Source organism: Amblyomma mixtum, chromosome 2 (genome assembly GCF_055824585.1).
Source record: "Amblyomma mixtum isolate Tamu chromosome 2, ASM5582458v1, whole genome shotgun sequence".
Taxonomy (NCBI): Eukaryota; Metazoa; Arthropoda; class Arachnida; order Ixodida; family Ixodidae; genus Amblyomma; species Amblyomma mixtum.
In genome coordinates, this window is record NC_143013.1 from 86,894,824 (window position 1) to 86,966,330 (window position 71,507).

The window sequence follows — 71,507 nt, forward strand, 5'->3', positions numbered from 1 at the left end:
TACTTGATGAAATACATTTTTACCGACACTGTCATGACAAGTAGGGAACTCACTTCTTCCACAGTGGCAGTGTCCTCGCAACCTGCTTCAACTGCCAGGCTTCTGTCGTTCGCTGGCAGGGAACCCAAGAACTTATGTAAGTCCCAGAAAAACTTCCATTGGATCCCCCCCTGCCCTGTACTTTTCTTCTTGCACAGGTCCCTGCAGTGAAAGAAAGCATGACCTCTGTATTAGAAGAAAGATATAGAACATCTAATTGCACTCAAAGTTCAAACGCAGGTTTTGAGTACAGCTGGCAAGTGCTGCGAGGAGCTTGACCCATACCTGTTTCGACCCTTTGAAAGTTGTAGCACCACTGACCGGACGACGACTAGGTAATGGCCGAACTCAGCCTATGCCGTGAAGCTAGTGCATGAAGACGCCGGCCCATTTTAGCTTTTGGAATCACGGAACGTAAAACCGCGGCAGCACGCACAACACTACCGATAACGCACCGACTAAAAAATGCGCAACATGTTTTCACATCGTGCGCTGAACATGTCCCTCAACACAACACGTTTCTGTCGCGCCTGGGAAACCAGTGGCAGAAGTGAATCGGCGTCTGCAGCCAGGACGCGGAATACGGACGATCAAATGGTTTTCACGCCAACACGCCGAGCATGCCAAGCGCACGCATAACAAGGCCACGGGCAGAAAAAAAAACTATGTGCAAGCTAATAGCAACAAAATAAGCTTCACTTACATGCCAAAGCGTCCACTGCAAGAAGTGATCGACTATGTTTCCATAAATACACCTTGTATAACACCACCAAGACGGGGCCGCTGCAATACAGCAACACAGGCCAGCAGCACCCGAACAATGGTTGCACGGTTACATCACATTTGAGAAAAATTGTGCTCACCTGTACTTGTTGCCCAAATTTTCTATTTTACTTTTCACCGCCTTAAGCGGTTTGTCGATGCCTAAGGCGCGGAGCGTGTCGGCGATGGCAGCGTATACCTTGGCGTTTCTTTTCATACGCCTCAGGTCGCCCAAGTGGGCCTCCCAGACCTTTATAAGGGCGTACGTTTCCTCCTCCGTCCACTGGGCACGGTTTTTCGGTTCCACTTCAGAAGTGGCTGCGGCCGCATCGCTCTCCATAGCTGGGTAGCCCACCGTAGCGCAACTCAAGAACGTAAAAGCAGCTGGCTACACGTGCTACAAAACTACCACGACAAACATGGTCATGTGTCCCCTGGGGCAGCCTGAAACGAGGGTAGTTCTCTGCGTTTACGTGTTGTCCTTTCGCCATTGTAAACATAACAGGTACTTATGAAAAATAAAATAAATTACATAACAGGTACTTATGAAAAATAAAATAAATTACTTTTACACATTTATAATGCATTGCATTTTGTTTACTAACGCTGCCCTCCACTAGGTTACTGGTGCTGAGGCTACGCATTCGACCGTGGAGCGAATGCGAATGAGTTCCCCAAGCTCATTAGATGGCGAATGTCATTTAATAGTTTGCTGCCACACGAGAAAATATATGTCGTTTTGAACGAATGTCATTCGATGGGAATGACATTAAATTTGCCGTGTGACGGGTATTACAAACATGGAAGCTACCTACCGCCTCTGCAGGTCTGGAAGCTTCTGTGCAAGGTGTTTTCTAACAGATTTCATGCGCTTTTTGGTTTCTTTTCGGTTTGCCTCACCAATGTAGAGACGAAACAGTGCTGCAGATGAAAGTAAATTCTGAAAATAAAAAATTCTAAAGCTAAATAAGACAACTGCAATATAATCGCTGCTTCTTTACTCCGAGATTCTCATTTGAGACTCCTCCCCGCTGCAAAATCTGAGATATAAAATTCCTCCTGCACTTACACCTACTGTTTGCAATAGCCAGAGAAATTCAGTGATTTCCAGTGGTTGCATCAGTGCAAACTAGAAGTGTTTGTCCAGATTTCCTGGGCTCATTTTGTGGATGAAGGCACATGCTGACTGGGTCTTAAGAACATCAGCAATGAAGATGTGAGTCAGTGTGCTTTTAATATTTTATCACAGCACTGCCTCTACATCTGTGCATAAGAGAATATACAAAATGCCCATGTCACGCAGAGAACAGTGTGTTCTTGCCTTCATCGTCTGCTGCAAGTGCATGCGACTTCACCTTTGGCGAGAAATAGGGCTGTAAATAGTTATCTAATCATGGCACACTGCAGCATACCTTCTTCAGTGCCATCGATTCTAAAAGAGGTTTATTATTTTTAAAAATAAACTGGGTGTCTTGCCTCCTTAATAACACTGTCAATGCCGAGGGCTCCACTGAAGATGCTCGAGATGTAATTGCCACCTGCCCTAGCCACCTGTATGAACGACTGGTTCCCAGTGTCTCCACTACTTGTTGCAGATTGCTTCAGTACATTTTAAGTCATTGATGAACGGCTATTGCAGTGAGGGACAAGAAGGTACCTTTTAGTGCTGGCCGATTCATGCATTCTGGCCTCCAATTGCTCCAAAAAGAGGCTGTTCCTGCGGCTTCCATCTTACTGATAACCATGAAGAAAGCTGATAATGAAACTTAGCTACAATAAACAAAAATAGCTAAATCTCAAGCTTTGCAGAAAGAACCAAATTAGCTACTTGCCACTAAAAGTAAATTTTTCACAGTTAACTGCTTCCAATATCAGTAAAATTTGTTACCAAATAGCTAAACTGCCAACACTTGTCCACACGTCAAAGAACAGAGACAACTAGGTCTTGTTTTTCAGATAATTTCAATTTTCAAGCCATTGAGCCAAACTATAGCAGTGTGCATTATCGTCATACCAACACCGATCAAAGCAATTCTCAAGCTTTTGTAACCTTTTAAGTTTTCAGCTTGCGTAACGGTTCTCCTTGGAACAAAAAAGGCTGGCAATGCAACAATGCCTGTCATTAATAGCTGTAAAAGAAAGCTTCATCAAACCAGCACTGATATGCTTTCACTTCTTGTCACTGCGTACACACAGTCTATGTCCACTTGAGTATGCATGGGACAGCAAACAAAAAGTGCCATGCTTACGCCATTTACAGCTCTCGCGATGGAGTGAGTGATACATTACTGCGTATGCGCAATTAAGTCTCAAAAGGAGCACATACATGATGGAACAAAGTGAGCATGTTAGTGTTAACGTACCTCTCACAGATTCAAGCTTCTGTGGTGTGAGGGCTTGCTTAGCTTGGGTCTTCCCCAGCGATAGGCTCTTATTTTACAGTGTGCCCGTCACGCTTCTGTTGCGTAATTCTTCAGGTGTCCAGAAAAGCCCTGTTGATAGCCTACAAAACGTCGAATCTGTGGAGGCTTGGAACAGCCTCCCCCACAAGTCTTTTGATATCCAGGTTTCACTTCCAGCGTAGATCTGCAAAACCAAAGCAACAGTCAACATCTGTGCAACAGAAAACATTAGCAGTAGTGCTAACTAACTCCTTTTAAACCAGTAAAAATAAAGTATCACTAAACAGTGTTCTGGCATGTAGCAGAGGCATGACTGCTATATACATCGTGGCCATGAAAAAAGGGGTGTTTAGCATCAAGCAAATACAGTAGGTATATCATTTTATGACACGTAAAAATTTGTTCTGCTATTCCTTCACAGAGATGCGCATTTCATGGCCAAGCTTAAACACATGCTCTGACTTCACCTTAAAGGTGCACTAAAAGGGAATCTGAACTCTTCCTTTTACCATGAAAAATCCATCTACAAGTTCCGAGCAAACTTAGTAAATTCAAATTATTGTCCTGTGCGACCGATTTCCATAATTTAAATTGGATTAAACGTCCGAGCTCCTGCCTTTTTTTAACTCACCGCAGGCGGTGAGTGGAGGACAGGTTGGGGTACTGGCTGACCTGTCTTCAGCTTGAAAAATACCATGTCGCTGACTGGCGTCGCCTGCATCCAGTTTTGACAACTCGGTTTACAATGATGACTTACATGGCATGACAGGATGGCAAAAGAAAAAAATTAAAATATTCGGTCTTACTGTGCTCTTTCTTGATACTTCGACCCACTTGCATGCAACATCAGTAGGCGATGGATTGTGTAGACCATATTTTACATTTGCTTCTACACTGAACAGCAGTGCAGCAACATGAGTGCAGCATTCTCCTAGTCTGAAATTTTCAAGAGTGCAGTCACAACTTGAGTACTACCAAAAAGCACTGTAAGGAAGACATTAGCAAATCAAAGCAAAGGATGAGTGCCAAAATCCCTCGATCACTGAAATATGTTTGTGTACACCGACACTCACTGCTGATATTTACACTGTAAACACATTAATAAAGTTTCAAGCGGTGTGATGTAACAGCACGACCATTCTAGTCCATAGTTCAAGTAGTCATTGCAATGTTTGTCTAGAGTGCTGTGCTGCATTAAAAATGGGCAAATATTAAAGCACCTGCTCTGCTAATGGCTACAATACTGGGCTTTTCATCGCTGTTATGCCCATACTGTTTGTTTGAGTTCTAAGTATTGTCCCTGAAAGCGAATACCAAAGAAACAAATCTGATGCCATGGATGGCAAAGGGGATTTTTTTTATTAATGTTGGAAACTAATTGATGTCACATGTTTAGTAGCTGGCAATTAACTATAAACAAATACAAAAAGAACCATTTTACAAACAGCTCATTACCAGCTTCTAAACATTTCAGGACAGTTGTTTCCTCACAAAAAAACGACAAATAATAAAAAATTCCATCCGTGGCATCGGGCTGTTCTTTTCTTTGCGGCATCTTTCCGAGTCCCTCAACTCCCTTGCTTGTTATGTGCATTGCCTTGAAAGCATCCACATCCCTTCTCTCTCTGTAGTGGTTATTTAATTTTCACAACACATACGAAAGGCCGCCGGCAGCCGCGGTAATTGCTATCTGCACTTGAGACACGCGAACTATGGCTGAAGGAAAACAAAGGGACAGCAAGAGGACAGAAGGAAATACAGGAAGGTTACACCATAGAACAGTTCGATTATTTAGCTTCGCAGCGGATCGCACGAGCGCTCTGCAAAGGTTAACACATGCAAGCAGTTAAGGTTGTCTTTGCGATTATCGTTTACTTACCCAGCCATGTAGGTACAGTGAGTGCTCGCTACGGTTCCGTCGTCGTTAACAACGCACCATGGGCGATATGTTTTGGACAAAGCTTGGCTCGCTTCTACAGCTGCCACTACGACAACGACGCCTTCCCCACGCTTGGCGGACTTGAATGACGCAAGGCACTTCACTTTTCCACTGACAAATGCATTGTAACCTTCAGTGATCTTGTAGTTCTTAAACTGCTCTCTTGTGTAAAAGCACACACCTTCCACAAGATAAACAAAAATGTTCGCGGCAGTGTTTTTGGAGCCGGATGAAAACGAGAAACGCACCACATCATCGTCCAGTGGGCCGGGCAGCTCTACGCCTCTAAATACAAGCTTCTGGTGATACCGATCCTTCGCTTCGCTGCTGAGTGCCTTGAAGTAGTCGCTCGACATGTCGATAATTGCATTCAAGACTCAGAATCAGCCCAAAGCAGCACACAGAAACACCAACACACTGGTCGCACGTCGCACACGCCTTGAAAACGCACAGCCGGAAGTACAGAAGCTCTCTTGCCGGAAGTTTCTGGAGGGCAACCAATCAGCGTCAAGCGCGGTTTGTTTGCAAACATTGAAACCGTGTATAGGAATCCTCAAGAAATAAAGTATTCGCACCTCAGTTTTTATACGTAGGGTGTATTATTGCTTCACAAAGACTCCTTAACGTGCATAACATATGCGTATGGTCCAGAGAGTTTGCTCGTCCTTCTAAAACTAATTGAACACGGGAAAGACTTAACTGAACACGTAGCAAACTAAGCAGTAATCGGCATATGGTTCTTCGAGTGAACTTATTTCACCACGGCACGAGCGATTGGCCCGTTCAAAAAAATTACCTTCTCTATTACGTTGTTCAAGTATGCGTCTACATATATTCACTCCCGACCGGAGAGTTGATGAATGCGCAAAATCGGCTTATAATTTCGATCACAGACAACAAAGGCTGTGGTCCCTATCTTAACATAAATGCAAATCACCTCGAAACCTTTGTCAAAAATTAGCGCAGAAAGCGAAAGCTGCGCACTGATCCGCGTGCTGACACATGATACCTCGCATGGCGTTGTGTTACTAAAACGTTGGGACGGAGTAAAAAAAATAGAAAAGCGAAAAGCTGGAACGCACCTAGTTCTGGCACGCATCGTAGTGTCTTTTCACAGTGGAGAGGGTAGCGCAACACTGCATCGGCATTTTACTTTTCAAACGAAGCGCAGCCATTTTAACCCACCGCTGGGCAGCGGTTTCGTTTTCTGTAGCGAACCAACATGGAAGACTTAGTTCGCGGAGCGCTGAGAGATGGCGCTGCGCATTTCGCATATCGTCTATTCGTTCTGGAGGAATATTCTATCAGGCTTCTTAAAATCATGTGCTCACAAAACTAAACTTAGACTTTTAAGAGTACAAGGAGTTCTACTAAAGCTTCTAAAGCTTCTACTAAAGCTTAAGATACTAAAGCTTCTTGATACATGTGATTTGCAATTCACAAGCTGTTATCATGTTTGAGAGAGGCACCCTTCTAAAGAGCACTCACCAGCATCAAATATCTTGGACGTGAGGGCCTCCTGCAGCTGTGAATTCATTGCTCGAAGAGCTTTCACCTCTTTTTTTGTCTCTGCAAGTTCCGACACCAGATCTGTGCAAACTGCACTTGACGGTGCTGCAGCACCATCCAAATGTGCATTCCTAACCACGGCGAGCTCAGCCTCAGTTGATTTCAGCTTTTGCTCCAGTTCTTGGTATAAATCTAATGAACTGAATCGACAATGTTGTCGTTGATTGCTTCCTTGATCAGTTCCAGTTCCTGATTATGTTGCACTTGCATCCTGATTTTTTTTGCAGACTGCGTTACCTGCAATTGTATTGCCAGATGTGTAAAACATTCATGCCGCACCATCAAGCAATAATGAAGACGCAACAGAGGGAATAAAGCTGGCTAACAGTTGCTTCAGTAATCATGCAACTCTGATAGGAAAGGAGCGTTCACACTGGCGAGCCGTGAATCCGATGCAACTTCCTCTAGTCAAGTCGCGACGGGCGCTGAGCAACAAGAAGTGTTCACACAGGAAAGTAGAGTTTACGACTCGCTTCCCGAGACCTCTTCCTCAAACAAGTATGGGCAGGGGAGAAGCCGCTCGCGCGCCCTCTCCCCATTAAACTCACACATGAGGGTGTGAGTTACCATGCTAAAGTTTGTTCAGGCGTAATGCGGCTTTGAAAGCCCAGAAAGCTGTAGTGCACCAACAACAAAGCCAGTGGTGCCTGTGTATGTGCCCCTGCTTGCAGTGGCAGTAAGCAGCCATCCACGTGAGCGTCTGCACACCCAGCAGTGTGCGCACGACGAATGGTACCACCGAAGTCAGGTTCCTCTTTCTGGCTGCTGTGACGTGTTTGTCTTACTATGTAGCGCACTTTACCTCTTCTACCACATGTGGAGAAAAGGCCAAGGACACATACGTGTCACCTCACAACACGTAATGAGAGTAACCTAACAGCGAAAAAGGATATAGTTAATTGTCAATGTAGGAAAACTGCTCCACTTATCTCGATATCACGAAGGTACCATGCAAAATGGACGCATGACCTGTTGTCTGTGGAAATGCTCCAAGACAACTCCGATATCTCTTTCCACATTCCAGTTTTTTTTGTTTGTTTTAGCAGCATATGAAATTCAGGTGCTGCTTAATCACAAGAATGGAAAAGTATTAGAGTGCATCATTGATAACCTCTGTGGAAAATTTCATGAAAGACTCAACACCTAGTCAAACAGAAAAGAACATATGCAGCAGAAGGTGCAATATGGCCGCCGAAGTGTTTATGTTTGAGCACAGACGCCTAGAATGGGCGCATGCAGGTGGCTTCAATTTCCCAGCAGAGCAAAAACCCAGACATTAACGTAACATGACACAGTGTCATAGCGCCCAACGCCGTGGATTTTTGAGGAGTTCTGGGACTTGATGATGCATCACAAGAAATCGGTTGGCGAGCGATGTGCCCAATAGGGTCGCTGGCGACTTGTTTGGGGCTCCCACGGCTCCGTCTGCTAGATTAGGGTTTAAGCCGTCGCTGCCTACTACGGAAACAACATTCGATGCTGAGGTCTACGCGATACCACAAAAGAGAGCTTGCAGCTTGCGACCACAGCCTGAAGCCGCTTCAAGCTAAATTTAGTGCTCACAGCTTACTGCTGTGCTTTGTCTTACCTGTAGGTCTGTCCCAGGTTCTCTATCTTGCTGTGCACTTGCGCCTTTGTGCTGCGTACACCCATGCTCGTCAATGCTTGTGCAATGCCATCGTAAACGCCTCCGTTGTGCTTCTGCGCACGCAGCGAGGGCAGGTTGTCTTCCCATAACATGATTAACGCCCAGGTAGGTGTCTCTCTCTGACCACTGTACCTGCGGTTTTCTTTGGCGTGCCGGAGGCTGTTCGTCGTTACCGCTCGCCGTAGCCATGGTCGCAGAAAATGGTGCGAATTTGCATCGTTGGTTAGCGTCATGTGATATTTTCGAACTGCTTACGAGAGTGCCGTGCAAAAAGTGCAAAATTGCACCTACTTAAGGTTCAGCGAAAGACAAAACCCTTTTTTGTGATATGTACACTTGAAATAAAAATGCACTTTTGCTTCGTTTCTTTATTGCATGATAATTACTGGTGCCCACTGCGTTGGAGGCTACGCCTTTCCAGCCGTAAAAGGGATCGGTTATCTCCGGTTTCGGAAAAGACCGCTTCTGAAAAGGAGATTAAACTTTGGCGTGTGCCTGCGGATGCAAATCCTTTGTGTGAGATGTCTTTTTCTTCAAATGCCTTTAAAGTGCTCGTGTGACGGGTATTACAACATCAATTAGGAAGAGTACACTTCAACTGGCTGCAAGGGTGGTAGCCAAGCACACTTCTATGGTGTTAATTGAGAAGCCGAAGCCCCATACCATAATGGAACATTTTCAGACACAGTGCAGTCATAAGGTAATGAACCCACCTTGCCCTTTGCTTTTTTTTTCTAAATCTCTTTCCAGAGAAAGCTTCCATTTCTTCTTTTGTCTCTGCACACGACATATAAAGCGATAGCATACTGTAAGTACAGCGACTAAAGGCAGAATAGACCAGTGGTTCTGCATAAAAATTTTTGACATATTGATAACAATCAATGATCAAAACAGGACGTTAAAAGATGCACAAAATCACTATGCAATTTTTGTCTCAGCATCAAACTTTAATGTTGCAGTACCAGGAAGCTGCAAGGTCACTGGCTTGGCAGAGAAATTTTTGTTTCTCAGCAATTGCATTGACTGTTTCGGGTAGTCGGCAGCTGTGTCTTCCTCGCTACCCTCAATTCTTTAAGGCTGAGCTTACATAAGTTAAAATTTAAAACATAATTTCTCACCAATCGCATCAAAAATTCACAACATTCACCCACTATGAAAGCAAGCTCGTTATTTTTAATCTACTCCCAACACATACGCTGCTACCGCGGGGATAAACGGCCTACTAACACTGAAGTATTTACAGACGTGAGCAGGCCTTTCTAGTGTGCTCGAGTTGTAACAGCCGGACCGGGCTGTGAAAGGTGCAAAATTTAGCTGAACACCGAATCCATTGAGCCACCCCGGCGAACACAAAGTGTACATCTCAGCAAACTGCAAAATGATTCTCTCTTCCCCTTACTAAAAACGCACGCTGTATCCAACGATAGCCCAGAACACAATGTATTTTGTGACTTACCCACCAAGTGCAGAATTTTGGTGTCATAGTAGCCACCCGAAGTCGTAGCATCGCCGCTCCAATAAACGGAAGTTTTGGCCGGTTCATAATCCGCTCTGTTTTTCGGGTGAAAGAATTGTATTTGTGACTCCTCCACCGCGCACGTCGCCAAATCTCACGTGTACTGCACAAAAGCAAGCATTTTGCAGCATAGCGGATGAAGAGAAACGGCGTCCACAGCGAAATAAATCACAGAAAGAAGGAAGGTTTTGCAAGCGTAGACCGTAGACCTTCCCGTTCGCATATTATTGTGATTGTCCAACTGTTTCACTGAGAACCCGTGTGATGGTGCTAGCCTATTACTAAAAGTTTTAGGTTTTATTTTGATTCACAGCATTATTTACAAAAGAATAACAAAAGTAGTCGTTATATATTTTTAATACTTTAGAAAATGCATAGATTTTTGCAAATAAAAGTGTCTATTAGAGGGAAGTATTGTGGACATGAGGTGACACTGCTATTACACAATTTTGAGAAAGAAAAAGGGGAGAGAAACACTGCCAACTCGTGCTTCAAACGCTGCACGCGGCATGCAGTCGAAGATTGGCTCTCTTCACGCCGCCGTAGGTACTGTAGGTATTCCAGCCACTGTACCGTAGGTCCAAAAAAAAGAAAAACTTGGGCAATTTTTTGTATGCTTCTGGAAAATAATTTACCGCTAATAAGACAGCGAACAACAAAACTAAGAGCTAATGTGAGGAGAAAATATTTGCCTTCATTTACACTTTAGGTCGTTTCGTAGTTAGTTTTGATGCTGGCCGACAACGACTCCATCGCCTCTTGGGTAAGTGCGCTGCATTGCCTCTTGCGTAAGAGTGCTCTTCGTGTTCACATTGTACACACTCGCGCGCACCTTGTGTTGTTTGCTTATTCTCATTGGTGCTCCAGCACAGTGGGCTTCTATCGTGAAAGTGTACAACGCCGACAGTTTGACACTGCAACAAACTTCGCTATGCCACGGGTGCCGCGGCAACGCTACAGGCGCTATTTCGAGCCTGGATCCACTGCAAAGGTGCCCAAGCAGACTGTCTGCAGCCAATGCCAGAAGGCCAAAGCATCCCAGGCTAGCAGTGCTAAGGTACCGGTGAAATCTGTAACCCCACGCTAGCGTTCGTGTTTGTATTAGTAGGTGTCGAGTTGAAGCGTTGGAAAGCGTTAGTGCTAATTTCATTTTTTACACTATTTCAGGAAGCATCGCCAAACCCCGACAGCCAGCCTGCGCATTTGGCTGGAGAAATTGATTCTGCGGACTGCGCGACTGAAGTGTCTTCTCAGCACCGCTTCGATGACACGGCTTTAGGTGCCTCCTCTAGCACAAGTGCATCCGTGAGCTGTGCCAGGAACTCGAAGCAGTGCCGAGCAGTAGCATTGCTCATGCACCTCGTGAAGGTCATGCCGTCATCTCTAGCAGTGATAGCTGTGCATCTGAGCAGAATTCTAATGTGAACTCTGACTGTGAGGCTCCACCAGACTGCTCGAGTGAAGAAACTGATGCTGAACCCGGTACTCAAACAACATTAGAAGAGCAGGCCAACATATTGGGTGAGCATTTTTCCACAGTTTCAAGCTCATCCAACTACACACACACATTTCAAAAGCACAAAACAATAGTAGAAAAACAAAAACTTCCCTTCGGGACATGCATACATGAAGACTACAATCAGCTTATTACAATGCAGGAACTAAACACAGTACTAACATCCGGTAAAAAGACAGCACCAGGCCCAGACAATATACATTATGCCATGCTTGCTCACCTCTCTGAGACTGCCATAGAGGCTCTCCTGTATTGGTATTTTGTAGCCGAACTGTATTGGTATTTTGTAGCTTTCTTCTGCGCTTTTTTGTATGTGCCTGCAAAAGATTACACATCAGAAGCCAAACTCTTATGCAGTCTACACTGAAAATACCACTTGACATGAAATCAAGACTAAACATCATCAGAACATTATCCTACCTATACCTGAGGTTGAAGGCCTCAATTCAGAATGCTTGCTATGAAAGGCAATGCAAGGAAGGGTTAATTTTGACCCTGAGACAACGTAGCCTATCCCGGCCGCGGCGGTTGAATTTCTTTGCAGGAGAAATTCTAGAGGCCCGTGTACTGTGCGATGTCAGTGCACGTTAAAGAACCCCAGATGGTCTAAATTTCTGGAGTCCTCCACTACGGCGTCTCTCATAGCTTTAGTCGCTTTGGGACGTTGAACCCCATAAACCAAACCAAACCATAATCGGATGAAACAAGAAAAAAAGCAGATGATGCCCCAAAAGCAAGCCTTTGAGCCAATGGCACTAAATGCTTTTTCATGACGTTATGTTTAATCCCCCTGCATGACATTGCAGCCAGCTGGCAGGTGCCAGTATTGTAGTTGATTATAAAGTGATTAAGCTTGATGCTGCAGAATCCAATCACCACGACTTGTTGGACAGCTTCCTTTCAGGGGCTTTTCCTGGTTCTTTTGTTGTTACATATGACTATAACAATGCACAACACGTGCATAATTTGTGCATTTTGCTGCCAATAAAATACTGCCACCACGTCAAGAGCTCAGTTCGGGGAGCTTGCTCAGCAGTGAAGCACCTTATAAGCTGTTACACTGCCACTTCAGTGTTCCAAGTGATGCTGAATTGAACAGCAGCAGGATAAGTTAACTCATGTACAGTCGAACCACGATATAACGAAGTTCGTCGTGCAATGAAATTTTTTCATTTCAATTTCCTGCTTCGATTGAAATGCATGTATTTTTTACCTCAATTCTAAAGTTGCTTATATTATCTTCAAGAATGCGAGCCAACAAAATAAAGTGGAACGGGAAGGCTTCAACAAAGCGCAATATCAAGTCATCGTGATACATATGTAACCATGTTTTTTTGTTCTTTTGTAAAAGTGTTTTTTGCCACCCATCTGCAAATATATAAAGGGGACAAGCAGCATTTATCTTGGCCTCTTTCATTTCCATATAAAAGGACACAAATAAATAAAATTAAATAACAACTCTAGTGAAAAAATTTATCTCGACAACGGCCTAGCCTGCAGCGTAGGAGCAGCACACCTGTTACGTGTTGTCTCTACTGAGAGTCTTGAATGCGCTTGACTCAGTGGCCAACTGAAGGTGCCTGTATGACAGCAAGGAGATCAGTGTTAGCAGTGACAGGAACCAGAACTTTCTGGTTAGAATTTAAGCCTGAGGAGTGGAAGACTTGCGAAAACTCACACTGCATGTCTGCAATGCAACTTACGAGATTTGGTGACAACCGCAACCTTACATGTCAACCATTTGGCTGTACCAGCAGGCGGATCCGCCTGCTCTTGAGTTAGGCAGATTATCTCGGCATTCGATGCCACTGGCCACTGACATTCAGTTTCATCCGGGGTAAGCCACCCAACTGGGATGACTGCCAAGCTGTCCTCGATCGGAAATTTTACGACAGAAAATAGTTTTTCTGCTTTTCTGCAAGATGAAAACAGTGATAAAGAATAATGAACAATTAATTCTCACTGCTTTCATTTCAGGTAAATCCTTTCACAAAAACACCAGCAATGTTGCAACCAAGGCCAAAACAATGAGTAGATATTCTTCTGGAAATTTGCATTTGAGGCATGCAGGTTGCAACTCTATGGCACCTCATGAAGCACCAAACCAAGCATCTGGCAGCAAAAAAAATAGTTATAGGCAGAGTCTATTACGTCATTGGCATATAATTCCCAGGTGAAAATTTTCTACTGGGATTATCTGCTGGTCCCAACACTGCTGGGATTTTGGCAGATTCCCAGCAGCTGCTGGGACCAGCAGGCGTTGAAATGAACTTCGACCTCTCGAATTTTGTTAAGGAATAACATTGGTAGAAAAGAGACAAATACCACAAACACAGTGCTGTCTGGTATTTGTGTCATTTCTATTGTGCTAGTTCCTTCACCCAGAATTCAAGGAATCTAAGCTGTACCAATATCTGCCAGTTATGCTCATCCGAGTGTGCCGAGCAAACACAGCCCATTTGACACAGGCTCCAACTTCCTGCTTTGAGGCTTATTAATGCATTGCACGCTCTCAGCAGCAGGACAGGGCAAAAGCATCGACTCGTCTCGTATATGTGGATACGTTTATTCTGTCGTGCAAATGGCTTCAATGTGTGTCCTTCCGCTTTGACTTGACAACATCTTGGATCTTCTCGCTGAGAATCCTATTCATATTTTTCAAGACGGGCTCAACATCCACGCCCTTTTGTTGACCCCAGTGCTTGACCGTGGCTGCAAAGGAAGTTTTTACAACTGTTAATAAGATGTGGCAGAGATAGCTACCCTATGAAAGGAAGGAGGGGTGAAACACATTAGGATCCAGCAGGTACTTGCAGTAGTGGTACACTAACTCCAAACTTGCTATAGTAACTAAAGAACTAGCCAACTAGGCCAAGCTATTTGTATAATGGATATATCAGTGACATTTTACACTGTGCAAAACAAGTTTCACAGGCAAGCACAGTTTTTTATACAGTACAGTGCAGTTTATACAGTTGTTTTATGTTACCCTCGTGCACGTTTCACGCAGTGAACTGTCAGCCTATTGTAGGACAGTGCACTTCATCACTCAATATTCTCTAACGCTACTCGCTGTTACACATCAGTCAAAATACAATGACCAGTTTTTTTTCTTTTAACCTTTTACACTTCTCTCGCTCTCCATCTCTCTCCATTCATCTCTCTCTCTCCAATTTCCTCACCACACTGAGTAGCATGTCAGTGATGTTTACACGCAGGCTCAATTCTCTGCATTTCATGAAAGGGCCTCACTCTCTCTGACAGTTCCTTATGCTTGATTATTTTGATGACATGCAATGTGCAGATCTTATATCGTTGTATGCCCTTCCAAGATGAAAACACTGTGATGAACTAGCTCAAAAAACTTCCGACTGAAACATACCTACGATGACCCCATCTTCTCTGGAGTGAGGGGTTGCTTGGGCTCTTCACCTGAAGCCTTCTTCGTAGAGGCAACGACTCCCGTCACGCTGCGGACTGCTAATGTGTCAGGACCCCATATGGCATGGGCGGTATCTTTGCACACCAATGTGCCCTTCTTATTCACAAGGATCTTTGCTGCCCCAGCTGCACTGACGATTACACCTTTTGACAGGTGAAACTGAGAAGAAACATAACATAGTGCACAGTTTACATTGTGCCTTTAGCCCAAAAATATGCAGACAAAAGTAACCACACGACAAACAAGCTTTCACCGTGCAACATGCAATGCAGCTGAAAATAAAAAGTGCGCGTACTGTTCACCTTACACAACTTGTGTAAAAAAAAGTGAGAGACCATAAAAACTATTACAAAGGAAGAGAGAACAAGAAAGAAAAATGCACGCTTATGATAACCTATTCACTTCATTCGCAAAGATGCTATCGGTACTAGGCATGATCTGCAGAAGTCGAAACAAAAAGTACTGCCACTCACAGATCCATCGTCCAGATACGTGAAGTCCTCTTTTGCTGCTGTAATTAAAAATGATTTTTGAAACTTTGTTCTTTGAGGTGTTCAGCCATGAAATGCTATATAAAGCAGTAAACTTACATAAACGAGGCAGCTGTACGGATTCTGCTGGGTGCGGCGCTGCAATTGATAGGACTGTGTCATTATAAAAGGTCACTTTTTGTGGTGGAAAGGATAAGAAAAACTTACAGCATGCAGCTTGCTCTTGTTCCTGCATCGGGGTGGCCGTAGGTTCTGCAGTTGGACCAGATTGCAGTTAATATAAGCCTACTGTATTTGAAATGTTAGCTTTCCTGACTCAAGCAAGCATAAGGTACTTACGTGTACAAACAGCTGGGGTCTGCTCGGAAGATGGAATCGTGGGACTGCAAGGAAGTTCTGGAACAAAAATATTCAGCAGACTTAGCCACGAAATAGCAGAATATATTTCCAAGCACCTAATGCGCTGCGGCGGTGGGCTCTCGAGGCGCGCTGTTCTGTTCTGTGTTCTGGAACCTGGCTCTGTACTTAAAAGAAGGCTCCCAGTCTTGGGTTCTTCCCAGCGCCTACCTTCACGGCTCCTCTGGTCGTGACAATATTAAAACATTTCAAGCTTTTTATTAGTGCAAAAAAATTCTTAGCAAGTACTTGCACGAAAGCTTGGGCTTGTTGGTGGAACATACTGCTAACAGTGCAAAGGAGATGACAGAAGGGAAACGGAAGACAGAACAGTGGATTTTCAACATAACCAAGCCCCTGTAAAGCTACCCACAATTTACATGAAAGGCCATGATAAGCTGACTGAAAAATCATTAATAGAGGCTGAAAATGAACCAAACCTGCTGCACTCTTACCATCCACTTGGTTAGCTCCAACCAGTTTTGCGTCCACTGCATTAAAATAAATTGCATATTTTTGAAAATACAATAATGAAAAGCACTGAAGTAGTAAATTGTCAAAGTAAAATCAATGCGAGGCATCGTACATTGAAAAATCTTCTTCTCAAGGCACCGCCGCAGGCTCACAACTTGTTCCCTCACAAACGATCTTTCTGCTTCCAGTTCCTTGGCCCTTCCAGAAGTTTTTCTGGCTTTGAGCCTCCCGAAGCTCGCTTTTGGAACAAAGCGAATCTTCGCTTTCAGAAGAAGACTCCGTTGACGCACGCCTCTTCCTAGCCTATAAACAATTATCGTTCATGCTCATAGATTTAATCTGCAACGTTATAAAGGTGTCTGATAAGTCAGCTTATAGCTAAGCAGACATACCGCTTTGCGGCTGTCACGGCTTTGAGCTGCAAACATTTTGTTTGTGGCATTTTCCATGTTTTTTTTTAGAATATCGTCGTACTGCGCTTTTTTGGCGGCCAGCATAATTTGCTTTTGCTTCTAAAGAACGAGAAAAAAAGCACAGACTGTGTCACCACAAGTATACACATCACAGGTAAAATTTCACGGCAATGCAGAATGAACTACAAGGTATAACACTGCAATGCAAGCATACCTTCTTCTTTTGGGCTGGTGTTTCCACCACTTCAGAAGTCTCGCTTGACGATTCCTCAGAGTCGGGAAGTTTTGGCATTGCAAGTCTTTTTTTCGCCATCCGTTCCTCGATTTCTTTTTCTGTTTCTGCAGTAAGAAATTCAGACACGCATGTACACACACACACACAGTAATTAACCCAGTTTGCGTGGCAAAACTTCTCGCAATTAACGTGCACAAAACTGAGCCATTACCTCCTAGCATCAGGACTTGGGCGCTGTAGAAGCCACTATCCTTACCGTCCACAGGGTCTCGCCTAAACGCCGTGTACAAAGCCCGCGTATTGAAGTCGGTGTTGTGTACTGGGTTAAAGTTGGTGATGTCCTTTGCAGGAATCACGTGAAACTTTTTGTCCAAGTCGTGCACAAACATCGCACGTGGCTATGCAGCGTGATGCGCACCACGGATGAGCAGCGAGAGCACAGGTCGGTCGCAGCTAGATCAGCACTGTAGCTAACTAGCAACAGCTAACAGCACAGTAATAGCTAACAGCACAGTAGCTTACTAACTTAGCGCTGCCGCAGTACGATTACATAGATGCGTCTGAGAACTCGGCAAAGAAAGGCAGAAAGAAAAAGATAAACGTACACAAGTACCCAATGTTGCTATCCCCGGGAATCGACGCGAACAACTTCGGACAAAAAAAAAAGGAAGTCGATCAGCGAGCAAGTTTTGCAGAATTGTTATAAAACAAAACAATTTGAGCACAGTTAATTATTAAATTTTAGTAGCATGTTTATGTAACTGAATGTGCTCATTTACTTCTGAATCAGCTCCATGAGTTGCTGAGGGATAGCCACATTGGCATTATCATTTCAATCCAATCCAATCCAACTAGGTGATGCAGTGAATTATTTTTTAACTGCAGCGCCGAATAGGCTGGGACACTTGCAGAGTTTTCCTTTTTTTTTCGTAAGGGCCGCCTGTACCAAAGGGAAAGCCACATATCCAAATCCTAGCAGCAACAGCAATCCCTTTCTTTAGGTTACAGGCCTAGGGCTTATCTGCGGTCGATGTTCAAGTGCTATGACGGCTGTGGTGTTATTGTCACAGTGAGCTGACAAAATGGGCCGCAGGAATAAGCAGTACGGGCAGTACCTTGACCCAGGCAGCGATGCTGGCCTTCCGTGTTCCACCAGAAGTTATCTGCGGATGTCTGCGCGCCCACCGTCTCCATCTCAAGGACCTACGCGGCAATCATCGCCAGTACAAGGGGACACGCACCCAACGTCAACAGCGCAAGGATCTCCGCGCTCACCTTTGCCAGAGCAAGGACCTACGCGGTCACCTTCACCAGCGCAGACATCACCACAGGCCACCCATCATGATGGGGGCGATTATGGCAGCAGCTATAATTGGCCAGGTCCTGCGGAGACTCCCACATCGTCAAGCGATCACACGCAACCGCGTGATTTTTGCGAAGACCGTGAGACGTCAGATCAGACGCAGTGTAGTGAATTAACTGTTGAGGACTTGCTTGCACTGTCTGTGAATTTTGCCATTGAGTATGGATTGTCATGGAAGGCAATTGAAGCGCTTCAAAAACTTATATTATATATTCTTGATAGACATGATGTTCCATCGACGAAGTACCGTTTTAAGAAAAGCGTTGGAGTTGGAATTGATAAGGCGAAGTTCCACTTTTACTGCTCGCCATGCATGAAGCTTGTCGCAGAAGTTGCAGGAGATCTTGCTGGGAGAAATCGTGTGCAGGGAAACTGCTCCATGTGCGGACGCCACTACAGTGGCAGGCGAATGTTGCTTGGCGGACATTTTTTTATAACTTTGCCTGTTCGACAACAGCTGTGGGAGGACAGATGTGGGAGGAAGCTTGCGGAACTTCTTTTTGCTTGCTGGAATCAGGCGTGTCAAACACGACCCGAAACTCATTGACCAAGTTCCAGGAAATGATTGTATTCCTTGTTCGCCTCCGTCTGAAAACGCCTCTCCAAGATTTGGCCTACAGGTACCAGCTGTACTGCATTTGTTTTTCTTTTTGACACATAATTGGTGCTAAAACCAAATTGCACATTTGTTTTTCTTTTTGATACCTCATTGTTGCTAAAACCAGTCTTGAAATTTGCAGGCTTCACGTGTCGAAGGCAACTGTATCGAGGGCTGTGAACAAGTGGCTTGATGTGGCTTCTGTGCGGCTGTTATATGCTGTTAGATGGCCAGAACGTCATGTGTTGCACATGACAATGCCAATGGCCTTCCGGAGATCCTTCGGCACCCAAGTAGCCGTGATAATTGACTGCTTTGAGCTGTTTATAGAGCGACCAACGTCAATGCTGCCACGAGCGCACACATGGTCAACCTATAAACACCACAACACAGTCAAGTACCTTATTGGCATCGCACCCCAGGGTGTAATCACATTTATTTCACGTGGCTGGTGTGGACGGACCAGTGACAAAGTAATCGCTGAAAAGTGCGGTGTGTTGCAGTTTTAGCAGATAGGGGCTTCACCATCTCAGAGTCTGTGGGCTTACATTGTGCTAAGCTCGTCATCCCAGCATTCACAAAGGGCAAGCCACAACTGTCGGCTCATGAAATAGAAAAGACACGTAAGCTGGCCAACGTGAGGATACATGTGGAGCGGATAATTGGTTTGGTGCGCAACAGGTACCGCATTTTGAAATACACGCTACCAACTGAAGTGTTGGCAGCAGAGCATGATGGCCCTACTGTGCTCGACAAGATAGTTTTTGTGTGTGCAGCCCTCACCAACTTGGGGAGCTCTGTAGTACCATTTGGTTTAAATGTTTCTAAAGGCCTTTGTTTTAGTGTACATAATGCTTGCATCTTATGCTGAATAAAGTTTGAGATCTTTTGTGTTTGAAATGACGACTTTATTTGTGCTCAACACGGCCAAGCCAAACGGGCGAGTTGGGGACATATTCCAAAACTGCCTTCTGCTACCGAGCTTGTGATGCCAACCACAAGTTTGCTTCCAAAAGGCATTTCGTGCATAATCGATCAATTTAAAAAATTCATCATCAGCTGGAGCGGATGAAATTACTGCAAAGTTTCTTAAGAACACCAAAGACATTTGTTCTAAATTTTTGTGCTTGTCATTTTCTCAGTCAGTCGCCAATTTTTTCTCCCATCCGAACATTTTGAAAGGGTCATTCAGGCGAGATGCAGCCTGCTATATTCCTTCATGATCTTCATTCTAATCTCGATCCTAACATACAAACTGATGCAATCTTCTTAGACTTCGCTAAAGCATTCGATAAAGTTCCTCATAAGTGCCTACTCATACAGATTCCCGATCTAACTTGCACCCAGACATTATTTCATGGATAAACGAACTGCTCACACATCGCTCACAGTCCGTTATCGTTAATAACTGCCTCTAACCGTATACCAATCACATCAGGCGTTCTACTTAGTTACTTACAAAGTTGGTTACTCACAAATCATTAATCCGGTCGAAACTTGAGCACGCACCCGCCATTTGGAACCCACAGCAAGCATACCTCATTGAATCTTTAGAAGCCATACAAAACAGCTGTTCATTTCATTCATCGCTCATACTCATGAGCTCTCAGCGTCTCATCTCTCAACGAGCAGTCCCAATTACCAAACCTTTCCATCCGTCTCCACGTTTCTAGCCTGTGCCTGTTTCACATATTTTATTACTCTCATCTCAATCAGGAACCATACATCTGTGCACCTCCATCACGCACGACTACATTTTTGAAGTCATTTTTCCTCCACGCAGCAAGTCACTGGAACGACCTTCCCCACAAAATTGCAGCCATCACCATCCCATCCACCTTCCTAGTCGAAGTCACATCGCACTTGTCATCATGAAAATATGTTATATGCACTTATGTTAACCCCATCCGTTATGTAATACTCTCAGATGGGGTTCTGTAAGGAAATGAAAATGAAATGAAATTTCACACTTTTGCGAGTACCTTGCAACATGCCGGACAGTACCATTTGCCTTTCGGTGCCCTCTTTATGCCGACACACTTGAAGTGGAACCACTTATACTGACATGTTCCATTGTCGCACATTATCATATCACCCGACTCGGCCTTGCGGCAGTGGCAGTACAATTCGTCAGGCATATCAGATCCTTCTGTTTCAGCTACTTCGCTGCAGCTGGCTTTGCCACTCCAGTGGTGAAAACAAAGCTCAGGGAGCAAAACAAGCTCAAAGTAGTGTTTGCAGCGCTCTGCCATCTTTGTGCAAAATTGTACATCATTATAAATCCTCACTGTTACAGTCTTTTGTTGTCCACAATACAAAATCGCAGTACTTTCTTTTGGAAACAAACATTTGCAATTGTATCTGATAGTAGTAAGCATGGTCAGTGTGAAGCTTGATGTTCTCTCCATCTAAAAAGATGCGAGCTGTCTTGGATGCTGCTAGTGCCCTCACAGTGCTATCGCGGCCATTGTATGGACACTTAATCTCAAGCACGCCCTCACCACAGCAAGCGCAGCTGACTAGACCATCGGGTGTCGCTGCTAGAAATGGTTGGTCTGCAGATATTAGAAGCCCTGATGCTGCACACCTGAAGTCTACATGAACGTTAGTGGAGACTGCAATGTATGCGTCTCTGGCTTTAGATTCATGCTCTTTACCCCATGCTGAGGCGACCAAAACTGCACATCTTCAGGATGGCAAATCTTATTCAGCAATGAGAGTGAAGGATTAGTCAATGAAGTGCGGCACACTGCTTTAGCATTTGAGGCTGTGATGCGCCCAGTCCGGAAAGTGAACCACTTGGAGGATTTCGCCTGGGCCCTTGTCTCCTCCTCCACCAAGGCAGCAACCTGCAGCCAAGAAAAGTTTGTTAAATTAGTGTCTACCCACACATAAAGGCACGAGAAGTATAGAAAAGTTCATTTCTGGTTTTGTGCAGCACACAATAATTCAAAAACAGTACCACAATATGGTGAATGTACCTTGGGTTCAATTGCCAGGTTCTTCATCATCTTTTGGCAGTGGTCCACTATTGCTGCCCAACTTTGAGGAGTGTTATCTTTGTACAGGTTTGTAAGCATCACCATTGGGAACATAGCTGCAACAGGCACGGAATCAGTAGCATAATTTTCTTGTAGAGAAAGAAGAGCTGACCTGCTGCCACTTTCACCACATGCAGCTAAAAACGTGCTCCACTCTTCTTCTGTCGTTTCCTCAGTAGGTTTTCTCTGGCGCTTCTCTAAGCGGCTTGTGCCTCCTCCACCAAGCCGACGCTGCTTGACTTGTGCAGAAGCAAAATCAACTTCTGCAGCACGCTTTCCTTCGAGGAACCGAACTTTAGGAGGGGTGGAGACACCAAATTTGTGGTTCGCGCGTTCTTAGTTTCAAACGCTTCTTATGGCTCCAGGAAGCATGATACACACTCAAATATTCATATATTCACAGTGAATAATTTATTATCGCATTTTTAGGTGAACGATTTTCGGTTTCGGAACGCCGAGTTGTACAGTGACGTCACAGAGGGGGAAGATCAACTACTTCGCCTGGTCACGTGGACCCACAAAAGTTGTGACGCACCTACTGCTGCATCGTCTGCTTTCTCACACACGTGCTGACCAGCGCATGAAAAAAAACAACGGCATGGCTATAGCAGCTCGGATTCTGACGGATCTGATTCCAATGAGTGAGGACATCGACTTTTTTTTGATCACACGCTACTATCGCCTTCGCGGGTTCGCGTGAGGATGCGAAACACTTTGCAAAATGCCAGTGAGCATCGCTGCGCCGCTCTACCCAAGCTGCGCCCACAACCGGTGTCACACTTCGCCGCCGTGCAGCAGTACCTGAGCGCTGCTTGGGATGGTGTACAAATATCACAAGAAAAGACAAGATCGCCTTGTTATCAGAACTGCCAGCTATACTCGAGCAGCGACAAAGCATATACCTGCTTATGTTGGGAGCTTTCGGCAACGGCACCGCTCGCGGGCGCTCTGGGCGACGAGCTCTGCTGCTGCCTGGCTGCCGTGGTCGTCGCTAGGCCTATAGCCTGTTTCGCAAGCGGCCGGCGCTTCGGAAGTCGCCTGCGCTATAATAAAAGGCCTACTTTTCACAAATAGCTTTAGTGTTAACAGCATCATCTCACAATAAAATAATATTATGGTCAATCTCCTCGACGCCTTCGGCAGCGGAGCTTGCGGGCGCCAGGCGAGCCGGACCCGAACGTCGGGCCAGCGGCAGCTGCGAGGCGGTTGTGGCAAGAAATTTGCTCATATCACAGTTGTTACCTCTACCAGCAGCTCAGTATTAGTCAGCGATCCTCAAAAATGACAATTTTTTCACATTTCTTGTCCCATGGTTTATTATTTACGTCAAGAACACTCTTCAGCTCGCTTTTATGACGTCGGCAGACGGTATCCAGGCTGGCCGACCGGCCGGCAGGCTCGGCGTACTTCACGTCCGCACAAATACAAAACAGCCATGCTACCAGAAAGGATATGCTTCCTAGATTCGAGATATGACAGCATGACTGTGCTAAAAGTGTATCTTTCGGCAACGACACTGCCTGCGGCAACGCCGGGCGACGACCTGCGCGCTGGTCCCAGACTCCCCTAGTCGTCGCTAGGCCTAGCTGGTTTCGTATCGACTTCGCAGCTGAGGGCGCTTCGGGACTGGCCAGCGCTCAGAAACGTGCTCCGCTCGGCACCCATTTACTGAGAACTCGTCCCATAATAAGAGATATGTTCGATTTCCACGACGTCTTCAGCAACGGAACTAGCAGACGGCAGGCGAACCGCACCAGGTAGCAGCAGCACAAAACCGATGGGATGAAATTTGCTTGCTTCGCAGTCATCACTTCTACCAGGAACTCGGTATTTGCCAACGATCGTCAGAAACGATGCATTTTTGATATTCATATATCCCAGGGTTTGCTATGAACGTGAACAAACAAAACTATCGCGTTCTTCAGATGCCGGCGGTCGGCACGAAAACTGGCGCAGGCCGCCCGGCTCCAAGGAGTGCGCCCTATGTCATCATGACGCTGCCGCTCTCCGCGTTCGCATTGGCTGCCGCTTCCCGTCGTTGCGTTTGCCGCGAGCGGCCCGCCGTTGACATCTAGCAGGCCGGACGCAGGCGGCGAGCTGCAATCGGACGGTGCGACGCTGCTCGCAACGGCGCGCCGCAAACCGAGCGAGGGGCGGTTAGCAGCAAATGCGGCTCGCTGGTGCGTCGACTGCGCTCACGCGGCTGTGCCCCGCTCATCGTACGTCACTGTATTTTGGTATGACGTCACTAAAACTTTAATTTTTCTTCCCACCTTGTGACGTCAGGGTTGATGGCGCTAGCGATGGCTCTAGATCGTGAGAGTGAGCATTTAGGTAATCTTTGTGTTAGCAAGAAGTGGCCGGATTCTTCAGGTTTATTTTAAGACTTAACGATCCAAGAATGAGATAACTGGATTATTGATACGTAGGAGGTTCGGCGGATCTGCAGAGTTGGGAGGGCCTCGCCGACGCGTCTCGTATCGTCGGCGCCTCTCGGTCATCTCTCCTTCCAAGCTGCAGCGGTGGGGCTTTTATAGCCTGAGGAACGGTGGCCCCTCCGAACTGGCCAATCCAAAGGCGGCACTCGACGGCAGTCCGAAAGGACCAACCAGCGACCGCGCGGCCAACCGCTTCAAATCTTGCCGCGCGCGCTGGCGTCCGGGAGAGAAAGAAACGGCGCCTCGCTGTCTGGCCTCTTGTGACAAGTCCAGACGTGTTGCTTGCAGATGCTTCTCCTTACGACTCCGCTGCCGTAAGGCGCAGCATCGTGGCTTGTCAAGGGGGACGCTCGTAGGAGAAAGTTAGGATGCGGGGCGCCTCGTGGTCGCTGAGCAGGAGCGTTAAATGTCGTGTGCTGGCGTGTTGGGGCCGCGTGGCTCGTCAGAAATGTGAATGCTGACACGGCCTTTCCAAAATTTGCGCCTGTCCTCAGGCGCACGTTGTCGACAGCAATTCTTGGGCGAGCTGTGCGTTCTCCGCCGCGTACCTTGTGGCTTGCGTCCAGCCCGTTCTAATACGTTTTCGCTTCCATCTAGGGAGACGATGCGACTTGTGCGAAGTGCCGTGGTTGTCTCCGTTTCGTTTCTTGGTACAGGGAGTCGGGCTTGTACCGTGATGCTCACCGATACCACTGCGTCGTCGTTTCCACCTGGGGACGTGATACGACTTATGCGGACTGCCGTGTTTGTCTCGTTCGTAACGTTTCTTGGTCCAGGGAGTCGGGCTTGTTGGATCGTTCCGCATCCTGCTGCGCTTTCGTCGCGGCGCTGGCTTTATGGATGAGCCAGCTCGTCTTGGCAATGGCTTCTGCATTGTAGTAACTGTAGCAGATGCGAAAGGTGCGCCGTGTCGTTGGAGGCACGTCTCGTGGCCAACTCGTGTCGGTAGTGGCTGCTGCACCGTAATATCCGTGGCTGGGGCGCGGGGTCCGTCGTGTCGTGGGGAGCCCGTTCCTTGGCTCGATCTCGGTGACACCGGCTGCTGCACCGTAGTGTCCGTGGCAGGGGCGCGGGGTCCGTCGTGTCGTTGGGAGCCCTTTTCGTGGCCCGCTTGCGGCGGCACCGCGTGCTGCACCGTAGTGTCCGTGGCAGGGGCGCGGGGTCCGTCGTGTCGTTGGGAGCACTTTTCGTGGCCCGCTTGCGGCGGCACCGCGTGCTGCACCGTAGTGTCCGTGGCAGGGGCGCGGGGTCCGTCGTGTCGTTGGGAGCACTTTTCGTGGCCCGCTTGCGGCGGCACCGCGTGCTGCACCGTAGTGTCCGTGGCAGGGGCGCGGGGTCCGTCGTGTCGTTGGGAGACCTTTTCGTGGCCCGCTTGCGGCGACACCGTGTGCTGCACCGTAGTGTCCGTGGCAGGGGCGCGGGGTCCGTCGTGTCGTTGGGAGCACTTTTCGTGGCCCGCTTGCGGCGGCACCGCGTGCTGCACCGTAGTGTCCGTGGCAGGGGCGCGGGGTCCGTCGTGTCGTTGGGAGCACTTTTCGTGGCCCGCTTGCGGCGGCACCGCGTGCTGCACCGTAGTGTCCGTGGCAGGGGCACGGGGTCCGTCGTGTCGTTGGGAGCACTTTTCGTGGCCCGCTTGCGGCGGCACCGCGTGCTGCACCGTAGTGTCCGAGGGGCGCGGGGTCCGTCGTGTCGTTGGGAGACCTTTTCGTGGCCCGCTTGCGGCGACACCGTGTGCTGCACCGTAGTGTCCGTGGCAGGGGCGCGGGGTCCTTCGTGTCGTTGGGAACCCTTTTCGTGGCCCGCTTGCGGCGGCAGCGTGTGCTGCACCGTAGTGTCCGTGGCAGGGGCGCGGGGTCCGTCGTGTCGTTGGGAACCCTTTTCGTGGCCCGCTTGCGGCGACACCGTGTGCTGCACCGTAGTGTCCGTGGCAGGGGCGCGGGGTCCGTCGGGTCGTAGGGAGCCCGTTTCGTTGCCGGCCCGTGTCGACAGTGGCTGCTGGTCCGTGCTGTCACTCGTATCGTGTGACACTTGTCGTTGAGCAAGAAGCCTCCGCAGATGGTCTCTCTCGGCCAGCAGTCTTTCGAATTCCGCCCTCTCGGCTTGGCGGCGAGCGTTGTCGTCCATGATCCGCGTCACGAGGTCGTCCTTGCGGCCGCTGCACGAAGGTCCTCGGCATCGGAGCTCTTCCACCAGTTGCCGTTTCTTCAAGGTGGTCAGTGCGTTGCGTGCTCCCGATGCCAGAAGGGACAGAATGAGCGGGGACTCCAAGCTCACCGTCGGCGTTCTGCTGGGCTCCACGTTGTCGGCTCGGTCTTCGTTCACGGGTGACGCCTCTGCAGATCCTGTCGACTGCGCCATGTTAGCAAGAAGTGGCCGGATTCTTTTCGAATAAGGGAAACAGGTTTATTTTAAGACTTAACGATACAAGAATGAGATAACTGGATTATTGATACGTAGGAGGTTCGGCGGATCTGCAGAGTTGGGAGGGCCTCGCCGACGCGTCTCGTATCGTCGGCGCCTCTCGGTCATCTCTCCTTCCAAGCTGCAGCGGTGGGGCTTATATAGCCTGAGGAACGGTGGCCCCTCCGAACTGGCCAATCCAAAGGCGGCACTCGACGGCAGTCCGAAAGGACCAACCAGCGACCGCGCGGCCAACCGCTTCAAATCTTGCCGCGCGCGCTGGCGTCCGGGAGAGAAGGAAACGGCGCCTCGCTGTCTGGCCTCTTGTGACAAGTCCAGACGTGTTGCTTGCAGATGCTTCTCCTTACGACTCCGCTGCCGTAAGGCGCAGCATCGTGGCTTGTCAAGGGGGACGCTCGTAGGAGAAAGTTAGGATGCGGGGCGCCTCGTGGTCGCTGAGCAGGAGCGTTAAATGTCGTGTGCTGGCGTTTTGGGGCCGCGTGGCTCGTAAGAAATGTGAATGCTGACATTTGGAACCGAATTAAAATATTTTCTAAGCGTTTGTTGTGTCCAACACCTGGCTGTCAGTGCCCTTGCATACATAGGAATCCCATAGCAGGCTTTTTATAGCTTCAAAATTTGGTGTCTCCACCCCTTTAGGAAGCAGCCATGCATTTTCCCTGTCTGTACTGACTGTTGATTCTCTTCTCCTTACTGCAGCCTCAATGAAAAAAAGAACTGCTCCAATGTGTGAGCAAGCTTCCCCTAGGCCTGCTTTGCAAGTGCAGTGCCCTGCCAGCACTTCGCCGTCTTCTTTCACTAGAAGCCATGGTTCCAGCATCTTTTGACATGCTACCACTGCAAAAAGGAAGGGCATATCGCGGCAAACTGTAGACAAAAAGTTGCTTTTGCAACGATTCGGGAGACAGACAAGAATATGCGGTTGTTGGAATTGATTGCGATTGGCGCACCTGAAAAACAAACAACAGTGATCACTGACTGACCATCTGTGGCCGACTTTGCAGCCGCAAAAAAAAAACGCGTTTGCAGCAATGAAGGCATGGTAACATGATTCTCGAAAATTGTACCGCCACATCATGTAAAATTTCTGGTTGCATAGCACACCAGCATAAGTATCAGTTTTGCGCGTACAACGAGAGCTGTGCAAGTCGCAGCATAAACACACTGAGGTGTGGGGCGCTCAACAGACTGGTCAGGGAAAGGAAAGCAGACACCACAAGCGCTTGTGGGGTGTTTTGTGGTCCTCGTCTGTAGCGCTACCAACATTCCTGCACGTACTACAACCAGTTCACTCAATTTTTCGTTCACGCAACATGACGAAGCGGCACATGAAATAACAGTCCAGTTACAAAATACGCCCGACTGCAGCAACGCATTTTGTAGCTGCAGTAGGCTAGCTGGACAAGCTTTACCGACGCTGGTCGAGCACGATAACAATAAAGCACTTGTGCTGCATTATTTCAGCAGCTGTAAAACGGTCGAAAAAAAAGAGCTGTCACTTGCTAGCAGCACGAATGGTAGACTGAACGAGAACGCTTTGCCGTTCCGATCAGTGCTGCGTGTACTGTGCTACTAATGCACACGACGCGGAATCGAGCTTCAGTGAAGCAGTACTGACACTTTAACAAAGTGTAAAGTGGGGCTGGTTGGTGCATAATCTTTCGGCAAAAAACTGCGCTTGCATGAAACGATGGCGGGTGGGAGCGGCGCTTCCCCACCAGCGTCGTCCATCCCCGTGTGTCCCGTGTAGAGCAGTTTTTCGCCGCAGCACTAATGCGCAGCGATTCCGCTGGACCAAGCTGTAGCCCGTCGCTTACGAGTAGATCAGAATGGCAATATTTAAGCTAGCTACGTGAGCAGTCTCGCTGCAGATCACTCACCTTTCCAACAACGACGCGTCGGCCGTCAGCAAGCACTCTCACGCACGGCTCTTGAACCCAGCCGCTCGTGAGGAAATTGTGGGCTTCCATAGATTTGTACGCTTTGAATTCATCTCTCGTCACAAAACTTGTTCCGTGCACAAGATAGCCCTTTATGTCCGTGAATTCTACACGCGGTAGCAGTCCCACGTCCTGCACCACGTCGGAGTCTCCGTAGTCGTACGGATCGACGTTTCCGCACAGCCGAACCTTTTCAAGGTATCGGTTCTTCTCTGCTCCGCGCAGATCACGGGCGTAAACACTGAGTCGCATTGTTGCACACACGTTATTTACGGCGAGACGTGCAAAACAGTAGCAGCATTGCGGGTCACAGTCACAAACTATTGCGATGTCTGTAACAACACGGCAGCAACGACCACGGTCATGGCGGACGGCCCGCTAGCCACTAGCGCTCAGATGACGTCACGTGAAACCCCCCTATTGGCTAGTCCAGAACTGGAACCTTTTGGTTCCAACTGGGACATCCAATTGGAACCAATGAATGTCCAATTAGTTCCAATTGAAATGTCCAATTGGTTCCAGTGTTTTTTTTTGACTGGGTACACAATGAGCCACATGCGCTAATAACCATAATTAGGCACAAAAAAACTGAAACGCAATCTCGGACCCTCCAGCACTGGCGCGCGAATTGCCGACTGCTGATCGCAGCTTTCAATTTATTCGACACAACCGTTGTTAGGTATACTTCAGGCACTGTCGAGCTGCGTGCATTGAGACTAAGCTCGCAGTATACTGCAAAGTCTTTGTTTCACTGTGACGAGAACTTTAAATCGCCGCGTTGTTCGTGTACTTTCCCCTCTGAGACCAAAATGTTCAGTGCAGAGAGAATCTGGTGCCGCGAAATAAGCAGTGAAATGCGTACCGGTAGATTTTCGTCAGGCACAGAACACACATGCTTATCGGCATAGCATGCAAGCCTACAACGTATTTCCGGAGCCCTTCACTACGGCGTCCCTCATAGCCTGAGTCGCTTTGGTAGCCTTGTGACAACCATAGTTCGGCAGCACAGCAATTTGCTCTGATAGCTATCAAGCATAATATGACGCATGCCTGCATGAATGATGTTTTAAATTTCTGCCGTCAGCATGGGATGTTGGACCTTCCCAAAGACGCCAGAACAGTTCTGCAGACACAGAGGAATGCAAGCCTAGATGTCAGTGGCTCTTTTGTGCATTTTGGCCTTTCCGATGGCATTCAACAGGCACTTCAGCAGGGACCAGTACCTCAATGCGTAAAACTTCATGCGAAGATCGATGGGCTGCCACTTCACAAAAGCAAGCAGACTGCTCTTTGGCCGATACTTTGCCGCATAGCCAACATCAAGGAGTCGGAACCATTTATGGTCAGCGCCTACTGCGGCACAGGAAAGCCACCCTGTCTCGAGCAGTTCCTAGGCCCATTTCTCGAAGATGTTCGCAACCTGAGTTGCAGTGGACTTACCATAAAAGGGGTTCTGGTAAGCGTGAGCCTGACTGCAGTAATATGTGGCGCCCCAGCAAGAAGCTTTGTAAAAGCGATAACAGGGCACACAGGTTATCATGCCTGTGAACGATGCAGCCAGAAAGGGCAGTACATAGACAGCAGGCTCACGTTTCCAGACCTGAACGCACCAGAACGCACTGATGCTTTGTTTCGCAACCAGGAAGACCAGCGGCATCATACTGGTGTCTCGCCATTTACAACCCTGGGCATTGATATGGTGACATGTTTTCCGACTGAATACATGCACCTTGTCTGCCTGGGGGTGATGCGGCGGCTGCTTCGAAACTGGGTCTGCCGGGGATACACCGCAAGACTGAGCCAAGCTCAACGAAATGACCTTAATGATCGGCTTCGAGCAGGAGCTGTAGCCTTTCCAAGGACCTTTCCAAGAAAGCCAAGGGGAACGGAGGAACTTGACCGGTGGAAGGCAACGGAATACAGAACATTCCTTCTTTATGTGGGGCCTGTAGTGCTGAATTCAATTTTGACAAAAAAGCTTTATCAGCATTTCTTGATTCTCCATGTTGCGCTCCGAGTACTCGCTTCCCGTGAGCATTATGTTGCCCTCAATCAGTTTGCCCGGGACCTGCTGAGGCATTTTGTCCAAGAATTTGGAAAACTGTATAATAACAGAAAATCACATGCAAGAAAGCACAATGCAATGTACATGAGTCCAAAAGAACTTTATTTTGCCCTTCATGGCATATTCAAGACATTGTGGTTGGTGGTTTTCACTGCTTCAAGCTGCTTTGAAAGGAAAACTTGTTTAAGTTGCTCAGTTTTTAGTAGTTTCCCTCGCAAGACCCTCATTTTCAATTTGTGAAAGGCATTTCTCTTGTGCTTTTCATCCTCATATTGTTCTTGTTTTGCTGCATGCTCATCAGTAATCATCTTCATTCTTGATTTGTGTTCAATGTGCCTTTGACTTTCGTCATCCTCAGCAGCCTGAAGACGAGCCTCGAGCTCAGCAGACAGTGCCTGCTCGACAGCAGCAGCTCGACCTCCTTGCGTGCGGCGTTGCGGCGTGCTGCAGGCTCCGCTGCTTCATCCAGGCTGCGCGGTGGTGTCGCTCTCGCATTCTCAGTTGACGGCCCAGCAGCACCAATGTCACGCGCTGGTGAGGCCAGCACTGTGACATCAGAAATTCTGTCTTCACTTTCAGGGATCACAGTAGACTCTGTAAAAAAATGTAAATAAAGATTTGTAGTCCAGTTTGTTCCAGATTACTATCGGGGATTTTTTCTACTGTGCATCACTACCAACCAGACATGCAATACCAACTCTATAGTCAAAGTTTAAAGCATGGGAGATTCCAAACTGCGACTTCTGGCCATCAGCAGGTAGATGAGTTAGCCTGGTCTCTTATATTCGGCACCAGGTTTGCTTGCAAAAACGGCCTGCATCCCTGGGAATAAAGCGGACGAGAATAAACACCCGCTAAAAGACCTGCAAGATAACTGAAAGGCTTCCCTCTCACACCAGAGGTGCCCCGCCGGAGACGGTCTTGCGATGGGACGGAGGGATAATTTACACAACTTACAAGTTTAGACACCTTGGTACATTTCCACTGCAAAACCTAAGGGTATAATCAATATATTACACTACCCAATCACAGAAAATTCCAACCTTGATTAGTTCCCAGACTAAAAATAAATACTCTCCCGAAAATCCACACAAAAATAAGCTGCTAAATTCTTAGAAATTGTTTGGAAATGACTGGCTCCACGTTGCGCGTCCTGCCGAACAGCTTCCGCAGAGTTCTGCCATTCCTACATGAAAAAAAGGCAAACATACAAGCATGCCTCTTCGTCTGAACGCGTAGTTTTCCATGAGGTTGGTTGACCTCCGCTCTGCCGGTAGTTCGGCATATATATATATATATTTATATATATATATATATACACAGGCGTCGACGCTAACTTTTCCAACCGGCTTGCGCATCATAGGCAATTAATTGATTAGCAATTAAGATATTTTTCTAAATGCGTAAATATTGACTTTAGACAGAAAATGTGAATAGAAAAGTTGGAGAGCACTTTCAGAAACCCCGATTCCATTTATTTGCGGTAAAGAAAACCTCACGTGTATCTTTTTCCGAGCTTCGAAAAAAGCCCGCGAAATACAAAAAAAAATCACGTGACTAGCGCATTCGCGCGCCACGATTGTGCTGCTCTCAAACGTGGCTTGAGTGAACGAAATCAGCTGCTGGCAAGGCGCGACGACCTAAATGCTATGGCAGGCCGATTGTCAACGGTAGTTGCGGCCCCCGCGTGAGCCAGTCTGCAAGCGTGACGGCGCAAGTTGCAGTGAACGCGCCGGGAATTTTTAGCTATGACATGGCCAAAGGTGACAAACACAAATGCGACAAATTTTATTCGCCACTGAGAGGCAGAGAAGATAGGCAGGTATTTTACTTATCTTCTTTTGCCTCTCAGTAGCGAATAAAACTCATTGAATTTGTGTTTGTCACCTTTGGCTATGTCACATATATATAATATATGTGTGTGTGTGTGTGTGTGTGTGCGCGCGCGCGCGTGTGTGTGTGTGCGCGTGCCCTAGTAGCACAAATTGTTGCTGAAACATTGTACCAATATTACCTTTTTAGGTTGCACCAACGTGGCTAGCGTCCTCCTTTGGCAATGTCAAGACAACATACATACAGAAACATTGCTGCAATGTTGTTGTACATATGCTAAATATGGATGCAATGTTGTAGACAACGTCGCAGCAAAGTTTCATCCACATTCACAAAACATTAAAATCATACATTAGTCACGTCGCCACAACATTCAGGGGACATGCTTGTGCAGCACACATGCAGTTCATACTAGACGAAGTTCCATGAAAATATGCTGCACTAAAAGACAAGACTAAAGGAGGGCATGTAAACATTGTAGCTGCAGTTTAGTATTCTTTTTTAGGGCAGTTCTTTTTACATAATGCAGTGTTCTCGGAACACATGGCAGGAAGCAGTAAAGTGATAGCTAGTTTAAAAAGGTGCTTGGGCTATAAGAGACGCCATAGTTGAGTTCCCTGCATAATTTCAACCACCTGAAGTTCTTTAATGTGCACTGACATTGCGCAGTACATAGGACATTGCATTTTGCCTCCATCGGAATGTGGCTCTTGTAGTTCGGATTGAGCCCACATCTTCGGGATCAGCATCCAAGTGCCCTAACCACAGCTGCAGGGTGGTATGTAAAATACACTTTGCTGGAAAAAAATATATTTATCATGAACAAGTTTTTCCTGTCAGTTATGAAATATAAAACGCATGAATAATGCTTTTCTGATCTCAACCACACTTTCATACAAAGTGGGACAAGCAAGGTGTAATTGTAGCAGAGAAAGGTTTGGTTTGTGGGGGTTTAACATCCCAAAGCATCTCGAGCTATGAGAGAGGCTGCATGAAGGGCTTCAGAAATTTCAACCACCTGGGGTTCTTTAACGCGCACTGACACCGCACAGCACACAGGCCTCTGGAATTTCGCCTCCATCGAAAAGTGGCCGCCGCAGCCAGGATTCGATCCCGCATCCTTGGGCACAGTAGTCGAGCGCCTAACCACTGCACCACCCCGGCGGGGCTGTAGCAGAGAAAGACTGACATACAAACAAAAATATTTATTACTAAAAAAAATGTTTGGCACTTAACAAATACAAAGATCAGAACAATACCAACAAAGTGTGCCATTGAAAGTTAAAAGCTGGCGAAGAACACAAGGAAAAAGATGACGTCACAGTAAACTAAAGCTCTCATTTAGTTGCATGAGAAGTGCTGGTAAAACAATGCATGCACCAAGTAATGAAATGCAAAATTCAAGGTGACACTGGCTGACAGAACCATTACAAATACAGGTTACGGTAAACAAACCATGCATTGAAGCTGGCAAAATAAAGCTTGGTAGCAATTTGCCATGTTGTAGACATATGCCTAATACAGCTCCAATCACAATGCTACATTCACTAGGAAACAAAGCACGGCAAAATTTCTCAACACCAAGTGTGAGTCCGAGAAGCTACTGGCATTTCAAGATACTGATAACAAGAACAGTATAAGCAATGATCAATTCAAACAGAAAGCAATGAAATTGCTGAAGCATGAAATTCTGACTGCTTTAATACAGTGAGTTTGATGGTGATGTAGTGTAGGAAGCACGAGTGCAGGGGACGGGGCCAGTAGAGCCAGACAACTACATCACCGCACCGTCCTCGGGCGGTGTTTCGGACCAATAAAAATGATGAGGACCCTTTTTTTACCTGCCAGCCAGCATGTCACTTTCCTACACAAAGAGCTCCCCAACAGTTATCTCATTCCAGATGCTACTGGACAGGCATAAAAATAATCCCATTTTGAGTGTGTAACTAACATACGTATGATGCTTACAAGTATTTCAAATAGTGCTTACCACAAGTCCACAACACTCTACATCTGTACTTCTTCCAATGGTCAGATGGCTTTTCATTGCTCTGTACTGCCTCATTAATTCTGCGCGAATTTTTGTGTGGCGGCCACGCAACAGTATTTTCGGCAATTATCCATGAAGACGGAACGACAGAAACTTCCTCCTGATCTTGGAAATGTACAACGCTGAACATTTTAGAACCTGAAATCACACATTAAAGAACACAAATCTTGAAACCCCCAAACCAAAAGTACAAATAACATGCTAAAACACCAAATGTTATCAAGAAAGCCGCAATTCTTGCACGCTGATGGAGCTTTAAAATATATTTGTAATAAGTGCCTTCCTGATATCCTCTTCAGATTTAGGTACTTTTGCATGCGTGCAGAAGAGGGAAAACTGCATATGAATTTGGTCCATTTGGGAGGCACACACACTTATGCTGAATGTCATCCACATTCCAAACTGAAATATTCCGCGAAAGTCCTTCTACAGAGACAATCATCAATTCTGATGATGGAAGAGGGTTCAGAAAAAGGTTGCCTAAAGTTGTGAAAAAATGTCCACAGATGTAAATACTTCCTGACGAGCGCAAAAAGTTAGTTATTGAAACAATGTGACCATTTTGCAAGCGAACGCAGTTGTCACGTTTGCCGAGTTTCAACACTGTGTCCTTCGTTTCCAGCATGGAGTACTGTATGCCTTCAAATCCTGGAGGCACAGCTGATCCATCACAGTGCTGTCCAGACAGTTTAACTGGCACATCCAGTGAACATCAGCTTGCTTGGCTCACACTCCTCTTCTCACTGAGGCGTCGAGTAACTGGCTGAAGAGCACGCGCATGTGATTTCAGCAGCAGTTTGACTTGATAGAGGAAGTTCTCGAAAGGAAAGGCTGAAAACTCATCCAGAGGGCCAAACCTTCGAACATCATCAGTGATATGCAAAAGAGAGTGAAGATTGTAGACATAAATGCCTTTGCCATACAATGACCCAGCTTCAGTAACGAATTCATGAAGACGACGTTCGGCAGTATTTGCATGAGCCATGCTGTGCTTTGGGCAGACAAGAATGGTAATGGCAATGCTGAGTTTCATGAAGTGCTTGAAGTATTTTTCTTCCAAATTTCCTTTCAGTGCAACAGGACCATAGTATATCAGAAAATTCCTAAATTCTACTGCTTTCCACTGCTCTAAAAAGCGAAGTCCTCGTGGTCTTCTTTTCATATCACTAGGAGGAAAGGAAGCAAAATTTTCCAGCCTCCCAGAAACACTCAGCTTCGATGCATGGTTCATCTTAGAAAAGGAAGGCCTCGTAGATGTCCAGTGCTGCACAAGCAGCCTTTTCATACGCCTAGACATACCATGTGCATGTAATCCAGTGGAAATTGGCTAACAAGGCCAATTTCCAGGCACTGAAGAGGGGACTGACCCCGGTGATGATCACTGTGCACTTTAAGCGATAACATATTCAGTAATATTACAAATTGATCAACACCACAAAATAAATAAATAAATTAAAAATCCCCTGTGCCCCTTGGTTTCTGTGGCTGTTGGCTTCTCTCATATTTATAACGAGCTCCTCATTCCCCTTTCCTTGTCTGCCTAACATAGAGATAGATATGATATGCAACTATGACAGTAGTAACAGAAAAAAAAAGAAATTACATGGTAAAAACAGCCCAGTAAGTTGCACCTATCGCCGTCACTCTCGTCGAGCCGGGCATCCCCGTGGACCATCACATCGATTATATCAGAGACGTCTGCGCTGGCTCGAGGCCGGTCACTGTCAAAAGTGCGTGGTGCAGCCGTGGTGATGTGCGGCACAATTGCTTCTACTTGTGACAGCCTTTCGTCCAACGGCTCCGGTAGAGGACCCCCACCTGTCATCAACCATGCACACTTCGAATTAGCACTTATCATTTGCAAAAAACACGGAAACTTACCTGTAGCCATAACTGCTCTTGATATCCTAGCCCTTCCTTTCTTCGCCTTTTGTTTTTGGTTGTCCCACAGTTTCTTCAATTGCTTCACTTTGCGCGGCCGCACGTTTGGCATGCTGTTGTATTCACAGCACAAGCGCTCCCATGCTTTCGATTTTGCAGTGAGCGAGACACCGTCGGTTTTCTTGCATTCGACTGCATGCTTGTACTTTCTTAACAGCTCCTGAAGAAGATCTTTCTCTTCCTTGGAAAAGTACAACTTCCCGGGCATATCAGCGTAAACAACCTACACAACCCAAGCACAAATGACACACACACGAGGATGGCGAAGACGACGGCACTGGTGGGGGTAGTGGCTAGTATATTGACACAGCAAGTCCGTATCGGTAGTCGCGGTCATTACACTCTTTAAAAGACAAAATGCGTCGCATTATAATAGCACTGCTAACTAAAAATTTCCTCCGAGACGTTGCCTCCGGGTCTGCCTGCCTTGTGCGTATGTGGTCTTGATGCCTGTTCCACTCCATGACCCCACGTGGTGTTGTCACCTGTAGCACATAAGACACTGGCCCTGAGCGTGACGTCACCGTTGCCTCTAACCATCTTGGACCTACTCTAGAGTTCCTCACAAACACTTTGTCCCCAACGCAAAAACTTCTCTGAAGTTCTCTTCGACTGCCAGTTTGTCGAAATTGCTTTTGCTCGACCACTGAACGAGTACCAGGCTTAAGTAAATCGAGTCGAGTTCTGAGAGGTCGCCCGATCAAAAGCGAAGCCGGAGATTGCTGGGTGGTTGCGTGAGGTGTATTCCGGTACGCTAGAAGGAAACTGGCTAGTCGTTCTTCAATGGGCCGGGCTCTGTTGTCCTTTCGCAGGGCTTCTTTAACTGTTCGTACAAATCTTTCAGCCAAACCGTTACTTGACGGGTGATATGGCGCGGACCGTACATGTTTTATTCCGTTCATCTTGAGGAATAACTGAAATTCTTCGCTGCAAAACTGCGGCCCGTTGTCTGACACGATGACCTCGGGCAATCCAAAACGGCTGAAGAGGTCACGCAGCTTACCGATAGCTTCTGCCGAGGTCGACGGCATCAGGAAAACCTCCGGCCACTTTGAATGAGCGTCTACCGCCACCAAAAAGTTGCGCTGAAGAAACGGGCCAGCAAAATCCAAGTGGAGTCGGGCCCATGGCCTCGTAGGCCAAGCCCACGGATGAAGGGGAGCTTGGGTAGGCAGCGCTCGTTGCTGCTGGCAGGCCGCACACGTTTTCACGGTGTTCTCCAAGTCGGCGTCAATTCCTGGCCACCAGACGTAGCTCCGGGCAACTTCCTTCATCCGCACTACCCCAGGATGCCCCTCGTGCAGCTCGTCCAGGATTGTCTTCTGTAAATAAGGGGGAACCACAATGCGCATTCCCCAAAATAAACATCCTTGGTTAACCGACAACTCCAGTCTTTTTGAAACGAATGGTTTCATCTCATCAGCCACTCGCTCGGGCCATTGACCCGTTACTGCGTGAAGAACCTGCCGCAAGGTATGGTCACGTGATGTTTCCCGCGCAATATCCGAGCTTGTTATCGGGAAAGTCTCCCACGAAGTGCGTAGCAGGCGGTTACTTCGTCGTCCTCTTCCTTCTCGCCACTCCCGCGCAGCGGTAGACGCGACAGACAGTCTGCCTCTACGTTGCTTTCCCCTGAACGATATACTATATCGTAACGGTAGGCCGACAGCGTAATTGCCCACCTCTGCAAACGAGCCGCGGCAATGCTTGGTATTCCTGTTTTGGGACCGAGTATCGTCTGTAAAGGCTTGTGATCAGTTACCAAGCTGAACTCTCTACCGTAAATATAGTAATGGAACTTCTTAATTCCGAAGACTAAGGCGAGCGCTTCTCGCTCTAACTGGCTGTAGTTCCGTTCACTCGGCGATAATGTGCGTGATGCAAACATGATCGGCCGCCTGGAACCATCTTGTTCCACTTTCGATAAGACTGCACCCAGCCCATAAGATGAGGCATCGCACACTACCTGAAGCTTAGCTTCCGGATCGTAATGTGCCAGCACTGGCGCTTTTATTAGCAGTCTTTTTATCTTTTCGAATGCTGTGTCGCACTGTTCACTCCAGACCCACGGCGCATTCTTGCACAGCAGCTGATTCAGTGGGAAGATGACTGTTGATAACTCTGGCAAAAATTTTCCGTAGTATGTCACCATGCCCGTAAACGTTCTCAGCTGTTTTTTATCGGCTGGGACGGGGGCTTCTAATACGGCCTTTACCTTCTCTGGTGATGCTGCAATTCCTTGTTTACTGACCACGTGACCCAGAAACTGCAATTCTGGTTTAAAAAATGCACACTTCTCTGCCTTAATCCGCACTCCTCTTTCGTGCAATCGGTTCAGTAACGCATCCAGGTTCACTAGGTGCTCCTTTTCGTTCCGGCCCGTGACGAGAATATCAGCTAGGTAGCATATCACACCTTTCAATCCTTTTAACATGTTGTCCATTATCTTTTGAAAAATCGCAGGCGCACACGCCACCCCGAAGGCTAAGCGATTTACTGCATACAGGCCTTTGTGCGTGTTGAGGGTGAGGTACTCGCGCGAAACCTTGTCCATTACCACTTGCTGATATGCTCTACTCTGGTCAATCTTCGAAAACACCTGACCTCCCGAAAGTGTGGCCAAGATTTCTTCGATCTTGGGCAAGGGGTAGAAAACTTCTGAAGGTCTTCCTGGGTTGCACTGCTAGGTCGGCACTCTGTGACGTTCTTGGAAGCCGCCTCCACTGATAAGGCTATCCCAACCGCCTTTTTGAAGGTCAGAGATGCATCCTCAACAAAAAGCCTCTTCTGGATGCCAGCGCTAGCAATACCACATACAAATCTGTCTCTCAGAGTTTCTTCTAAGTTAGCTCCAAAGTTGCATGTTTCGGCAGCTTGCTTGAGGCCTGCCACGAACTGCGCGATGCTCTCCGTTTGTTGTTGCGTTCTTCGGTGAAACCTTGCTCTTTCCGCAATAACCGATGGCTTGGGTGACAGATGCTCTCGTAATGCTTTCTGCAGTTCTGACAAAGACTGACTAGTAGGAGCGTTCGGGGCAGTCAAACTCTTCAATAACTTGTACGTCTTCGGACCCACGATACTCAGGAAGGCATCTACTTTGTTCTCGTCTGGAATCTTATTCACTCTAAGGAATGCATTAATCCTTTCTTCGTAAGTTTCCCAATCGGACTGAGATTCATCGAAAGATTCCACTTGCCCAATCGTGACCATCCTGGCTGTTTCCGAGTCGCTCCGTCGTGGTCCTTCTTGTACGCTTGGCTGAATATCCGTCTTCACGGTCCCCGTGGGATCGGTCCTCGTTCTGCTTCAGAATCCCATCCTCGTCGCCAAAAAGTTGTCGTGTCTTGCTAAGGGAAACGACACTGTAGCCGAGGTACAACAAGAACTCGTTTTTATTGTCAGCCGGCCGTCAGACCGCGCGTCCCGCTGGTCGACGACTGCCCGCGAAAACCAACACGCATGTGCTTATATCGAGATACAGACAGGCAAGGGGGCGATGCCCAAATACCGGCACGTGGCCGTGAGTTGGCCGTTTGCTTATCGTGATACAAACACTACAAGCACATTGCTCGAGACATCTCTGCGGGCATATATGTGGCCACACAGAATTGTCGCGCCGACCAAGTGCTGATTCTGTCGTCGCCAACTGTTGCACAGCTTCATGCTCGGGCCTTCTGCCACATATACTCAAAATATCTGAGAAGTACCGCAGGCATGCACCTCCTCGCGTTTGGCTCATTAAAAAAAAATAGATACAAATGAGCTATAGCGCTGATCGTCATGCAAACACACGCGGAACGTGAGGCGCCGACACGCAGGGCTTTATTATAGCGCCTTTCATTCCAGTGCCAGTTCTCTGCTATAAAGCTGTATTATTACAGAAACGATACGCAGCTAAATTTATACAGTGCACCCGCTTGTTCTAGGCGGACGTTCAACAAGCTGATATGCGCTTTTGCCGAGATTATGCGTTCCTTGCCCGCAGCAAAAGCCGGCGGCCGACAGACTACAGTTGAACGAACGTATCCCGATTCTTTTCTGCTTACAGCTTACAGGAAGCAGGTTACGAGCGTAGAAATCGCAACGACCACAGCAGAGTCCACCAGGGTCGATCGTCGGCGGTCATACCAGTCATATATACTTACTGCGCGCGTAGTAAGCAAACACGCAATAATTCGAGAGTACGGCTTGTCGTACGTTTTATAAATAACGCACGGGCAGTTTTTCCGTCCTATGTGGTGTCGACTGAAACACGTTAGATTGCGATTGCTCATCGCATGCTTTTGAGGATTTCTTGAAGCTTACACAGTGCACCGAAGGCACACGCTCGCGTTGTCGTTGCCGATGTATACGAATGCGAGCTTGATCAGCTGCATGCTCTGCAGTCTGCGGCACGCAGCCCTCAATAACTGCAAGTCGTTGTTTTCGATACCAAGCAGCCTATTTCTACCGTACGCGTGCGTAGCAATGAGACGCAGAACGCGAAGCTATAGAGAGCATCTGCCCTCCGTGATCCGCGACTTGCTTGCCGCCGTGATTGCCGAAGGCTGGTTCCGGTGGCTGCCAGCCCACGTGACCATGATGCGTTTTCCTGTCAGAGACGAACTTGCGGGCCGCCAGCGGGCTGCCCGAGCGCGGTTAATCGAAGAAGCCCAGTAGTAGTAGTAGTAGTGGTAGTGAGCGAGACCCCGTCGGTTTTCTTGCATTCGACTGCATGCTTGTACTTTCTTAACAGCCCCTGAAGAAGATCTTTCTCTTCCTCAGAAAAGTGCAACTTCCCGGGCATATCAGCGTAAACAACCTGCACAACCCAAGCAGAAATGACACACACACGAGGATGGTGAAGACGACGGCACTGGTGGTGGTGGTGGCTACTATGAATATTCAGGGGAGAGGATACTGGTCCCGGCGTATGTTGGCTAGTTAATGACATCACTCTTGGGGACCAGTGTGATGGGAAATGGGAGGTGGGTGTAGTTATGGGGGGGGGGGGGGGAGGGGAGGAGGAGCAGCGGCACTACACCCTACCAGTCCCAGCGGAACCATGGCAACTACGGCTTGAGTTTTTGTTGTTGCCAGGCTCAGTTTGCTACTTCGCAAAAATTGACCGTTTAAGAACAGTAAACAAAAATTTTTACTAACTAGATAGACGTTGTGCTGACGCAGAGCAAATGAACGTAATTTTATTAGAACATTACGTTTAATCGTGACAAATACTGCTAAAATCTATTACAGGAATCGGTGCACAGGAACGGGAGTTATTCAATGAAGAAATTTCAAAATACAAGCAAACAAAACGCTGTCCTAAACTCGATTTTGGCGGGGCTTCCCACTCCTATTTCGCTCTCCCAATGACGGAACCTGGCGCAACCAATCAAAACAGCCTGCCAGAGCACGTCGCGGAAGTTTGCACTCCATGGTTGCCTGCTCTCTGTTACTCGTTCTTGCTGAGACTTGCAGCGTCGTTTCCATGCCAGAGCCCCTGGTGGTGTATTTTTATTTTACTTGCGTTGCAGGGCTTTTATCTAAGACGAACAAGTTGTTTTCTAATAGGAAGCTTTGCATTTCTGTTTTTGACACACTGGGCAAGGTTTCGCAAGTGCCCAAATATCCGCATTCATATTAGGCCAGAACATTAACTGCCGTGCCCTTGCCTTCATTTTCTCCTCTCCCCCGTGTGCTGCGTGTAGTAAGCGGAGGACCTCCGGGCGCTTGGCTGCCAGGATGACCAACTTGTTGCTCCGAAGCAGTAGACCGTCCTCGGCGTGCAGTTCGTCGCGGGAGGCCCAAAAGGGGCGCAAGGTATCCGGAACTTGTAACCTGTCCTCGGGCCATTATGTACTCGAATAACAAAACAACTGCGACATCAGTGGATCGTTCTTGGTTTCATCCCGGATGCTTCGTAGTCGGTCGTCTGCAATGGGCAGAGAAGAAACGATATTGACCTGAAACTGCTCAGTTTCTTCTAGTAGTTCCACCTTACTTGCAAGACGCGACAAGGCATCAGCAAACAGCAGTTCTTTTCCTGGCTAGTGCTTGCCTGTGATTGGGTACTTTTGAAGCACTAGCCTCATGCGCTGGAGGCGTATCGGACATTCGCACAATGCCTTCTTGAATATCATTTTCAGTGGTCTGTGATCTGATTCAACCGTTACTTCTGGTTGACTAAATATGTAATCTTGAAACTTTTTACAGCCATGGAGTATTGCCAAAGTCTCCTTTTCAATTTGCGCGTACCGCTGTTGGGCTGCGGTCAGCGAACGGGACGAGTACGCGACCGGCCGTCCGTTTTGCAAGAGCACGGCCCCAACACCGTACTAGCTAGCATCAACCGACAGTACCACGGGTTGGTCCTGCTGAAAGTATGCCAGGACTGGTGCCTTTATAAGACTTGCCCGGAGCTGTTTAAAACAATTTTCCTGTCCGTCTGACCAAATCCACGCTATCTCTTTCTTTAACAGCTCTCTAAGTGGGGCAGACATAGTGGACATGTTGGGCACGAAGCGCGCCACAAAGTTGACCATGCCTTGAAAAACTTGAAGCTCCTTACGATTTTTTGGCGCTGGCACTTGTCAGACGTCTTCCACCCTGTCAGGGTCCAGGCAGAGTCCCTCTCTGGTGAGTACATGGCCCATGTAACGCACTTCGGACTGCAAGAAATGACATTTTTTTCTGTTAAGCTTCAAGTTGTGTTCTCTGCACCGCATCAGCAAATTACACAGGTTGCTGTCGTGCTCCTCGCGAGTGTTTCCCCAGACTAAAATGTCGTCCATAACAACGGCTACACCAGTGAGGCCTTCTACTACTCCGTGCATAGCTCGTTGAAAAACTTCTGTAGCCGACGCTATGCCGAACGGCAGACGTACAGGGTGCTCATAGTACATATTCGTGAGCTCTGGTCGTCTAACTTTACCTGCCAGAACCCCGATGACGCGTCCAAGGTGGAAAAGTACTGTGCTCCAGACAGTCTCGGTACTACGTCTTCTAAGGTTGGCATGTGGTAGTGCTCTCTCAGGAGAGCCTTGTTAAAATCTGACGGATCTATGCATATTCGCACTTTTTAATGTTTAACTACCACTACCATATGGCTTGACCAGGAAGTTGGTTCAGTTACCTTTGCGGTAACTCCGTCACTTTCCATTCTTTGGAGCTCTGCTTTCACACGGCCTTGAAGGGCAACAGCAACTCTTCTTGCTGGTTTGACGGTAGCTTGAGCATCGGGCTTTAGTTGTATGTGGTAGGCAACGCCCTTTAGTTCTCCTAGGCCTTGAAAGACATCTTCAAATCCACGAGGTTCTTTGCAGCCGGACGCATCAATTGAACTTACGCGGCTTATCAGGCCAAGACGTTCAGCCACGCAGCCACTCAGTGTCACTGGCACTTCCGGCTTAACGATAAAAAATTCCGCTAGAGAGAGAGAGAGACTCTTTAATGAAAAACAGAGAATTTAGCCGGCGTTTCAATATCGCTGGCATGCTACTCTGCGTAGGGAGGGGAATTTGGGAGATAAAGACTGAAGGAGAGCAGCGTGGAAGAGGTGGAAGAAAAAAAAACGAAGATAAAATGCGGCCATGAAATGGGTACTAAGGATGTAATGGCGAGTATTGATGTAACCTATGGAATGATGGAGTGCATAGTCCGACAAATGGGCTGACGAAGTTCACTGCATGAAGAATGCATGAAGGTAACGTGCAAGTGAATTTAGAGCTTATCGAGATGTCCAATGTCTTTTAAATATGTAAAAACAAAGTTCATTGCAAGTCTCTGTTGCCTGAAGCAGGCTAAGGGACCTAAAACTTTGTCCATTGTTAGGGGCACTCGGCAGAGCTTCTGCATGCAATGTTCATAGTACGCACGCTCGTTAGTATACGCAGGACACTCAAGCAGGATATGTTCCACAGTTTCTATCGAGGCACAGTTGTCACAATGCGGACTGTTCATTTGTCCAAAGCGGTATCGCAAGCCGTTTGTATATGCAGCATTCAGACGAAGTCGGTGATAAAGTGTTTCCAGTTGCCGAGGAATTCTGGGTGAGAGTCTTGATCTAAGATGTGGGTCGATTGAGTGAAGAAATTGGTACTGATGTGTCGGCAAACTCCAAAGCCGATACGTTTCTTCGTAAGCAAAACTTTTAGTAGCCATTTGGGACGCATGAGATTTCGTGAAAAAACTTCGAATGTATCTCTGATGTTGATGGCCCTTACGGGCCGCTTCATCTGCTTTTTCATGAGCCAGAATGCCACAGTGAGCAGGTACCCACTGAAATGTTATGCAGTGGCCTGCGGCAATAGCTAAATGATGTATATACCCGATGTCCAGGGAAACTGGCTGGTGATTCGTTTTCTTCAGCAGGTTGGCCAGGATCTGCAGAGATGCTTTTGAATCGGTGAAGATAACCCAACGGCCGGCGGTTCGGCGCAGGATGTAAGAAACAGCTTCCTTAATGCCGTAGAGCTCAGCTGTTGTAGAGGATGTCCTCCGCTGCAGCCGGTAAGAAAGGGCATGGCCTGTTGAAGGCACATAAAGGCCACAAGAAAAGGTTTCTTTAGTAGTTGAACCATCGGTGAAGATATGGGTGTGCTGCGTATATTCTTCGATTAAGTAGGCGAGAGTAGCTTGCAGAAGCGCTGCCTGTGGCATGCGGCTCTTTGCATTCACACCTGGAACAGACTTCTTCACCTTTAGAGGAGAGAGTGTCCATGGAGGAAAGGCCAGAGGTAGTAGTTTCTGTGGCTTATTAATAGATAGATAGATAGATAGATAGAACTTTTATTCACGTCAATTGCCAGACAACATAAATCAGGCCTACCAAAGCCTCAAAGGGCTTGAGTGGCAGCGCCTGGCAGACAGCTAACATTGGCAAAACAAAGGAAAATAGAGACGTTGCAATGAACTTTGCAAAAAAAGAAAATGGTCACCAAACAGAATGAAACAAATATATAACTATTACAACATCAAGAAAGATTACAGTGATTTGAAATTAATACAGTAAATAGCTGAAATAACTACGGGGCAGGAAGCAACACGGAGACATACCGCAAAGTTTTTTTCAGGGTGTATTTAGTTTTCATGCGGAGTACAGTAGGAGGCAAGCTATTGAAACAGGCAGGTACATAGTAATGACGTGTGCGCTTACCGTACCGGGTTGAGGAGCGAGGAATGCAGTAGCGGTATTTTGGTCTTAAATCCCGAGCAGGGACATATGGAACGGTGAACTGACTGTACCAGAAGTGTTTTAGCACAATAGTTTCTGTTAATAAAGAGTTAAAACTTGGAAGCTTTAGTCTTCTAAAAATATCAATGTCATTACCAATGGACAGGTCGTAAGCAATATTCTTTAGAAGCAAACGCAAAAGCGAATTCACCCTATGTTGCCAGCGAACCGTGCAGTGACCATAAACAGTAATTCCGTACCTAAGTACACTATAGGCTAGAGCATGTACAACACATTTACGGACAGAAAAAGGCATAAAATATCTAATGTTATACAGGACACACGATACAGCACGAAGCCTTTGGCAAACAAAAGAAAGGTGCGATTTCCAAGAGAGATCACTGTCGAAGGTCAGGCCAAGATATTTGACCGAATGCGCATATTCAACTGGTACACAGTTGCAATTAAGACAAGAGGAAGTATGCAAATAAACAAGGTCAGTTAATTCAACTTGTTTTAATGGGTTATGAAAACAGATCAGCTTTGTTTTAGAAGTATTAACATTAATAAGATTAAACTTAAACCAGTCCATGGCTTTAATAGCAGCTATCTGTAATGCTGTAACAGCATCAGTGTATTTCTTTGCACATGCAACAATAACAGTGTCATCAGCATACTGAAACAGCAAAGATGGCACACTTTGCACTAGGAAGGGGCAGGAGCTGCACTGCCTGGCCAAAGCTAGAGTTGCTGTGAGTTAGGTAAACACGGTGTAGGAAGTGCTTCTTCCCTTGCAGGACATGGCGGAGATGGGTACGCATAGTTTCCTGGGCGGCAATAACCTCTAGTGGGAGACATCCTGCCTCCGATACTGTTCCTGATGCAGAGGAACCCTTTGGGAGGCCAAGACATATTCGCAGGCAGTTGTTCCGTGCGGCATTGAGAGTCTGATTGCTTGATGTAGATAATCTTTGAAGCACTGGTAGACAGTAGCGCAAGGTTCCTTCAACGTAGGCTTTTTCAAGCAGAAGCATTGATCGGCAGTTGCTATCCCACCTTGTTTCCGCCATGAACCTGAACACTTGCGATGCTGCAGTAATCCTCTCGCGGAGTTTTTTGATCTGAGGTGACCATGACAAATTATAGTCGATTACAACACCCAGGAATTCCGCTTCCGTGCACAGTCCCTTGTGGCTAAGGGGGAGCTTAGTCATCTTCGATGCCATTTCTTTGTGCCCGAAAAATGTGCGCAGTGTAGCGGAGCATGGCTGCGCAGGCTGGGATGTTATGCGACGTAAGAGCGCCTCGGGCGTTACACAGCAGTTTGCACCTGTGTCAATCTTGCATCTTACATACATGCTTGCGATAACGACTCCTGAAGATCAAGGATCCACCAGATCGACAGTATTGATTTCAAGTGTTTGAAGAAACAATTCGTCGCTTGTTATCTGAACTGCTTGTAAGTTTCTTCCTTCGCTCCGCGGTTTTGGATGCGGCCGTTGACATCTACGTGCGAAATGGTTGCGGCCTCCGCATTTCCTGCTTTGTTTACCCAAGGCGGGACAGTTTCCATTCTTTTGGCTGTCGAAACCACATCTAAAGCAGGTGTTGGTTTTGATTTCACTGCATCTATCCTAGCAGGACATACGTCTTGTATTTCACTGAAACGTACTTTGCCTTGTTCGCTTGCACGGCAGATTTCGACACTTTTGGTGTATGACGGATTTTCCAAAACTAGCCTCTGCTGCAGAACTTTGTAACTGGTTCCAAGAATAATTCTGCTGCGCAGCATTCGTTCATCTAATGTGCCAAACTAACACTGCTGTGCTAGCGCCCGAAACTCCGGGAGCCAATCGTTGAACGACTCACCCTCTTGCTGGTTCCTGGAGCCAAAGCGGAATTCATTGAACGTCAAGTTGGTTTTTGGCTTGAAGTGCGCTTCAAACTTTTGGGTCAGAATCTCGATGTCGTGTTTCTCGTCTTCCTTTTCCAACGTGAAAGTGTAGAATGCTCGCCTTGCTTCTTCACCGATTGTCTTCACGTTGCAGCTTGAACCTCCTTTCCTTGCTCTTTCAGCTTCGTTGCCGTTGCATACAGGTCGAACTCCTTTTTCCAGATGGTCCAGCTGTGAAAGGCGTCTCCCGTTGTGTCCATCCGTTTCGGCGGTGGAATTACTGACGACGCCATGCTTGCCGAGCTTTCGCGGCGGTTCCTGCGGGGGTGTCTTCAGACTGCCAGGCTATTCTGGCGACACGAACGACGGTGAAAAACAGCCGCCCACTTCTGACACCATGTAGCACGCAAGCATGTGGGAACAAGGAATGAATGTTTATTAAGAAGTGCTCTGGTATTTATACCGGCAGCTGTTCAGCTCAGACATGCGCAGTGCTCATCTTGTGCGACGCGTGCCCATGACAATGCACTCTGCCACAAAACCCATTGCGCCCTGAGTATTAATTCTGAAAATAAAACCTTGATATTTAACCCTGAATTTTGAAATATATATATATATATATATATATATATATATATATATATATATATATATATATATATATATATATGGTTTGGTTTATTGGGGTTTAACGTCCCAAAGCAACTGAGCTATGAGGGACGCCGTAGTGGAGGGCTCCGGAAATTTCGACCACCTGGGATTCTTTAACGTGCACTGACATCGCACAGCACACGGGCCTCTAGAATTTCGCCTTCATCGAAATTCAGCCGCCGCGGCCGGCATCGAACCCGCGTCTTTCGGGCCAGCAGCCGAGTGAGCCACCGCGGCGGGACATATATATATATATATATATATATATATATATATATATATATATGTATTGAAAAGTGTTTGAATGTGCCCCTCCTGCTAGGACCATGCATGGTCCGCAGTATTTCAAATAAAATAAAAAAAAATATGTATATAGGAGGCATGAGTGAAAACTACTCTAACGTTCATTGAAAAACACGCATTTTCGTCATTAAATACTCGACATGTGAGAAGTTGCGGATTCCATCCAGCGCTGGGAGTTTTGGATTGTGCATGCAATCTGAATCCTCACACTTTGGCGTGCGCCGTTTTTAGTGATATTGACAAAACCAATTAAATGCTGTTTAATTTAGCTTTGCGATTCCGCTTCTTATATACAGCGTCTGCGCCGGCTTACACAAAATTTGGATGCTAGTTGATTTGTGGCGTTTCTCTCCACCCATACCGCGCCTTTCCCGCGTAGTGTGGAGTCGCTCCGCTTATGTATATGATCTTGCTTGCACCGTATTTTCTCCCCGCAGGGAGGCGTCTGCAGCATGCAGACGTTGGTGAGTGCCGACACCACGGGGTTAACCCGAGCATCCGCAGGGATATCCTCGCAGGGGGATGATGGTGAACAATGCGTCACCACGGACCCGAGCATCCGCGCTTAGCCGTGCGTGGCATAGCCGTGTCCGGGGAAAAGGGGATCCTGGTGGTTGAGCCGATGCCGAGCGTTTGGACCCTTAAGGCCCCTCGGCGGAGGCAACACACCACTTTGGCCCCAGCTTCCTGTAGACGGCACCTCCGGCCTGACCCGACCGGGGGAAATCGGCAGTCGCCTTTTCCTGTCCTCCCCTCTATCTTTCACTTTCCTGTCTCTTTCTTACAACTCTCCTGTATCCTCCTCTCTTCTTTGTTTTTTCCTTCTTTCCTGGCGGCGAGGGTTAACCGTGTGTGACCAACTACCCTGAGTTGAGTCATATTAGGTTATAGTTAAGGTGTACAGCTGGCGTGGGCAGGACTTGCTTTCAAGTTCCTGTCGCGTCCCCCTGTTGGGCTCCATGGTGGGTGGCTGGCACCATGACCGAAAAACCTCAATTTTTTATGGCTCCCCCCCTTTCAAAACTTGATCGCTCTCTCAAGAGAGGGCGGACCGAAGCAGACGACTTTTTTCAAAAAAGAAAAGTATCATTTCCAAAATTTCACGTCATCCATAGCAAAACAGAAGAAACGCAAGCAAGGATAATATCCCCATTCCAAGTCTCAAAACGCTTGACAGATGCCTTAGGCCTTGGCTACAAGGTGTCAAAAATGGCCATTGGTGACTTACTTCTTGAACTGCGCGACAGCATACAACACTCAAAAGTTGCAACAATTGTATCCATTGGGGACATCCCTGTCTCTGTGACCCCACATCGGTCTCTGAATACTGTACGAGGCGTCATTTCTGAAATAGATTTTGTCCACCTTTCTGAAAAGGAAATGCTCGAAGGACTTACTGACCAAGAAGTTATAGATGTCCACCGGATCAAGATCCGGAAGGATGGCAAAGAAGTGGACACCAAACACCTGATCTTGACATTCAACATGAGCACATTACCCGAATCCATTGAAGTAAGCTACCTGAAAATAAATGTAAGACCGTATATTCCCAACCCACGCAGATGTTTCAACTGCCAGAGATTTGGCCACGGCTCACAGAGTTGTCGCGGCCGCAAAACTTGCGCAAAATGCTCTTCGAAGGACCACCAATCCGAAGAATGTGTTGCTAACCCACGGTGTGCAAACTGTGAAGGCGACCATGCTGCCTACTCCAGGGCTTGTCCGTCCTGGAAGAAAGAGAAAGAAATCATTACTCTCAAGACTACGCAAAACATTTCTTTCAAAGAAGCAAGAAGGCAATACTCTCAAACAAACAAATTCTCCTTCACTGCAAAAACAAACTTCGCCGATGTGGTGCGTGGGCGCTGCGCACCACACCAGGCTTCGGCACCTGTCCAGGTCACACGTAGTGAGCCTGGGGCGGGGCCATCCGCGCCGTCTGGTGGAGTAGCTCACGCTACTCCGCCTACCCCAAAGGAGGGGACGCAGACCCCCGGGTCGGCGGGCCCAAAGACCTCTTCCCACAGGTCGAGGTCTAACTCAAAAAACAATGTGCCTCCTGCACGGTCGTCCAGTGCCTCTACAGAGGCGATGGACACGACTCCGGGCAGCCCCTCGCCGTCCACGTCGGACGGTCGGCGGAGCTCCCTGGATCGGTCAAAAAAAGACAGGCCCCGAGTCACGGGGCCATAAACAACTTGATCTAGTTTTTCAATCAGTACAAACACAAAACTAAGATGGCTTTCATAATACAATGGAACTGTAGAGGAATGTTGAGGAACTACAGTGATATAACTCATATTCTAGGGTCAGTGATGCCTCTAGCCCTATGTCTCCAGGAGACCAATCTTGGTCCACAACATTCAAATATCTTAAAACATTATACAACTTTTAGGCGTGATCGCGAACATGCAAATAGACTCTCGGGGGGCGTCGCAATCATCATCCAAAGCGGCGTCCCGGCTCAAGAAATCAAACTGAAAACAAAACTTGAGGCGGTTGCGGTTAGCGTCATCAGCTACAAAACCATAACAATATGTTCTGTATATCTTCCCCCACACATCACATTAACATGCCAAGATCTAGAAGGACTGATCGATGAACTGCCGGAGCCATTTCTGGTAGTTGGCGATTTTAACGCTCACTCTCCGTTTTGGGGAAGCGAACGCTGTGACTCTAGAGGCCAAACAATCGAAGATTTTATACTTTCGAATAATGTCTGTCTTTTAAATACGGGAAAAGCCACATATTGCTGTCCAAGCTCAGCAAAAATGAGCTCTCTCGATTTAGCTTTCGTATCACCATTACTTTTTAACGATTTTAAATGGGATGTTTTAAATGACCCCATGGGCAGCGATCACTTACCTACCGTCATCAGGCTCTCATCGTCCACTCCAATCATCCCCACAAGGCCACGGCGCTGGAAAATTCAGCTCGCCGACTGGTCACTTTTTACAAAAAGTGCCACTCTGGAAAAGGACTTTTGTGACGACCTTAGCACAGATGAAATTAATGAGAAGTTTACTGAATGCATAATATCGGCCGCAACACTCGCTATACCACAAACAACAGGACTTGCACAAAAGAAACACAAAGTGTGGTGGACAAAAGAATGCACATTAGCAAAAAAACAACAAAAGAAAGCCTGGAGCGCTCTGCGTCGATATCCCACTGCAGCGAACCTACTCACCTTTAAGAAGGCAAAAGCCAGAGCGCGGTATGTCCGAAGAAATGCAGAAAAAACCTCTTGGCAGAAATATGTCTCCTCAATAAATAGTTCAATAACATCAAAGAAAATGTGGGAAAAAGTTCGTAAATTTACTGGTGACCATACCCCTTTCACACTTCCTCTCTTGACAGCACCCGGGACACAAACATCTTTAGAAGAACAGGCCAACATATTGGGCGAGCATTTTGCTGAGATCTCAAGCTCATCCAACTACACAAACACATTTCAGAAACACAAAGCAATAGCTGAAAAACAAAAATTTCCATCTGGAGCAGGTGTTCATGAGGATTATAACCAGCCTCTCACACTACAAGAATTAAATAAGGTACTATCTTCTGGCAAAAAGACAGCACCGAAACCAGACAACGTGCATTACGCTATGCTTGCACATCTCTCCGAGGCTGCTGTAGAGACACTGTTAAAATTCTTTAATAAAATCTGGATAACTGGAAATATACCTGACGAGTGGAAAAAAGCAGTCATAATACCTTTTCTCAAACCCGGAAAACCACCAACAAGTCCTAGCAGTTACAGACCAATAGCCCTCACCAGCTGCATTGCTAAATCTTTCGAAAGTGTAATAAACATTAGATTGACCTTCATACTTGAATCTCGGCAACTATTAGATACACACCAATGTGGGTTCAAAAAAGCATGCTCGACCACAGATCACCTTGTCCGTCTAGAAAACACCATCCGGGAGGCGTTCATCCACAAGCAGCACTGTATTGGGGTCTTCTTCGACTTGGAGAAGGCCTACGATACTACGTGGAAGTTCGGCATCCTCCGTGACCTAGCAGAGCTAGGTATCCGCGGCAGGATGTTGAACTGCTTGAACGACTTCCTGGCTAACCGCACATTCCGAGTCCGCCTAGGAGCAACTCTCTCCATGACTTTCACCCAAGAGAACGGCGTACCCCAGGGGTGCATTCTAAGCACGACACTCTTCATAGTAAAAATGAATTCCTTAGCTAAAGTAATACCCATTCCATAATGTATTCAGTCTATGTAGATGACCTACAAATAGCATGCACGTCCTCTAGCATATCAACCTGTGAGAGACAAATACAAATCACACTAAATAAACTAGGTGCTTGGGCAGACATAAATGGGTTTAAATTTTCTCCTCAAAAAACAGTAGCTGTTCTTTTTTCATTGCGACGAGGCCTACAGGTCGATCCCAATCTATACTTGAATCACACTGCGCTACCAATTAAACTAGAACACAAATTTTTAGGCGTAACTTTCGACAAGAAACTCACATTTCTACCACATATTAACAACCTTAAAAAGAAAGCTTCTCAAGCCCTCAATGTCTTAAAAGTTCTCTCACGGAAGCGGTGGGGGTCCGATAGAGCAAGCCTTTTACAAATGTATCGCTCTCTGGTGCGCTCCAAGCTGGACTACGGGTGCATAGTATATGGTTCGGCAAGAGCATCCTACTTAAAAAGATTAGACCCCATTCATAATCTTGGTCTGCGCCTATCATCTGGAGCATACAGAACATCACCAGTAGTTAGCCTTTACGTTGAAACTAATGAAGCCGCTCTTGAGGATCGAAGAATCGCCCTTACATGCTCATATGTCTTAAAAATCCGTTCTCTTCCGAAACATCTCTGCCATCCGGTTGTCACCAAGTGCCCATCTAAAAGATTATTCATCAACAAACCACATTCTATCAGACCATTACTATTGCGCTTTGAAGACAAATGTGAAGAGCTAACAGTACTAGATGCCCTACGGAATATTGCACAAAGGAATGAATATTTACCACCATGCCTGCCTTCAGTATGTGACCTCACAATGACACATTTAGATAAAAAGCAAACGCCAAATGAGTAGATATTACAGGAATTCTTTGCACTACAAGAAAAGTATGACACTTACATTGAATTTTATACCGATGGCTCAAAAACAGAAAGTCACGTTGGAAGTGCAGTAATCCAAGGAAAAAACAAACAGATAATGCGACTACCAGAATTCGCATCGGTTTTTACTGCTGAGTGTTATGCCATCTTTGTAGCTGTGGAAAAAATAGTAAGAGAGAATATCAAAAATAGCATCATTTACACCGATTCCCTGAGTATGCTCAAAGCACTGCACTCCAGAAATGCTGCTGAACCCATAATAGGTAACATCATACATAACATTGTTAAAATCACAAAACAAAAACATAACATTAAATTCTGCTGGGTTCCTAGCCATGTTGGAATCGTAGGTAATGAAAAAGCAGATGTATGCGCCGCACAAGCCCGGAATGGCCAAATAAAACAAGTGAGCATACCGCATAGGGATTGCTTAAAGTTTATCAACAGTAAACTCAGAAATAAGTGGCAGGCCGCATGGCAAGATCACGTAAACAACAAATTACATTCTGTGAAACCAATTTTAGGGGAATGGCAATCATGTAGGCATCAAGAACGTTTTACCGAAGTTATTTTATGTCGGCTCCGCATTGGACACACCCACCTCACGCACAACTTTCTGCTAGCCAAACAAAACAAACCTCTCTGTGAAATGTGTGGTGCTGAACTCACAGTGAACCACATTCTAATTTCATGTATCCAACTAGAAGAACTAAGAAAGAAATATTTCACAACATTTTACAGGGAAAGCATCCCATTACACCCCATGCTACTCTTAGGTGATCAAGCACTGGTTGACATTTCATGTATATTTAGGTTTCTCAAGGAAGCCAACGTTTTAAACAAACTCTAAGTATTTTTAAAAAAGCTTCACCATTAACAAAAACTCTAACCTTGTGTTTGGCGCAGCATAGCCTCAGTTGCTTTTGCGCCATAAAAATCAATATAACTAACTAACTAAGCACCGTATTTTCGTCCGGAGCAGTCCAGCTGTCTCTTTCCAGAAGCAGCTGCAGAGGCTGTCCCACTGTTGACGTATGCGATGAATGGGGCTCCCGATCGCTTCTGCTCGTCAGATCTGCCCCTATGGAATTGTACGCGCAGGAAGGCACAAGTGGTTTGCTGTATACCGCTGTTCGTGTGTGTTTCTTTCAATTTATGATATCTGTCGCTCTTTCTTCGAGCAACGTGCCTTTGCTGTAGAGCCGTATTGCTAGCACAAGAAGAAATGCGCGAGATTTTTGTTCACTCAAAGCCAGCTAAAGGAATGCGATTGTGCACAGCTCAATTATACAGTTTGGAAAGCTGTCCCCATTGATCGTGAGGTACATGAGGGCGCTCCTATCCACCGCCTATTCCAGAAAGCACTCGGCTGTCTTCTGCTGATGACGATGGAGACTTCGCATCGAAACATCCGCTTCGTCATTCTCGTTCCCTTCGCGTTCTCCTTCGTCGCCTCCGGCGAGCAGGAAATGAGGTGGTGCGGAGGCCCTCTCAGTAAGTGCGTTTGCGCCAATGCGCGTTCTGAAATGCCGCATTCGGTGCCTAATATGAATTACTGGAAACCTTCCTGTGGGGAGTGGTGCTGATATTCGTGATCATGCCCGGAAAGAGGCTTTCAGGGGACCAAGTGTAGCTTGCCTCCTGAAGTGTAGCGCTCGTTTGTCTCTCGCCTCTTTCACCTTGTCCTCTTCTAGTTGGGCGCTTCAACCTGATATCTTGCCTCCTAGGGTGATTGAAGTTATCGCTGTCTATATTGTTACACTGAAGAAGGATGGATAACTGGGCGAGTTGGTAATAGCAGTCCATTGCCGATGGTGCAACGCGAAACAGACAGAAGACAAAGTAGAAGACAGCACGGACGAGCGCTGTCCATCCGTGTCTTCACGCATGTGTTGAGCATTTGTTGAGTACTTGTTCATGAAGACCTCATATATTTTAATGGACCCGCCGTGGTGGCTCGGTGGTTACGGCGCCCGGCTGTTGACCCGAAAGACGCGGGTTCGATCCCGACCGCGGCGGCCAAATTTCGGTTGAGGCGAAATTCTAGAAGCCCGTGTACTGTGCGATTGTCAGCGCACGTTAAAGAACCCCTGGTGGTCGAAATTTCCGGAGCTCTTCACTACGGCGTCTCTCATAGCCTGAGTCGCTTTGGGACGTTAAATTCCAATGAACCAAACCAATCGTTTAATGGCTCAGTGTTTCTCTCGATAAGCTGCGCCACCTACTGTCACTAATTTAACGAATGCGATATTTTCAGTTTAGCCTTGCTGCTTTTCTCAGGCATTAATATTTCGCTTAAAATAATCTTAAACTGGACGACACCCACCAGATTTAAAAATGCGTCTAACTATAACTCTGACTTTGGGAATGTTTTCTCAAATTGTCGTTTTTTTAACTCTGTAGTAAAAGTCGAATTTCACGCCGTCTATTTAAAACTAAAAACCCTAAGCGCGCCTTACTTTGGAAGTGGAAAAATTCACCTATCTTTGACAGTACCATAAGGTTTTCATTGCTAGTTTTTACTTAAATGGCACATAACGGTGGTCAAACAATGAAAAGTCAGAGACTGCGAGAACATGCACCGAATATTTTTCCTGCGCGCCGCGTTGCGTATCACGGAGAGTTTCAGCGTAAACCCGATGTACAGGGTCTGTTCTGAAAGTAGTAGGACTCATTAAAAAAAAACATTTATTCATGTTAATACTACAAATGATTAGAATTTTTCAAAGTAACACCCTTCCGCATCTATACACTGCTGCCAGTGAGTTTTCCAGTTTTCGTACGCCTCCAGGAACGCCTGGACCGGAATGCTGTTTAGCTCCCTCGTCACGGCCTGTTGAACTGCCTCTACCGATCCGTGATGCTTCCCTTTGAGCGTCGATTTTATTCTTGGAAATAGAAAAAAGTCTGACAGGGCCAAGTCGGGGCTGTAGGGGAGCTGAGGCAGCGTTGCCACCTTGTGCTGGGCAAGATACTCAACTATGCTGAAGGCTGTGTGTCTCGGCGCGTTGTCATGGTGCAGCCGCCAATTGTTTGCGATGGCTGGGCGGACACGGACAATGCGTTTTTGCGGTCTTTTGAGGACTTTCACGTAAAAAACTGCATTAAATATTTGTCCGAGTGGTACGAACTCTTTGTGGATGACTCCATGTCGATCAAAAAAGAAAATGAGCATGGACTTTTGCTTGGATTTGCTCATTCGAGCTTTCTTGGGGCGTTTGAAAGAATCGGTGTGCCATTATGAGCTCTGCCACTTGCTGTCAGGGTCGTATTCAGACACCCACGTCTCTTCAACAGTCACTGCATTGTCCAAAAAATCGGGGTCCCCATTCACATGATGAAGAAAATCCTGGCAGATCGCTTTCCGGTTGGCCTTCTGCTCGTCTGACAACACTCGCGGCACCAACTTCGCGCACACTTTCCTCATGGCTAAGTTTTCTGTCACAATCTCAAAAACTTGGGTTTTTGGAATGCTCAAGTCATCCGCATTCATTCTGATACTCATCATATGATCACTGTTTAGTAAATTTTTCACTCGCGAAACATTTTTGTTGGTCCTGCTGGTCGGAGGGCGTCCGAAGAGGTCGTCATCTTTCACTATTTCTCTACCTTCTCGGAACAGCTTGCGCCACTCAAAAACATCTGATCTACCCATGGCAGCATCACCATAGGCCTTCTTAATCATGTCGTGAGTCTCTTTGCCCGTTTTGCCAAGTTTTACACAAAATTTTATCGCGTATCGCTGATCTAGTAAACGCTCCATGATTCTGCGTGACGAGGTGCTTCGATAGGGGTTCACAGTACAAGCGACCTCCTCTCTTCAACGGCCGAGAGCCGACTGGCGATTTTCCTCAGCATTCCCACAATCCCCCTTCAACGATCCTGCACGCGCAGACCGCCTCTCGTCCGCCCATTCGCCCAGGAAAAAACCAGTCCTACCACTTTCAGAACAGACACTGTATGTGCGCTTGCTTTGGTGCCGTCGCGGTATGCTCAAAAACTGTGGTTAGAGATGAGGTGACATTCCTTTGACTATTGCTCTCAGATTGTGTGGAGGGCTTGTGTGCGCCTTGCCGTTTAGTTTTATGTTCCCTGTCCCGTGTCTTCGGCAACGGCTGACTTTGTAGTGGAGGGAAGTCCTGATTAACAAGCACACTTGGCTCCGAGGCTGATTGCTGTGTACTGACAAGGCTCTTGTGCGCCGTCGTCGACACCGTTTGGTTACCACGTAGAACCTCGGCTTGTTGTTTGCGTTCTTTTCGTCGCGATACTCGGTTACTACGGAAAATGCCATTCCTCAAGTTTTTTGTGGCCGCCGCCGAGCAGCGCACTTTAGGTCCGGGGCTACGTGGGCACCTCTGCAATTGCGGCATAGTGGTTCAGTCGGACAAACTTCGAGGTTTCCATGTGCAAGGCGACCTCGGTACGAGCATTGACGTTGGTTGACTAGTGGACACGAAATTGCCCTGTGTCCGATTTTGTGACAGGTCTCACTTATGATAGACTTCGGGTGATAATTAAGGTGTCACCGGAAGGTGGTGGTGGTGGTGTGACATTTTTATTTGAACATCCTTTCTGTTAGGCGTTCAGTACATCCTGGGCCAAGGCGACGAGGGCACTTTGTAGTCTCAGATCCAGGGAGGCGAGCCAGATGGGCCACGGTGGGGGTGGGGGGAAAGGATAGGCGGGGGACTGGAAGGCTGCGTGGCACTGTGTAAGGCAGTGTTCTATGTCTGCATATGTGTGTGGACAGTTTGGGCACTGAGGTGTGGAAGTGTACCGGTATAGGTAAAGTTTGGCTGGTGTATGTAGGAGATTGAACTGTATTCGGCGAAGAATGCGAGCTTCACGGATCGATAAGGATGGGTGCGGTGGTGGTAAATCAGCTAAATCCAATTTCTGCTGCGCGTAGTATGCGTCGACAGTACGTTTGTAAGTCCTGACCGCCTGCACCGTCGGTGGGCTCGTCCATGGGATCCCCGGCGCCCGGTGTATAGTTTCGCAGGCAAGCTGGTGAGCCAGCTCATTGCCGGGGATGCCCATGTGACCAGGGATCCACCGAAGGGTCACCGGTCGTGGGCTTCATGCTAAGAGGGCGGCATCTAAGGCCGATCGGGTAGGGAAAGGGAGGGCTCTTTCATGGAAGGCACGCAGAGCTGCCTGCGAGTCTGTATAGACAACGTATTGGGGGGCGGGGGGTTGGGTGGCAAATTGTGTAATGGCATCGGCGATACCGTGTATTTCTAGGGCGAGCGTGGAGGGTGGGGAGGTGTATGGACCGGTTGTGTGAGTGCTGGTTGTAGAGAGGGAAGGGTGGAGGAAGAAGGCTGCTGTGGAGCCCGCGGTTTCCGTAAGACAGGCGTCTGTGTAGGCCACCGCCGCAGCGTCCAAAGGTGGCTTGTGGTTGTATGCGTATGCCTGGCGGCGGCCGGCCTGTGTGTGTGCGGACATGTTGCGTGGAATGGGTGCGAGGCGGAGGTTAGGGGGATAGATCGGAGACTGCGGTGGGTCTGGGAAAGAGGTGGGTGCGTAGGGAGTCTGGGAAAGTATCCACCGTCCAGCTGGTGTACTGGACAGGCGGATGATTTGTCTCTCCCGGTGCAGATTAAGGAGGGCTTGAAGAGGGTGGAAGAGGCCTGTTCTGTACAGGGTGTCTGTAGAAGCCTGAGGGGGGAGTCCTAGTGCTGCTTTATATAGTGTATTGAGGGCCCGGGTTAGTTTGTCTTGTTGTGTACTTGTAAGTGGGCAGTAAGGTATGTAGTACAGGAATTTGTTTAGAGCAAGGCGGCTGGCGTGTGTCTCGGAGAGGCCGGCATGTTTTAAAACTACGCGGCGCAGTAAGTGTGTTACTGAGTGGCATGTGCGTATGGACTGATTGATGGCAGCGGTGAAAGTGTTGGAGTTGAGTGGCATACCCAGGATGCGACAAGATTCGACGCGGGGAATGCGCTGTCCGGCAAGGGTGAGGGAGATGGAGGGGTTCATCGTCCGTTGATATTTACTGCGTGTTATGAGTAAAAGTTCTGATTTCTCAGGAGCGGGTTGCAGGCCCGCTTGGGAGAGGTGTGAGGAAATGGTGTTAAGTGCATGTTGTAGTGTGGTTTGGACCTCTCCCGGTGATCCAGTGGTGACCCACAAGGTGAGATCGTCTGCATAGAAGACGAAATGAAGGTTGGGAATATTGGCTAAGGCCCGGGCGAGTAGGACCATGCATAGGTTAAAGAGGATGGGAGAGAGGACGGCACCTTGTGGAGTGCCACGAGTGAGTGGGATTGGGTTAGACAGTTTGTCGAGGTAGCGGATACGGGCAGAGCGGTGGGAGAGGAAAGCTCTTATGTAATTATGCATGCTGTGTCCGCACTGCGTATCAGCTAGTATGGTGAGGATGTGGTCGTGTGATATGTAGTCGAAAGCCTTGCGTATGTGAACGGTTACTAAGGCTTTGACCTGCGCAGCGTCTGAGGCATTTGAGTTAAAGAAAGTGTGTTGAAGGAGAAGGAAAAGGTCTTGGGTGGATAGTGCTCGGCGAAATCCAATGAGGGTGTGGGGGAGATGGTCGGTGGCTTGAAGATGGGAAGTGAGGCGGGCAAGCACCATGTGCTCCATGAGCTTGCCCGCGCAGGAGGTAAGGGAAATAGGACGGAGGTTACTGATGCTGGAGGGTTTATTGGGTTTCGGTATGAATGAGACCAGGGACGATGTCCAGTCCACTGGCAGGGTGCCAGAGGTCCAGGTGTCGTTGATGACATTAAGAAGAAATGTGTTGGCTTCGGGGGGAAGGTTCTTGAGAGTTTTGTATGTGATTTTGTCTGCACCGGGGGCAGAGTGTGTGTTACAACGCGCGAGTGCTGTGTCAAGTTCTGTGTGCGTGAAGGGGATGTCTAGTGCGGGAAGGGCTGGACCATGATATGGTGAGTTTAAAGAGGATTGTGAGGGTGGGAAATAAAGTTGCTGGAGGTCAGTGAAAACCTCTGTTGGAGTATGGGAGGCGAAGAGGCGTTCAAGAGTGGGTGTGGGATGAGGTTGAGGTCCGAGAAGGGAGCGGAGAAGGTACCAGGATGATTTTTGATGTAAAGTTTCGTCTAAGCGGTCACATGTTCGTGTCCAGTGTTCGGTGTCGAGTGTCTTGCAGTGGGAGATAATGTCGTTGCGGATTGCTTGTATTCTGTCGCGGAGCTGTGTGTTGTGTGGTTGTGTAGCTAATGTGCGTTGGAGACGTTTTCTCCGCTTCCACAATCGTAGAAGGTGAGGATCAGGGTTGTCACGGGGAGTAGGATTAGAAATTTCACGCGTTGCCCGTGACTGGGTGTTTCTGAGATCATCGACCCATGAAGCGTAGTCGGAGGGGTTAGATGGGGGTGGGGGTAAGAACCGGCGAAAGTCTGACCACGAAGTGTGTCGCACCTTCGCCGTGCGTCGGGGATGTTGTGTGGGTATGTTGATGACAAGGATGGAATGGTCGCTAAGTAGGTATGTGTCAGTATTGTGCCAAGTAACATGTGGAATGCATAGAGCGAAGGTCAGGTCGGGTGTGGTGTCTCTGTGATAGGAGGAACCCTGTCTAGTGGGGCGTAAAAAGTCATTCAGCAAAGAGTAGTGTCGACAGTATATATGATCGTGGAGCAAACGCCCTGCTTTTTGTGTGGTTGTGTAGCCCCACTGTGTGTGTGGTGCGTTGAAGTCGCCTGCCACAAGGAGCGGGGAAGTGGTGGTTTGGAGGAAGTCGAAAAGGTGGGGTAGAAGGGTATGCTGTTTGGGGGGGTTGTAGAAGTTAACGAGAATGGTGGGAGGGGATGTAGGTGCAAGGAAGAGCTCGACGGCAACTAGATGCTGTGCGAGTATATCAGGAATTTGGAGCACTGAGAATTTGAGGTCTCTTCGGATATATGTTGAGACCAGCGGTGTTCGATCCGTAGAACTCGCATGAATCGCTTTGTATCCCGGGAGGGTGCGTTCGCCTCTGGTTTCCTGGAGTAGGAGACTAGAGGGGGGGTGTGGAAGGGTGAGGAGATGCTGGGAAAGGGGCGTACGTGCCGTGCGGATGCATCGGCAGTTCCACTGGAGAAAGCTATGGAATGGGGGGCGTGTCATAGTCTATGTCCTCTGGGTGGGGGCTGTGAGGACGGCCACAGGGCTTTTTCTTTTTAAGGAGTGGGGAGTCAGATGGGGAGGAGAGGGCTGTAAGTGTATGCTGAATGTGTTCTATGAATTCCGCCTGCTTGGCGGCGGCGTTGGAGAGTGTAGTGACTAGAGCTGTGAGTTGAGTTATCTGTAGTGTTTGTGCCTGTATTTGTTGTTCCAGGGCCTCCTGGCGTTGTGGTATGGTGTCAAAGAGGGAGGCGAGGTGGTTCATGCGTGTCTCAAGTGCCTGCATGTCAAGTTGAAGCTGGGCTAGGGTATCGGGTTTATCGGGTTGTTGTGGGGCGATGACGGAGTGTGCTGGTGCGGGTTGGGGAGTTGAGGGAGTGGGAAGTGGCCCACCTGAATGCTGTCGCGAGGCTGGTGGTTCTTGGCTCAGGACGCTGGCGGCATCCGTACTGGAGGATTGGCTCCGGGTGGAAGTAGGTTCTTGGAGTCGGCTTGGTGCGGCAGTCACCGGAAGGAGTATGCTGTACAGATGAATTTTTCGGGGAAGTCTGGAGCCCTCAAACGTGATTAGAGCTGCTCCGTTCTTGCCCATAGGCCTGGCGTTTATTATCCTGCACAAGTAGCACGTGAGGTTTGCCATGAGCTGTTCGCTTGTTAACCCGAGGGCACGATAAATGACCCCGCGGATCTGGCCGGGGCGTATGGTTTCATAAGCTTGGATAGGTGTCTCCTTTCCAGAAATTAGGAGAGACTGCAGTCCAATAAGATGGTCTCTGGCATGCATATGCGATATGTCGACAGCAAACTGATTGCTTCGTTCAAGAGGCCGTACTTGAAAGCCAGAATGAAAATGAATTTTTCGAAGCTCATTGGCAACAGCTTCGTGCAGCCAGTGTGCGGGGAGTGTCCCTAGTTGTCCAGGTGAGGTTAGCTTAATTATCACAGTGTATTTAACACTGATTGGATCGGCGGCTGTGGCCTTGTTCTTTCGCCTAACAGGCTGCCAACCGTCTTCTTCAGTATGTTCATTATCAGCCAAGTGATCGATTCTGCCCATTGGGGTGACTATGGGCGCTGAGGCAGAGCCTAGCGATCGATAATGCGCATCCGCGAAGCGAGCATTTATAGCTATCTGCGAGTGGCCATGTTTTACGCCGTGTCGTTTGTTCTCAAAGCGAGTGCTTTCTTGAGCCATCCGCGAGGTGCCTGACCCCATCCTCGCTTGCTTGGCAAATTTCGAAAACGAAAAAGTGCTAGATCCCAACTCGGAACGGGTGCTTCCCGGCTTGTTTTCCGTGGAAAGAACAGAGAATAGGTTGGAGACAAGTATCGTCGCAACCACTTGAATGGCTTCGTCATCCGCCATGCTTTCGTCGGCGCCGAGCACGGCGTCAGGTTTGGCCGCGTTATCTGTGCCGCTGCAAAGCGATGTAACCGCGGCGTCTTGCCGAGGCTGCTGCGATTCCATGATGGCGGCTTCGGCGGTAGGCGTATCCGATGCATCCGGATGGTTTCCTGGGATAGTGTTTGACGCGGAAGCGTTGAAACCGTCGTTCACAGGTGGCGAGGAACACGGTGGGGGTGGGCCATTCATTGTTGGGAGCCTAGCCCAAAAACGTCCGGGCCAAAAAGGTTCAAAAAGTCGGAGCGATGCGAACGTGCGTCTGTTCGAGACGGCTGCTTGCAGCGCCACCGAAAACCTTACTTTATGTATGGGAACCAAATGTGCAAGTCTCGACTAGCACTTGGTGAAGTTCAGGTCAGTCTTAAGATTGGTTCACAAAACATTGTTTATTTTATTGCGAAAGCAATAGTACTCGCACTTTCAAGCCTTCGCGTGACCCGGCCACAGTTACGTTTGACCTTTAGCGGAGTGAATATGGGCGACCAACTCGCTCCATCAGATAGCCCGGCTGCAGTTACGCCGCACCGCGCACCTGTGGTGCTACTGCCGCTGTGACGTCATACAAGCTGTAGATTATGTTTTCTTTCTCTTAGTTGCAACAACATCAAAAACAAAATATAAAAAAATTGGCAGTGGCTTAGCTCTGGTTAAGCCTGGATATACAATCGAAAAGCTGCAGTTGTACAACAGCTGTATCCTACCGGTACTCACCTATATGGGGCAGAAACGTGGAGGCTAACAAAGAGTGTTCATCTTAAGTTAAGAACAACGCAACGAGCTATGGAAAGGAAAATGATAGGTGTAACGTTAAGAGATCGGAAGAGGGCGGAGTGGGTGAGGGAACAAACGCGGGTTAATGGCATCTTAGTTGAAATCAAGAGGAAGAAATGGGCTTGGGCAGGGCATGTAATGCGAAGGCAAGATAACCGCTGGTCCTTAAGGGTAACGGAGTGGATTCCAAGAGAAAGCAAACGTAGCTGGGGGCGGCAGAAAGTTAGGTGGGCGGATGAGATTAAAGGTGCACTGAAGAGGAATCTGAACTCGTCGTTTTGCCGCGGGAACTCAATCTACACGTTCCGAGCATTCTTAGAAACCTCGATTTATTGCCCTGTGTGGCCGATTTCCCTAATTAAATCGAATTAACACGCGGCTCCCGCCTTTTTTTTTAATTCTGCCTCGTACGGTGGGCGGAGTCGACCAACGCGGGGAGTGCCTTTCACCCAGTCCCATGGCGGCTTGCCGTTCTGCCATCGGCGGAGTAATACGTAGTAGTCCGTAGAAGCAAATAGTCCGCGCGTAGTTTTATTTCTGCGGGCTTATTTTGCGGTTATATTATCTGCAAATGAAACTATTTATTCGCGGAAACCTAAAAAACAAAATGAAGCGAAAGCAAAGCCTCCACGGAGCTGGCTGAAAGGCACTCCCCGCGTTGGTCGGCTCCGCCCACCGTACGAGGCAGAATTCAAAAACAAGGCGGGAGCCGGGCGTTAATTCGATTTAATTAGGGAAATCGGCCACACAGGGCAATAAGTCGAAGTTTCTAAGAATGCTCGGAACGTGTAGATTGAGTTCCCGCGGCAAAAAGACGAGTTCGGATTCCTCTTCAGTGCACCTTTAAGAAGTTTGCGGGAATACAGTGGCGGCAACTGACAAAGGACAGGGTTAATTGGAGAGACATGGGAGAGGCCTTTGCCCTGCAGTGGGTTTAGTCAGGCTGATGATGATGATGCTGTCGCAGTTCGCGCACAACGCGCTGGGAGCACCACGATAGCGGTGTAGATTTTGAGCCAACTCCCTCGCTACCACTTCTGGGTCTTCTTTTCTTCCTTCCATGGCGAATGTCTGCGCCTCTTCTACGGCCGCCACCGCCGCTCACGCGTGCGTTCTCGCAACGCCTTTCGAAATAAACTCCTCTTGAGACGGCGGCGGAGACCGCGCAGCAGCGGCAAGGGGTAAACCGGTGGCGAGGAGGAGAAGTGGCGATGGAGCGTGCGCCGCGGCGCGCGGCCTCTTTTATGGCCGCCGCCGCCGCTCACGCGCGCGTTATCGCAACGCCTTGCGAAAGAACCTTATCTTGGGACGGTGGCGGAGACCGCGCAGAAGCGGCAAGGGGTAAACCGGTGACGAGAAGTGGCGATGGCGCGGCGCGCGGCCTCTTTTATGTCCGCCGCCGCCGCACGGGCGTTATCGCAACGCCTTGCGATAAGGCGATAAGAACGCGATAAGAACCACTAGCAGCGGCGAAGGGTAAACAGGTGGCGAGGAGGAGAAGGGAGGGGGTGGCGAGGAGGAGGAAAAGCGCGCCGCGGCGGCGCCCAGGGGTGGCCCACGCGAAGCGCGGTGTTGACGAGCCTAGTGAAGCTTTTCGCTTCAAAAATTACCGAAGACGCTTTGAGTCGTCGCACAGCGGCGGCCGGTAGCCACGCGTGACCTGTAGACGCGGCGCACTGCGTTCCTTCAGTTGGAGGCGCTGCGCTTTTGCGTTCGCAACCGACCAGGCTTAACCAAAGCTAAGCCCCCGCCAATTTTTTCCCCCGGACTTTGGCGCGGGTTTGAGGGCGTCAGTGGCGCGCAGTTTTGAAGAGACGAATTTTTTTTGCACTGCCCCTCAACATCAGTATTTTGCTTTATAGCCCTGTGTTGCTGCTCCACTTTCTGCTACTGATAAGATGGAATTGGCAGCCGCATTTATAGATAGTGCTGTTTGTTACCATTTGAAGGAGTGAATTACGAAACTCGAGGGGAAAATACGCTAGTCTTTTTTTGATGCTTCTGCAATGGCGAAAAGTAGCTGCGCAGCAGTCCCTAGATCAACAGGTTGACAATGACTTTGTGAGAGTCGTCGTACTGAAAGAGGCAATCGAAGTAATGTGAGCACTGTACAACATTCTCTCTGAATTTCAAGTGTGGCTGTGGACTCCTTATCTATTAAATGTGGATGAGAAACGAATGTTATTTTTTTTAATACAATAAAATTTATCTTGTGTACTTGCAAATCTTTCCGGTTTCTCCGTATAACAAAATTCCCTTATTGGTGGATAGAGTGGGGACGCCATCAGCACTGCCAAATTCGGAAGTCTTTGAAATCTGAACTAGAATGTTCGAGTACATTCCACTGGATTACCATATGGGATTCTATTCCGCTAGCTTCGTAGCCAAACGGCGCAACTGGATTTCGTGCCGCGCGGCCTGAGTGCTGTTTTGCGACGTAGTTTCGTTTTCGGGCTACGAGGCAAGAGGGCCGCCGCGACGGCTGACCAGTTATAGTACTTGGCTGATGACCCGATAGACGCGGGTTCGATCCCGGCTGCGGCAAGAGGCATCTCGGTGGAGGTTAAATACATAGACTTGTGTACTGTACGAAGTCAGCGTGCGTTAAAGAATTCCAACTGGTCGAAATTATTCGCAGGCCTCCACTACCGCGCCCTTCGTAGCCTAGCGGAGTCGGTTTGGGACGTTAAATCCTATAAACATAAGTAAGCACCTACCAGCCAGGGTCAGCTTACCGTATACAGCACTAGTCACCTGCATGCAGCAATGTACTAGTAAAGTTATAAATAGGCCGGCGGCGTATGCACGGCAAATTGGGCATAAAATTACAAATACCAAGATTACATTTGCGAAGAGAGAACCAACACTCACCTTCCGTGGCGCTAATAATGCAGAAGATTCTGCTTACTTTTAAATCATCCTTGATTGAAGAATGCATCCCTACGCCCGTAGAACTCAGACATACCATACTGGAAGAGGTTCGGAAAGTAGCACGACATATTGATGATTCGTTACCCAAAAAAGCAGCAGTAGATCAGCCTATCATGCAACCTAGAAGCAAGGATACATTTTACCCACGCTAGTGACGCACTTCTTGGTGAGAACAGCTGACCGCCAGCATAATGGCAGAGCACCGCTCGCAAGGCATTTCTAGGCCTAACTTGCTTCGCATCTATATACCGCGGCGGACGGTGATTTCGAACTAGCCACTGCCTCTCTGCACACTGGTGCTGTGCGTACCCTGAGGGGGGGGGGGGGGGGGGGTCAGTTGTTCCAGTCTCACAGGAGATGCCCTCGACTTGGCAAGGCAAGCTGAGCTGGAATCCAACCACTGAGTGACAAAGGAGGAGTGGTCGTTTTGTGCCCAGCATTAGGCGGTCGGAAGACAAAGAATGAGTCGGAGGTTCACAAATACAAAAGAAGCTTTATACAGCCAAGATATACATAAAATTTACAAATCTCTCGTACGAACTCATGAAAAGTGTTCTCCATAATTAATGCAGCACACGCGGCGCAATACTTAAAAGAGACTACAGTCCCAAGAGAATCTTGCAACATTGCACTAATACGCAAAAGAAGCCAACGTTCACGCCGCTCCGGCTTCGTAAATGTCGGCCGGCTTATGTGGCGCTCCCCTTTCTTATGGAGTGTTGCACAACAATATTGTCAATACACAAAAATTGTGCGCGTATGCATGCTGCCCTCACAAATGACAATTGTAAATGTATAAGATTGCACTTATTGTTATTTATTTATTACCGTGCTATTATATCAGTTCTCCGCAAAAAGAGCGATAATTAGTTCCACGTGCGTGATGAAGAGACCCTCTCGTCCGGTTGCACTTGAGAAGCAGAAGAGAGAAGCAGCGCACGTTGAAAAATGAGGTCAATATAGGTTTATTACAAATGCTAGACAATTCAGGACAGCAAGAAATATTTCTACTATTAGATCGTTGAAAGCGGTGTTGTGTATATTTCTATACAATCACATTCCCAAATAAATGCCAATGGCAACTGACAAACGTCATTGTACATGCCTCTGTACCATCAAGCTCGCATAGATCACGCATGACAACTGTAAATGTACGCTCCAAAAAATTCCACAGCTTGGTAGAATAGTAACACAATGTAGGAAGCGAGAATCGCGCAAACATGATGAGCATTTTTCTAGTCGATAGTTACAAACTCGAACTGCATCATTTGTGCTGAATGGATTTGTACCCTTGCCCAAAAGCTTTCGGTCACAATCATCGTTTTCTCTTTTTGCGCAGCTGTGACTTTTCCTCCTTTCGGGGGTTCTGCTCATTTTCCTCGTTCAACTCACGCTTCTCTTTCGCAGTCTGTTCTGGCGCCATTTCCTACCGTGACTCCTGCCTGTGTTCCTACCTAAACTACTCTTTTTTTTTTCTTCTTTGGTGGCTAGCGCATATTCTACAGAATGAGCTGGCATCTCCATGCTAATCACGACTCCGATTATGAAGCTTTCTTTCGGCTCTGTCGGCGCTGTTTTGTCTTCACGCTTGCATTTCCAGTCTTTCGATACCTTCTTCCTTGTCGAAGTTTCTGGGCGCGCAGGTGATCGTATCTGAAGTTCCGAGTTCTAGTCTGCGTATGTAGCTGATCGAATTAGTGTCACGCCGACGCTCACTTTTCGAACGCGCCTTCTTCACTTGTTCTATTTGTGTTAAATTTGCTCCGTCTTCGGTTTCCTTTTCTGCTGTTTCGCTTCGATATATCGAACGATTGGCAAAATTGGATTTCGATATGCTGCGCGGTTTTCTTGTACTTCTGCGCAGTATTTTCAAGGGTATAATATATGTGTTTCACATAGCTAATACTAATTCGAAATATCCGGGTTCGACTGTATTTCCTATGAAAAATATACTGCTCCTCTTGTCATTACATACTCGACATGACACGTGAGGAGCAGGTGATTCCATCCAGCTCCATGATTTTCGGATTGCGCGTGCAGTGTATCATTTTAAATCTCATGCTTTGACAAGCGCCCTTTTTAATGATACTGGCACAAACATCCGAGCGCAGTTCAAAACGCATTTAGCTTTAGGAGTCCGCGTCGTACTCCGTTGCAGCGGCGAATTACAAAATTTGAACGCAAGGTGATTTGTGTCATTGTATCCACGCACACCGCGCCGTTTCCGCGTCGCGTGGAGGCGCTCTGCTATCGTGTATGATCTTTCTGCCATTGTCTTCTCGCCCTCGTCATTCCAGCTGTCCCATCCCGGAAGCAGCTGCGGAGACGTACATATGTCCCACTGTTGATAGACGCGATGAATGAAACGCCCAATCGTTTCTGCTCCTCAGAACTGTCTATTCAGGAGTTTTTATTATTATTATTTTTTTTACTGCGAAAGCACGCTTCGCAGTCAAACTGGCTCACCGGTTTGTGTGATGATTGACCTTGAGGGCGACCTTAGGTAAACCATAAATAAATAGAACAAACATTGCCGCGACTAGGATTCGAACCCACGACGGCGCACACAGGTCAGCTTCGCTGGCCACTCCAAGAGAGCACTAGTCTAACGCTGCAGCCGATCACGGCCCGTATTACACTGCAATACACTCTCGCGCTGTGCATTGCGCATCGTCGTCTTCACCAACTAATACTACTATGAAACTAATATCCGCGCTTTGAGCTATGTAGTGGTAGTGACAGAAAGATGTATACTGCATGCATTGTCATGTACAACGCTGTGGCAGAAACACAGCACTAGACCAATACGCGTTGGCCTTGAAAACATTGCTGCAGAAACGCGGCGCTGGAGCACAGGCCGCCGCGTACTTTGGGTAAATTGGCATTGACGATGAAAAAGTTGAAGGCGCGCATGACTGGTTCTCTGGGTCATGCAATGAACACCTCAATCGCGCTTTCAGGTACGTGGCGGTGGTGTGCACCTGCAAAAACCTGTGATATCTCGTGCTGAGCAGTGCTAAACTACCGGCCATTTTTTTTTTCCGAAATAAGCAAAATCAACCTTGAGAGAAAATGAGAAAAACGCGGAAGTCTTTTTTAGCGGCAGCAACGCATTAAAAGTTGTTACTTGATGTGAAGCTCCGTCACCCGTAGACCTCAGGGCCAGAAGGCTCTACGACTTCTCCACGTGATGTGAAGTCTGAAAAACGCGCGCCTTCATCTTCTTCAAAGCCCTTCAGCGAGTCTGAAGAGGCAGTGGATGTAACACATAGCACCTCCAGGTTCTCGACATAGAAGAGGGGTACGGCCGGGTACCGGTTGGTACCCAGTGGTACTGGGGATCGAACACCGCACCTCCCACATGCGAGGCGGATGCTTAATCCCTTGCACACCGCTGCGGTGAAAAAGCGCTACCCTAGATGAGCCCTTGGACCATGCTGGCGTAGATAAAATGAACTAAAAGTTTACGGCATGCATCTTCCATATAGCAACATTAGCTATACCTCAGTTTTTAGGTTTTGTTAGACAGAAACATAATACATGGCGTTCAAAAGAATATGAAGATGCAAAAAAGCAACAAAATAAAGCCTGGATGGTTTTTACCAGGCACGTGACGTGTGAAAACCTGACTTCAAATGCACTAGGGCTATATAGCCTGGTACATCCGCCGAAACGCAGAAGAAACTTCCTTGAAAATATATGTGTCATCAACAAATAGCGAATTACGTCAATGAGAAAGTGGGACGAAGATCGTAAAATCCACGTCGACCACACACCCCACGCAATTCGTTTTCTGTGAACGCCTGGAGTCCAAAGAGCACTGGAAGAACAAGTGAACATACTAGGAGACAATTTCTGCGCAGTCGCTGGTTGCTGAAACTACACAAGCACATTCTTGATATTCAAAAACAGGGCCGAAAAACAAAAACTTGCATCAGATAATCAATTACTTAGCGGTCATAGGCGAATACCACGCGGTGATTTATACATTGTAGCCTCTTCCGCATCATTCTACAGAAAAGAACATGTCACCGAAAGTTAGGCGTCTACATATATTCCTTTCTAGTTGACCGCCAGCACAGCAGTCAGGTCTTACCAACCCTGTGTTTGGGGCATAGTAGCCCCAACGGCTTATGCGCCAAGCGCGCGCGCACGCACGCACGCACGCACGCACGCACACACACACACACACTATATATATATATATATATATATATATATATATATATATATATATATATATATATATATATATATGACAGAAGCCAACAGCCACAGAAACCAAGGGGCACAGAGGCGGCTAGAGGCGATACTTACACACACAATTGGCAGGCACTTCCCTTCTTTTGTTAACCACCCCCACGCTTTTTTTTTCTTTTCCAACTAGTCGCGTGCCCGCCCGGGCCAACCTCACTCTTTCACCTCTTTCACGCGGCGCCTTTGCTGGCGCATCTTAGCGTTTGGGTTTCGTGTCTTGGCTGTGTTCCTCTTTCCCCTTTGATTTTTCTCATTTTTCTTTTTCAAGCCCTGTGTGTGCCATGTTCACTGCTATAAGAAGACCCTTCCATGCACTGTATGATCATTCTTGAAAAAGACCAGTCCCTGGTCGAAACGTTGAATAAATCTGTTAAGTTTTTCAATGTGACTTCCCCAACTTCTTATATTTTTAATCAGTTGCCTT

The 71,507-nt window shown here is 47.6% G+C and overlaps 2 protein-coding genes and 2 pseudogenes across 2 annotated transcripts; 1 reads left to right on the forward strand and 3 right to left on the reverse strand.

Moving 5' to 3' along the window:
- Nucleotides 1-14,773: 14,773 nt before the first annotated feature.
- LOC149360037 (uncharacterized) lies at nucleotides 14,774-17,231 on the reverse strand. Its single transcript, XM_089575300.1, has 4 exons — nucleotides 17,054-17,231; nucleotides 16,822-16,946; nucleotides 16,669-16,722; nucleotides 14,774-14,992 (listed from the first exon to the last, which is right to left on the reverse strand). The coding sequence occupies exons 1-4, from the start codon at nucleotides 17,229-17,231 to the stop codon at nucleotides 14,774-14,776; spliced, it is 576 nt and encodes a 191-aa protein (XP_089431426.1).
- A 1,682-nt stretch (nucleotides 17,232-18,913) lies between these two features.
- On the forward strand, nucleotides 18,914-19,703 carry LOC149360038 (uncharacterized; annotated as a pseudogene).
- Nucleotides 19,704-20,543: 840 nt separating this feature from the next.
- Nucleotides 20,544-28,895, reverse strand: LOC149360039 (uncharacterized; annotated as a pseudogene).
- Nucleotides 28,896-31,018: 2,123 nt separating this feature from the next.
- On the reverse strand, nucleotides 31,019-36,740 carry LOC149360040 (uncharacterized). Its single transcript, XM_089575301.1, has 4 exons — nucleotides 36,473-36,740; nucleotides 36,195-36,409; nucleotides 35,177-35,267; nucleotides 31,019-31,302 (listed from the first exon to the last, which is right to left on the reverse strand). Exons 1-4 carry the CDS (start codon nucleotides 36,738-36,740, stop codon nucleotides 31,019-31,021), a joined length of 858 nt encoding a protein of 285 aa, XP_089431427.1.
- Between the last annotated feature and the right edge of the window lie 34,767 nt (nucleotides 36,741-71,507).

What these genes read in the sequence shown, in the direction of transcription:
- LOC149360040 (XM_089575301.1), bottom strand. Translation starts at nt 36,740, where the DNA reads ATGCCCGGGAAGTTGTACTTTTCCAAGGAAGAGAAAGATCTTCTTCAG. An exon ending in TACTGGGCTGTTTTTACCAT is followed by an intron (nt 35,268 to 36,194) that starts GTAATTTCTTTT and finishes CTGTCTGGACAG; the next exon opens with CACTGTGATGGATCAGCTGT. An exon ending in AGTGTTGAAACTCGGCAAAC is followed by an intron (nt 31,303 to 35,176) that starts GTGACAACTGCG and finishes ATTTTTTTACAG; the next exon opens with AGTCTACTGTGATCCCTGAA.
- LOC149360037 (XM_089575300.1), bottom strand. Translation starts at nt 17,231, where the DNA reads ATGTTTGTGCACGACTTGGACAAAAAGTTTCACGTGATTCCTGCAAAG. An exon ending in CACCAGCCCAAAAGAAGAAG is followed by an intron (nt 16,723 to 16,821) that starts GTATGCTTGCAT and finishes AGTCTGTGCTTT; the next exon opens with TTTTCTCGTTCTTTAGAAGC. An exon ending in CTGGCCGCCAAAAAAGCGCA is followed by an intron (nt 14,993 to 16,668) that starts GTACGACGATAT and finishes GTTTCTTCTCAG; the next exon opens with TTTCACCTGTCAAAAGGTGT.